Below are 72,089 nucleotides of genomic sequence, written 5' to 3'. Positions count from 1 at the left end.
GTATATTGTAGAATCCAAGGGAAAGTTAATGCTTTCAATCCTTAGTAATTGTTCTTCAGTAGGAATCTGAACTTCAATGACTATAATATATTATAGACAAAATCAAAAAAATGATAATAAAATTAATGGGATTAGTTGGCACGATACTTACCAATATTTTTTCTCATTAAAGTTGCTTGCACTGATTCATTTCCACTAGTATTAAATGTGGTACTAAACAATATACCAGCATTCTCTGCATTCATTTGTAACAGTGCACCGGTTGCTGTTGCTTTTTCCTATGATGTTAAGCATGCAGTATCAAGATACATAGCTATATAGGAAGATTTAGTAGCATACGAATGTGTATAATTTAGCCCAAGTAAGGTGAAATGCAAAAATGCACATTCTTGCAGGAATCATAGTGCTAACCTGATTTGTCATCTGTTGGAAGGACACATCATTTCTTTTGTCAAACATGTTGTCTAGTGTATTGACCATATTCTGTTAGCATAATAAGAAAGATTATAATATCTCACACATTCACGAGATTATTATTGTATCCTGCATGGTGTTTATGGAGATTGCACATTTGATTGTGCAAAGTACAGTTTAATTTTCACCATATGATCTATTGCAAGAGTTTAACATACATATTGTTATATAGCTGAAGTACATACTGAAATTTTCTTTTTTGTTTGGTGTATATTTGTATGCAATGAAAGTTTCTTACATAATTTATGTTTTTTGCAAAAGATTAAGATACTCTAATAGAGCAATCATGTAAATCATATGAAAACATTATTACACCGAAATTTTTAATAAAGTGAATTATGGTATCTCACATCTAATCTGTACATGCTGTGAGATTGCCATCTATTTTTTTGCATGTTTAATTAGCTGAGTTTAGAATTCATTGTACTTATCACTGGCTAGTAATATAGACCCAAATTTGTTGCATTTGGCATGAGGAATTACTTGGGTAATTACATTTGGGTATGGTGAATGAGGCATGCTACAAGGATAGGACATAACTAATGAAAGCTGCAAGTTTTTACTGGAGGTGTGTGTATTATCCACATGCTTCCAAAGTAAATGCTACCCTAGTCAAGGATTTCTAAAGGCATAGATCAGATGTTGTTTATGTCATTTAAAGACTTACAAATACATTTCACATAACAGGCCTAATACTTACAGTTTACAACAAAGAAATGCTGTAGGTGTTACAGCCAAGTTTTGATTGCTATCAATGAGACAAATTATTTTAGAAACCTTTCACCTTTTATTGGAAAATTGTTTATATTACACACATTGTTTAAAAACATGTTTTGTGCACAATGCCAATATTAAAGTATTTGATATAACACAATCATATCTACCTCAACAATTTGCATAGTCATTGACTGTCCAATTTGATCCCTGGTTGCTTCTGTTAATCTGTAAAATAGTAAAACATCGGACCCAGTACAATTTTTTAATTGCCAACAAAGGAATAATGATTTTATTTTTCTGATTTATGCAGTTTGAAAATTTTGACTCCCGTGCAATGTGATAATTATGGTACAAGACATGTACAATGTTACAGTTATGCTGCCCCTGTTAATATGAATCTCATGTATAATTATGTGAATTGCAGTGTTACCAAAGAGTAGAGAACGTTTTTACTTAATCAGTACAAAAAGAACACCAATCAGTTTAATTGAACACTAAATGATTGTTCTATTAGAGTAGTTTGTTGTTGATAGTAATGCTATAAACACCACACAAATTTCAAATACAGACATTTCAGGTATCAGGTGGTCCCAAAAGTTTTACTGCATCATAAACAAGTGTCACATTACAATAATGTTATTGCTAACATACAATTGCACGATATCAAGTACTTCAGCAGGAATGGGAATATCATTTGGCAACAGAGGTTGTGAGGAGCTTGTTATCACATTCAGTTCAACCATAACATCCACTACATCTTCAGGCATAAATTCCACTATCTTATCTCTGTCATCAGCAACAAATACATTATTCACAAGATTGTTTAGCTCTATAGCTCTCATCAAAATACTTGAATGTTCTATTGTTTGACATTGTGACACATTAGGAGGTTCCCATTGGTCATCACCAACACATTTTCTTCTTGCCAGACCTGTAAAATACTTTACAATGTTAATTATACTACACAGTAGTCACTTTACCTTCTGCCTCGCTACCTCCTGGACATTTCTGAATGGCTTCTCTATCAACTTCAGTTGCTGGCCATGATACATTCCAAGTTGCATCTTGCTCAAATCGGCAACCAACAAATCCTGCATGGACAACAGTTGAACTGTCATCTGTTTTTCTGTCATGCATTAAATTTTGACAAACTTCATTTATTGTCCTAATCAAGTTTCTGTACAATAATTTTCTTCCGGTTCTGTGTATCACTTTTGATTAATAGATTTTGCCAGAATTCTTGAGCTTCACAAACTCTTTGTCTGTCATTTTAGAGTCGCAGAAATTTACTGGTTAGTTAGTTTTATCAGTATGCATGGTTTAACATGTGTTTTCACATGATTTTATATACAATTGTATGTGCTCTGCTGTTCTGGGGTTCATTGTATACGTATTTTTGTGAAACTTTAGATATGTAGTTCAGTAATTTAACCAGTGGTCATCTTTCAGTATAGTGGTATATACAGAGGCCATGTAATTCACATACCTGGGTATATATGGGCTCTGTGAGATTCTAGATAATAGTCCAATGTAGCTATATACTCTATACCATGCACCTCATCCATACATACAGAATACAGATATTTGTAAATAGAATATACATACCTGTATTAGTGATTACTGGATCACAAAGTTTACTGCTCTGTATACCATCACTGTCAACACTATATATCTCAGGACAAGCATCCTACATAATTCAACAGTATTTACAAATGACTATAACTACTAGCTAACTTCTTGACAGGATGGTTCATCACAATCCAGACCAACATCAGGAAATCCATCACTGTCTGAGTCTAGTCCACAGACATGTCCGTCACCAACAAAAGTTGGACTATTACACTGTACAGTAAATGTGACCTCACTGATGCAGATCAACATAGGCATAACTCACCATACAACTATTAGAATCACACAAACATGGAGCAATACTTGGTCCAGTACAAACAGTTAGTATCCTATCACTACTGGTGGTAGTATTACTGCATGAGCAATTCACTATGAATGAAATGGATGAACATGTTATCTTGAAAACTGCTCTATTTCTAGGAATTTTCAGGGAACAAAGTATTCAGAACACAATTTTTAGAACGCAAAGCACACACAAAGCACGCCACGCACACACACACGCACACACAAAGCACACCACGCACACACACACACACACACACACACACACACACACACACACACACACACACACACACACACACACACACACACACACACACACCCCACACGTATACACAGACACATACACATGATATTGGCATATTACCACCTAGTGAAACAGCACCTGTTCATTAATCAGGTACTTGAGTCTGTGCAGCCATGGCAGGCGTGCAGGAGTACTATCCAAGTCTCACAGATAGAGGCCACAGAACCTGGCTGAGTTTACACAATGACACCAACACTACTAAACAAGTTGAATATTCCAGTTGACATGGGCCACCGGTCCCTAGTATACAGATGGTTAGACTGAAAAAAATTATTGCTGAAGGAAACAACAGCAACTAGGGTTTACAGAGCATCAAACTTGAAACCTTGTGATTACCAGGCCAGTGCTATCTACTGTCTCAAAGCAAAAGAAAAGCAAAGTCTCTGACAGCCATGTGAAACCACTGTTGCCACCCAGCAACCCAGTACTGTGATGCTTATACACCACTGGGACACTTGAGTCTGGTGCAGACAAATCCTCCTGGGGCAGGATTAGTAGCCCACAGAAGGACTGTCCAGGTCTCACAGAGAGAGGCTGTGGAACCTGATGTTCCACAATGACGCTAATGTTGCTAAGCGAGACAAGGACAGTTGGGAATTTGCTTTCTCTAGGTATATACATACCCATTGATGTTACAGCTGGGTGGGCTGCTTCCCCAGTTGACACCAGGCCACCAGGTCCCCATTATACAGCTAGGTACACTACACACAGACACGCACACAACACGCACACACACACGCGCACACACACACACTACACATATGTGTGCACACATATGCACATATAGCTGTATGCACCTGAAACCACGAATGCACATGCACACACGCAAGCACATGTACAAACCAGTATCAATGTTAGTGCTCACATTCTGGTTGAAACATCAACACTTGAAATCCTTCAGCAGTTAATTCAACATCAGCAGGCAAAATTGTATTTTGAGAGAGATCCAAGTCAGCTTGAATATTATTGGCAGATGATATTGCCTCCAAATTGAAAGATAATGAAAAGCTCAAAAGTACTGATCCAGTTCTAGAACTATGCTGCCAAGATCTGCTTATAGGAGTAGAAATTCTTGTATTGAGATTATTCTGAAGGTAGCTCCATACCTATATAAGCATGATATCGGTTTATTGTTCATAGATTATGGATGTGTTCCAGCGTATAAAGAATAGTAATTCACTTACATTATTGATAGTGGTCATTGATATTGAAGTCATCATATTAATGTTGCTCACAGTTATAGTAAAGTAAGCTATCACAACTGGTTTGGATCCTATGAACATGGTGCAATTTCTTAGATCAACTGGTGACCAACTTCCATCACTCCTACACTGTCGACCAATATTAACACCAGAACGAAAATTGGGATGAAGTTGTGAACATGATTGAGTAACTAGTGAATCCTGTTTACTGTTAGGCCAGTACAGAGCTTCAGAGAAGTCATTATCACACACTATACAATGCATTATAACCAGAATGACTTGACAGATATTAAAGCTACACTTGTCTACAGTAGATGCAGTAATAATGGCAGGGGCAGAGAACAGTACTCAAAAGTGGAGGTGGTCTGGGGGCATGCCCTCACAGGAAAATGTTGAAATTTGAATGCTTTGAAATTGAATCTGAGAGCATTTTCAGTGGTGCATGTGTACTTAATTAAATAAGATGTTATGGCACAACTAGATACATTAGTAAATGAAGGAATTTCAGATACATTCGTGTTCTTGATTATGTATAGATGTAAGTGTTAATTGAATTAATTGTATTACCAACTTATAATGATTATGTTGAATGTTCTATTAGAGTAGTTAGGTGACTGCTCTATTAGAGTATCATGATCTCATGCACTTCCAGCACTGATTCATGCAGTATTCCATTCTTGCATAACCTTTAGCAGAAATTCTAGGCAAAGTAAGTTGGCTAATGAGTACAAAAGTTGCCTTACTTTAGCAACTGGACATTGGAAAAGGTGAAGGGGTACTGCCCCTCCATTTTTCAAAGTGGGAGGTGGTTGCTCCCTCTGCCCCTCCATTTCTCTGCCCCTGTGATAATGGTGTGTGAGTGTACACTATAATTTTTGTGTTTTTAAAGATAGGTTCAATACAGACACTGAAATGTGTCTGCTAGAAACGTGAAAGGATGTGTGTGCTAATTGGGGATGACAGGACTGAAACTAAAACACTCAACACAGCAACACTTGCACTTTGCTTTGATATATCAACATTTGTCCTGAAGGATATAGTATGTATTCCTAGAAGCATTGTATAGTGTATATACATTATATTAGAAGCCTTTATATTTCAATACAAATCCCTTTATTCACCTGGTAGGACAGTTACAGTGATACGTTGTTCAGCTGTTATTTCACCTATTTTAACCCCACATGTGTACACTCCACTGTGAGTTGGTAGAGAATTTTCAATTCTTAGGTTGTGGTTGAGAACTGGTGGAGAAATTGCAATCTCTTCTGCTACAATGTTTGTTCCATTATGTAACCACGTCAAGCCAACTTCCATTATGGATGGTGAACATGATATAGTAACTGACTCTCCCTCCAGTATTGTAACTGATGTGAATGATCTTTGAATTGTAAAGTCTAACAACAATTTAAGAAAATGGTATTCATTATTACCCATTAAACACTATTATATTAGCTACTGGTAAATAACACAATGGACTGTACATGTATTTATGTGTGGTGCGTGTGTGCATGCTTGAGTTGTGTGTGCGGAGAGTTAGATTACCAGCATTCCCAGTTATTTAATGATCACCTGTATAGGTTTAGTCAGGGAAGTATGAAAATGCCAAGTATATACTGATATCCAAGTTGGATGGTGCATGGCTTGAAAAACACTGGTCTTCCATATTAGAATTTGATGACAAAGTGTGCATTGTCTACTTATAATATAGTGCAAGGACATTATTACTGAATTGGCATGACCATGAAAATAACAGCTATTGGCTTTTATTTTCTTTGTGTAACAAGTGCGCATGTGTGTGTGCATGTAAGTGCATGAATGTAATCAGTGTGGTTGTGTGTGTGTGTGTGTGTGTGTGTGTGTGTGTGTGTGTGTGTGTGTGTATGTGTGTGTGTGTGTGTGTGTGTGTGTGTGTGTGTGTGTGTGTGTGTGTGTTAACAAAAGCTTAGTTCATTAGTGTGTGGTGTTCTATAGGTCTCTGAACCATACCATCAAGAGACTGTACTATAACTGAGTGTGATGAACTAGTTTCAAATATTGATACATGACATGTATAGGTGCCTTCGTCTTCCTCAAACAAGGGGGTAAGTTCAAGGCTTCTGTAGTAAGTGTTACCACTGGATGTGATCTGACTGACAGTCACTCTGTTAGTATTCACTATTAAATCTCCTCTAGGTCCCATCCAATTGATGTTTACTAAACTGGGCTCCACTCCATCAACTGTATCAACTATACACTGGACAAGTAGGGAACCACCAACCATAGCTCCTTGTACTGTACCACTTGGTGATGTGGTGATGGTGGGAGAAGGAACTGTACAACAGTAAAGAATATCATACATACTAGCACTGTCCACACTAACTGATAACTGCTCTGTTTATTTTATTTAGTATTCTAAAAGCAGATAAATTTTGTAGCATACAACATACACATTACTACGTTTTATTCACTGCACATATACATGGCGTTGTTGTATGACTAGCACACACTTGCTGTCACTTGAGAATGGCTAAGTTGTGAAAAGTGCAGCTTTACAAAAAGTCCTGATATAAATAGTGGCAATCAAACTGCAACAATATTAAAGATAATCAATTTCACTGATGAGTCTTGCATGTCATTGTTTTAAATTGATTGGCATTAACATTATTGCTACCACCTTTGATTCACAACTTTTAAAACCTTTTTGAAGGCTACTCCATTTTCACAGCATCATTGCTTTGTGAGTGTCAAATCATCAAGTTGATTGGATTTGTACATTTGTGTTTTTAGATGTGCAAATGGAGAACACAAGAATAAAAGAAAATTAGGCCATGTATTTCAGGAATGGCTCATAAGATTTCAAAATTTCCAGTTTAGTGTGTGGCCTGTTCTGGCGAGCAATATTATTGGTAAAACAACTATCTATGAATAGTATTCAGGTAGGCAGTATAGCTAACATTATTTATTTTTTCTAAATTAAAAACATCATTGAAGCCATTGATTTTGGGTACTGTCACATCAGGCTGTATACATAAAATGCAAATACAAATATTACTTACCAACTACATTAAGGGTTGCCCTGTTGTTCTTTGTTACTGTTGGGTGTGCATTAATCAACATCTCACAGTAGTATGCCCTTTCATCATCAGCTACTGTAAGTGGCTCTATAGTGTAAGTATCGGTGTACACTGTAGAACTGCTTGTAATGAAGCTAGTTTCAACTCCTATCATCTTTTTAAGTTCTATACCATTACTACTCCATATAATGTCCACTCTACTGGTGATACCTCTCACAGTAGTTACATTACATCCCAGAGATAGTGGCTGACCAACTACCTGATTATTGGGGGCAGTCACCATTACAGTAGGTGGTAGAACTATGTATGAAGAAATGTTGCATGTTTGTTTAGCTACATGCAATTACTCAGGCTAATAAATTCCTTACATTTCCCTTCTACAATATCTGATCCACTGATCTGATATATCCAGTATCCTCTTTTTACTACTACATTACTGATTATGGCAATGTCACCAATGGCTGCTGTACGTGATTCATTAAGAGTCATAAAGGTAGTACTATCCCCAGCATTTAACCCAACTTGGGCATATGATGCAATGTTTCTATCATGTCTGAGCCACTGTAGTTGTCGATCGGCATATAAAAATATCACAAATGTCTTTGTACCATCTGTGATCAGCACACACTGGAATGTATTAACCTGTAGGTTAAAGCAACATTCAAAGGGTGACTAAAACAAAAGTTCTTATGAAATTTTTAGAGAGAGAGAGGGAGAGAGTAACAGACAGGCAGACACATAGATTCATGCAGTGTTAAAGTAATCTAGGGAAAGGGAGTCGCTTCCACACTTAGGAACATTTATTTGAAGTATGTGGCAGCAAAAATTTACTCTCCAATATTTTTTACCATACAGTAGCAGAAGGATTTGAAGTGTTGAAATGCCAACCTAAAAATCAGCATGTTACTTTTAGAGGCAATTGACCGTGAAACTCTATTGGATCCATCACTGCTAAAGTGTGGCTGCAGAATTACAATGACATATCCTTGATATATACACAACAATATGGGTTTACACAAGTATCCGTTAAAAACAACAACTATATGCTATGATAGGTAGTTATTACCAGATCAAATTGCTGGTTATAATATCCAACACGATCCCAAGTTACGATGAACAAATGAGTTGCAGTGAAGCTTGTGAGTGAGAAGAAGTTTTTTACATCAGCATTTGCTCTACTGAGAAGTGAAGAATTAGTACTCTCACGATACCATATTTTTCCTCCCTCAGGTGGTGTGGTGTCTATGTTAGCCCAGAATGGTGCTACTAATGGTATGGCTCCACCAAATGGAGTTGGGTTAGAAGAGTAGGATCCTATTGATGCTCCAAAACTGATAGCTCCATTGGTGTTCACCTACAAAATAACAACTTGATAGTTGATACAGGTTTTATGTAAACATGCCAGGGGACTGATTATTCAGAAGGCATGCGGTTTTCAAGGTCATAAGCATTACTGCATTATTGTCATTTGACTGATTTAGTCTGTATGTACGATATTACATAGCTAATGTAATCCTTGCTTCATATTTAAAATTCCTCACTATGCTATAATCCTCACTTTAGAAACTAGTGGAACATTATCCAGTAGTTCTGATACTAAACTGCATTATTGGTGAGAGAGAACCATCATCAAAAATTATTTGTGATGAAGAAAATGTACAATAAAACAAATAGGCATGTGCCTCAGGCTACATGTGACCATAAAGTGTGCCACGTAGAAAATACACTGTGGGCATGGCAAGGTAAAAAACATAATGAAAAAAACAAAGACTAGCTACTGTATTCAGTGGCGATTCTAGACCTGACCTACAGGGGGACCAAGTAGGGAACAGCATGACTATTGTTGTATGGCTGTAGAATTTCAAGGAGGTCTGGGGGTGCAACCCCCAGAAGCTGCAGGATTTTTGCAATTTGAAGGCTTGAAATTTATTCTAAAAACATGAAATATGCTAAAAATAACAATGCCAATCAATACTGCAACTTTCCCCAAGATTTTTAAAAAGTTATTTTTCAGTGGGGGTGGGGGGAATGGCCCCCCTTAGAATCGCCTATGACTGTATTACAGAATAAAGAATTAAAATAAATGCTATCTAGTTTGTGCACCACTCCTTACAGTTTCTTGCCAGAAAAAAATTCTCTGAGAGGCAGAACACAGAAATTCTACAATATTCATTTTTTTTCTCATATTAAACGACTCTTGGTATACTATCCAAGAGTTCCTAATTGCTCTAATCGAGTATTTTGATTTTCACAGGCAGAGATTTAGCTAGGTACAGTAGGGGCTTTGTTATTGTTGTTATTGTTATTAGCACTTTGGCTGATACCGGCTAGCGCTATCTTCAATGCTCCTGCCATGCACCTATGACCTATTAGATTATTAAATTTAATATTTTATGCTCAAAATTATGCCAGCTATAGCCTACAGCAGCATCAGTGCATCACCACTACTATCTTGTTACTCACCTATGCACCACGCCCATCATCTCCATCTCTAGCCTATAGACCATGCAGTCTACATATGTCAGGCCACTCCAAATATAAAGTCTCTGTTTGACTGTTTCCCGTCCACCGCCCGCCATAATTTCCGGTTATTCTTGCATTCTGTACAGGCTCAGTAAAAGCCATCTTGTAACAGTGCATACCAGCTCACGTGTCAGCAGTATAGTCTCGCGTGGCCAGACCGCTTTTGTCCGTGTGTTTTTCCCTACCCAATGCATGGAAAAAAGCGGCCTGGTCACGCGAGACTAGCTATCAAGTCTGCAAAAATTCATGTTTGTGTTATTTTTGCAACTTAAAAGGCATTAAGCATGCTTTTATGCAGCTTTCAGGCTTGAAAAGCTGCCAATCATGATAATGAATTAAATGGACCGCCCACCAGCATGCAAATAGTTATGCCTGAGTCCAGGACGGGAAACAGAGAATTTATTTGGCCTTAGCTGCCTTGATACGAAGCGATTTATTCCAGAACAAACTACTTTACTAACTCTGCATACATAAAATCCTGCTGGAGAAGATCAAAGCCGGAAAAAGCACACTGGTACGTATAGCTACTTGAAAAAGGTACACGTGCTCCCGCGCTGTTGTAGCTATTAATAAGGCTAAGTCTATATTACGTAGCTTTGTAGCTACTGTAGCTACGTACTTGTCTTTACACAAGACATACTGCAATGTAATAATACTACACGAGGTAGCTAATATCATAAGAGCTACTCACAATTACTGTAGCACGTTGTTGGCCATAGAAAGTGTACGTTCCTTGTAGAGTAATAGCTGGTGAAGTGGTCTCATCTCCTTTAGGAAGTTGGTTGTCTGTAGTCCCATTGCCAAATGGATAAAATTGGCTTAATGGTATACTCAGGGAGCACTTCAGTACGCACAATACAATAATTCCACTAGGTGTCATCTTTGTAGCTAACTTGATTAAACTAACCAATCTTAATGAGTCAGTGATTGTTTGCACTTAGTGAAGCCTTGGCTTGTAACGCCTTGTTTCCTATATTGTAGGCATTGTTTCCACTATACTATTACTATTGAAACTCTATGCTGTATGTACAGGGAAGCAGTAACATACTGATACCTATCAATGGCAGGTTCAGATATCATAGACCTCCATGTATACTATTAGGTCTGCATACATTTACAATAGTTCAAATTACAACATAGCTGTAATATTGTACAATAGCTAACAATAGCTATACATAAACGTAACTACATACGTAGATACAACTTTTAGACATATGGAATTTGTGGTAGCAACTTATATATGGTACTGTAGTTGTAGATAATCTACGCAGTCTTTAACTAAACCTATTTTTGGTAGATATAGTATGCTGATATGTGGCCATCTAATGGTATGGTGTTGTAGTGAAACCGTATTGACAGCCTTCCTTATAAACATTTGGGGATGTAGTTAGAGCATTCTATTGTGCTAATACAAGAGGCTAAGAACTTTGAATGCGGCATATATATGTATAGCTACGTATATGAATTAACTTGCAAAACTGTTAGTAGCTAACAAATGTTTCTTCTACCCTGAGCTCTTACTGATATCTAAATTGCTTCTGAGTGGTGCTTCAAAGTTAGTTTGAAGTTACACTACATTATGATTTATGATCTTTTCTAGTAGACCTATATGGTAACCTCTTGATGAGACTTTTGTTGTAAATAGTGACTATATAAATTAATGAGCTCCAAAAGTTCATTATGAATGATAAGGTAGAGTTAGAATCAAGCATATATGCCAGTAGTTTTCTTCAAATGTTCAATGGTGGCTGACTACAATCACTAGAAAATTTTTTTGATACACAGTGCAGAGCCACAATACCATGCCACCAGTGGTAATTCTAGACCTGACCTGCAGGGCACAGCATGACTACTGTTGTATGGCTGTAATATAAAGTAAAATATCAGGGGGTCTGGGGTGCAACCCGAAGGATTAGTTCAATTTGAAGGTTTGAAAACAGCCTAAAATATTTATGCTAAAAACATGAAAAATGCTAAAAATAACAATGCCAATCATAGGCGGCGGAAAGGGGGGGGGGGGGGGGCTTAGCCTCCCTCAGAATGATATTACACCGAAATTATCTTTCTTGGAGTGGGGCTGAAAACCGTGATAAAAATCGAGATACTCTAATAGAGCAGTCACTCTAATAAAGTAGTCAGTGTGTAGCCAGCTATGTAAGGATTTTTATGTAGTTTATCAGCTAGAAATGGTAGCTGGTGAGGTGGAAAGCTCTTGTCAGTTGGTTGTGACCTTTTTTTTGGTCTCACCTTACCAAACTATAGAAATAAGTCTGGGTCAGCCCAGCCCCCCCTCATATCAACTACTTCCTCCGCCGCTGATGCCAATCTATATTACAACTATTCCCCAAGATTTTTCAGTTGGGGGGGGGAGGGGGGCATTGCTCCCCCTTAGAATTACCTATGTATACAATAACTTTTAAAGATACTTGTTAAAAATATCATAATGCACAAGTGTGATCATAGTGATTGTGCAGGTTAATACAAAACTCATCTGAGTTACTTACAGGGGAGGGGGGAGGGTGTTCCAAGGTCTAATTGTAGAGGAGGAAAAATTTATATGAGTTAACTGATTATCCTTTGGACAAGGGTGAGTAGATGACATCATTCTTGTAACAGTAATATTTCTAGGAAAATCATTGTATAGTGCACCAAGGCATGCATGTACTTGAGTAAAATGTGATTTTTACATTTTGTGCTGTAACAATGTAATCAATTAAGCTTGTCATCTAGAAATTTTACCATACAAGTACCCACAAGTAACTCTAACCTCTGAAGTGTTGGTTGCTATGGAAACTTGTTTTAAATGGTCGCTAATTGGATTTTACTGCATTTTGGATTTTTTGTATCTACTTTTTGGTATTACTTTGAAAATCGTGATATTGTTATTAGTGCTTTACAGTAACATATCCATGGGTAACTAGTCAAAACCTCAACACATCTATCAGAGCAAATTGTAAAATTTGTCTATGATAAATACTTTGTAAGAGAAATCGTCCATTTTAGGCAATTTCGTAAAAACGTTTCTCCTCCCACAGATAATTGCTAATAAAAATTTTATTGATACCAATGTGTGCATAACAGGTGGGGCTAAATTTCTTATAAAGCAGATTTTGTTTATAGTTGGAAGCAGAGATAAAAAAATTTAAAAACCACTGAAAAAGCCCAAATTCTAATTAATGCACATGTACACCAGCAATCAGTGTAAATTTAAACAATTTTAATTGATTTTTAGTAGGGTAATTATGCCTGATACTTGCCCACTTCAACCAGGGGTAGCAAAAGTTCATAACTATAAACAGGTTTTTGTTATTTTATTATTATTACTATTAGCAGTGACCAGCACTGAAGGTCTGACAGCAACATGTGCTGCAGCCTTAGGATTACCTAAACCTAATTCAGGACTTAGACTTAATGACTTGACCTACTGACTGATAAGGTGTAACAGAAAAGGGGCCAAAGTAAGGAAAAAAATCCCTCCAACCCCAGGATTTGAACTTTGTTTTATAGAATATCATAAAAATCTTGATGTCCTATACAAATGTACGTGCAACTCACAGAGTTACTATTAGGAAGCCTTAGAAATTAATTAAATTTATAGAGTGAGTTTTAGGGTACATTTTAATTATATTCATATAATTATGTTTGGTGCATATACTGACAATTACACAATAAATGTGGTAAATTTTCATTTACTCAAGTACATGCCTTGGTGCCAGCACTATAACAAAATCTAGTTGGATGGATTCTTGTTACATAATGATGGTCTGACCCATTGTTGAATACACACCTTCCGTCTGGGCCCGCCATACCCTAAATCAGCTGTTATTTTTAACAATGATAGGATGTCTAGATCTTACAATGCAAAAGCCATGAAGTATAATACTATAACCAACATTGGATTTGGCTTGATAGTCAAGCTAGTAGCTACACTGTATGTTTCCATTGCTGGGCATGCAGACATACTAACAACTACACTTGCCATGTACACCTAAACAGCTTGATGATTGCAACAACTGTTTATGTTGATGGCATGTATATTATAAGGAGGTAGCCATAAATAACTTCTGAGGAATGAGGAATTCCAGAAGCTTTGAGCATTCCAACAGTATAGAAATAAGGAAGTTTCTAGTGTTGATATATTAAATTGCTAGCTTTTTCTACAAGGAAGCCTACAGATATCTTAGCATCCATTACCTGCTATGGGGTGCAAATAGATGTATTTGTTTTCACGTTGTTTTACTTCCATGCTCTGCCTGTATCACTACATTGTATATCCACATCACATAGTGATACATATTGGTAATGGTGGACTTTATGATTATACAGTAATGTTGATTGTATTGAAGTTGCTGAAAGAAAACTCCATGTTAAAACAAATGTGACGGAATATAGTTTTGTAAGAGTGATAAATGATTGGAACTCTTTATCATCTGACATTGTTATGACCACTAGCACTGTCTAATTCTTTAAAAGTTTGCTGGATGTACATTGGGAAAATCATATATATTATAATGTGTTGTAGCTACTATAAGCTTTGCTTTTGTTTAAAGTTTAAATGGATAAATAAATTCTTAAACATAGCAGAACAGTGTCAGACAATTAATAACTATACACTGCTGTCTTCTAGAAGTTGTTGTGGTCCATTTTCAGGATGAGGTATTTCAAAAGTGAAACTGGAGTTGTTCGTAGCTGTGTGTTGAAATAAAAATATAGTAGTATGAATGGATTTGAGAAAGTGTAAATACTCACGTGTCACAATTTGTGCTTCACTGATCACTGGATTAAGCTGGTTTGGTGATAATACATACTCATTGAATTTGGGTTTATCATCATAAAGTGATGGTGATATAACTTCAATTTGCTCTTCAATGGCTAATCAGATGACATTATTAATACATTTCTGCATCCAGCAGTAAAATTGTGTATGTTTAGACTAGAAGTACGGAGTACATTTTATTTCAATCATGGCAGTGAAAGTAGCCTATGTGGTTCATATGTCAAACATATTGTAGATTTAAGGTGCAAATTTAAGCATAGACTTTTTCACCATAAGCACAAATTTATACTGGTCAGAAAGTGTGAGTGCTGATCATATACAAATAGGTTAACACATGAAAGACCACCAGTGTAAGCAAAACATTATAACGCACTTTCAAATTCTGAAGGTGTTGAGGTTGTAGTCTTCTTGCTCTTTTGAGCGGTGTTTGTTTCATTACTTGCACTCAAACTACGAGTCTTGCTCTGTGAACACATGAATGCTATGCACATGAACATGATGTATCACTACAAATATCACTCACAGTTGCAGAGGTTGTACCCCTTCTCCCTCGTTGTCTTACAAATTTCAAGAACTGCATGTATATGCACATGATATACAGTGTATTTATATGCCACACAACAGACTACTTTTGTAAGGTTAAAACATTTTAAGTGTCATATTGCTTTATACAAAGTAAGCTGTGCATTTGGGACAGTGCAGAAATAATCATGTAATCTTTTGTGTGCAAAATGACCTTAACTTAATATTTTTATTTAGTATACAAAAGATGGTACTTATCCAATGCTAAGTTTGCAAGGGTGGCTCCAGGAATTTTGGTGACAGGCAGAGTTGGGGGTAACTAGTTACTTTTTAACTAAGTTGCGTAACTAGTTTTCAAGTAACTAGTAATATAACTAGTTACTTGCTTTGCAACTAATAACTTGTAACTATTTACAACTGTCTGAAAAGTAACTAAGCTACAATAGTAAGTAGTTACAATGGTTACATTGTAACTATAGGTAATTATACTTTGAAAGCAAGAGCACTTCAATTTTTGTGCTACAGCCATATATTAAGTAAACACTTTCTGTGCACTGTTCTTCATGATTCAGCTTGAGTATACAGACATAACAGTTGAAACTGAGCTGAAATGGCTACAGAATCAGAAAGTGTGCATATAATTATTATATATAGTTCTCTTCTCCCTTGCTCTGGGAAAAATAATCATATTACAAAAAAATAAACAAGCGTAACTTTTTTATGAAAGTAACTAGTAACTGTAACCATAATAACTGTAACTAAGTTACATGGGATAAAAGTAACTAGTAACTAGTTACCTTTCTGAAGTAACTACCCCAACTCTGGTGACAGGTTTCAAAATTTTCTGTTACATGCACAGTTAAATCTAGAGGGGCCTGGGGGAATGCTCCCCCAGGAACTTTTTGAACATTATATATTCTGAGATTGAATTGGGTATCAATTTTCACAAAGAATCTTTAAAGATGACATTTTAAACATAATTATGTTAGTAATTGATTGATATAGGCTATGTATACTGGTGCAGGCTAAAGAGTTTAGAGGAGCTATGTGGAATTTGAAGCATACAATAGATAGGGAGCTAAGTAACTTGAAAATATGAAATTTGACTGTTCTAATAGGGTAGCTGACTGCTCTATTACAATATTTCGATTTACACCTTTGCAAATCAATTTTAATTGCTTAACCAGTTTCTGGAAACCTCAGAACCCCCCCCCCCCCTTCCCAGGACCATTTGGGAGGGGAGTTGTACATATGAATATTTCAGTAAGTGTTATCTTATAAATGAAGACCCTCTTTACCTGTTCATTTCTGACCACATGAAACAGCATGATCAGTGCACCCTAATAGTCATAATATACACATAAGGCACATTAGGTTTGTATGCTGCAGCTACCTGTAGTGAATTGAGTATTGTAAATATCCATGCAAATACTATAGTGTCTTCATTGACAGCCAGTAGTCCAAATACCCAAGTTAGGCCAAGTAGTGGAAGTAAAAGGATAGCTGCTTTTGCCAGTGATCTGTTTAAAAGAATGAATTTATCAAAATAATGTAGCTGACAAAACAGAACACATGGTCATGTCGTGTGTTTAGCTAGTTTGCACACACACAGTGAATTAGTTTTACACACCCTCCTATTGTCTCTGTGTGATTTTAAGTGTAGTAGGTGCCTCAATGCATAAACCTTAATATACTTTATGCGAATTATATGTTCTAATAAACTAATGCAAGAATATTTGGTTCTATTGGTAGAGCAGTTGGTTGTCTCCCAGTACACAATTGCTGCTGCTATGATCCAAATCATGTGTTGAAACTTTAATAAGTAATTTTATGTGGTCGTGGGCAGAAAACCAATAGCTGACTCTTTAAAACCAATTTGTGAATGATTTTGTGAATGTACACTTGAATCCACACAATTCAATATTAGTGGCCAATTGAGTGCAATACCCGTAGGTGTCATTTTGGACTATTCAGCTTGATCATATAAACTAGCACATCACAGCACTTGATATGGTGTAACTTAGCTGACCATTCCACTTACCATCTTGAGCACTGATGACCACTACATTTACTAATTATTTAGATACTTACTTTAAGGTTTCTGATTGTGTGGCCTTATTAACTTTTAGTGAACTTTTCTTGCTGCGGAAAATCTGACAAAGAGTTATAATTAAAACGATGCCGTTGTTCTGTGCAAGTACAACACACAATATGTCAAATTGACCCATTAAAATATTGTCTTACTATTATGATCAACAACATTGGAGCAATAAATGCCCAAATAGCACCTTTTTCTTCAGATATCCAACACCTATAATTGTATTAACATGCATGCTACACACTCTCATTAAAGCACCCTAAGGGTAGCTACATACCAATCATCAGTCCCATACTGTTCATGTGATATAGCAGAAGATATAATAATAATGGGAAGAGGTAAACCTGTATACATTATACCAAAGTGAACATTATAGTATCTGATCTGTTGATACTTACCCCAGCCAATTAGTATGAAAAACTTTCGTGTTTTGAATACACCTTCATATAGGACAAAGTTTAACCAAACAAACAATAAAATTCCTTCACACAACATCCAACTAAATGCTGCCATGAAAAAGTAATGAAGCAAGATGGCCACAATAAGACAGCTAGTCTGCAAAGAACTATTAATTCTTGATATACATTTGGATGCTCTATAACTTTACCCTGTAGTCTGCAGCAGTCTCAATTCCACTAACGAAAATTATGAGACCCAGCAGTAGTGCAATAGCAAGATTGAAATGGATGAAATCTGGTGCTGTATTGAAAACTTGCTTTCTAAAACGTCATGCATGTAAGTAATCACATGATCCATGATAAATTAAACTAAACTTACCGCAATACAATTATTACTATTACAGTGAATGTCAGACAGGCAATAGATATTCCACATCCAACATAGCTAACAACAGAGAGTGCTTCAGACTGAGCCTGTGTGTACATAACATATATATACACACATAGTTTGCACACCCAACCACATACATAGTACACTATCTACTATAGGAAACTGGCCTCAATGTACAGTCATTGAATGCAATACACTTACACTATTACTTCCTGATGTATCTACTAAAACAGCAAAACTAGTCAAATGAGATGAAGTGCACTGAACAATGCCATCATCATTGTTGCTTATTTGGCTGATGCCATCTTTAGAAAAATTACCACTGTTAAACAATGTAAGAATAATAACATGTGTAGTGTGTTTGAGTAGAACTTACTTCTCAAAATCAAAAAAAGCACAGCGAATGTTGAAGCGAGTTCTATTTGCAGCCTACAAATTGAGTATAAGATAATTTTGTTTTACACTGCATTGAACCTCAATGCATTATGATAGTCAGTTCGTGTTCACCAGCATGAACCCTCACTCATATCAAAGAGGTGAACATGTGTTCACTCCCAATGGTTTTGTCATGTATTTATGTTATGAACATGTTTGTGTGCCTGAATCCTCTATGCTAAATGTATGGTATATATTATCCACCCCAAAAACACCTTCGCTGTAAAAAAGGCGCGCCCAAGAAACTACAAGTACCTGGAACCCAATGTAAAAAGCAAAAACAAAAAACAGCTCAGCTGAAGTGAAAAGTAACTGGTAACTTAAAGAGCTGATATCTGAAGCGGCCAAGAATACAAATAACTACAATTACTAAAGTTTAATCCATACAAGAACACCTTGGCTATAAAACAGGTGTGTACGCGAGAGTAACTGGCAACTGAAATAGCTGATATCTGAAGCGGCCAAGAATGAATGGTCATATACAACTAATTCGAAAATTTAACACTGAACCTTTATAATCCAGCTGTGTTCTACATTCACTCTTGCTGCAACCTAAAGTAATTTCTTTTAACTCTAACTGGCTGGTAATTTGGCTGCCTTTTTTAATAGTCAGTATGATAGAGCAAAAACAGGCGGCTAAATTACCAGCCAATTAGAGTTAAAAGAAATTACTTTAAGGGATGCAGCAAGAGTGAATATAGAACACAGCTGAATTATAAAGGTTCAGTGTTAAATTTTCGAATTAATTGTATATGACTGTTCATTCTTGGCCGCTTCAGATATCAGCTATTTCAGTTGCCAGTTACTTTCACATACACACCTATTTTATAGCCAAGGTGTTCTTGCATGGATTAAACTTTAGTAATTGTAGTTAGTTGTATTCTTGGCTGCTTCAGATATCAGCTCTTTAAGTTACCAGTTACTTTTCACTTCAGCTGAGCTATTTTTTGTTTTTGTTTTTACATTGGGTTCCAGGTACTTATAGTTTCTTGGGCGTTCATTTTTTACAGCGAAGGTGTTTTTGGGGTGGATATCACTCATTTTTGTCAATGATAGACTCTACAAATTGGTTTAAAAGGTTTTGTTTTTTGGAAATGAGCAATTAACATTAATGCAGAATATTATCTTGGAGAGTCAGTAAAATCCATACATACTAATGACTGTTTCATAACACCGTAAATTCGGAAGTATGAATTTACAGTGTAGTATGACTGTTCTATTAGAGTAAATCTATCTTTACTGCATGTGATGAATATATCTCATATCTGTGCATGTTAAATGCTTCAGACACCTAATTAAACTTGCAAGTGCCTAATTAGTTCACAGTTGCTACACAGCTATAAATACATATATTGTAATTGTTATCATAATAATAATTTATCATGTTATAACCATTTTTTAATATTGTGGTCATAACTTCAGGATTGGAGCAACAGAGAAAGAAATAGAGAACTCAACCATCAAGACTTGTATATGGGAGATGGAACAGTATTGCCATGGACAATGCCGGCACTAACCCCTCAAGGGTGTTGCAGTACAGTATAGATGCAAGACCAGAGCCTTGATCGCCACCTTTTGACTGTGGTCACAACTTCAGGATTGGAGCAGCAGAGAAAAGAATGGAGGACTCAATCATCAAGACTCGGGGAGATGGAATAGTATTGCCATGGACAATGCCAGCACTAACCCCTCAAGGATGTCACAGTGCAGTATTGATGCAACCACTCCAACCAGTGCATAAGACCAGAGCCTCGATCATCCGGCACATTTTGACTGAAATTTTTATACTTGATGAAGCAATTAAAACTCAAAAGTTGTAGTACTTATACTTTCCTGAGGGAGCACGTCCCCAGAGTCCCGGACTCCCTTGCCTGTTCAGCAGAATAATAGGATTGAGTCTTACTACCACTTTCACCTTTACTCTGGTGGCCTGGATGTACATATCAGCAACATAATACAGTAGCTGTAGATAATGCTGGTTAATGCCCCTAGGCAGAGCTATAGGGGTGGGCATTTTCCCCTACTATCACAGTAGTTCTTCTCGCAGTTCTTTGCTTGGCCATCGTCAAAACATTAGTCTCGTCCCCCAGACACTTCCTCAAGCATGCTTATCACACAAAAATAACTTAGTTTAGCAGTGCACAAACAATTATTGACAGCTTATACTGTGTTAAAGTACACTTACCGCATTGTTGAACCATGTATACCACCAGAATCCACTGGATTGACAACTAACACGTGATCTATTTAGGGGAAATCTCATGGAAAGTCCCTAATTACCTTAAGCGGACACACGTGATACATGGTTTTAAAACTGAATGTAACTCGATGGTGAGGTATACTTTAATCGGCTCGACTTTAATGAGAAACTTGAGTCCCTCGTGAGAAACTACATTGCTTGAGCAATGCTTGAAGAAGTAGGAGTCAAGAATATTGAGGTACTCTATGATATACTGGTCTTGAAGGCTAATGAAATGAGGAGTGAGTGTCACATTGCCACACACTGATTCACCGTGTTTGTGCGATAGGGTTTTTGGACCTGTCCACCAGATGTTGAAAGGAAATTCATTCCACAACATGTTGAAAGGAAATTCTTTCCAACTTGTGAAGTTATTGATGTACTCATTGTTGGGGTCCATGGGGACATCGATGATCATTTACCAGTCAGTTGTAAGTACTGTCACAACAGAAGGAAAGGAACCATTTTCACACCCCTATGGCATACTAATTTTCCAGGTCAGTTTATATACACTCAACCACAGAAATGTAGAACCTTGGTTGCAGGTGGAAAATAAACACCTTTTTACTCAGTTACAAGAGATTCACCTAGCTGGGATAAAAATGTTGAAGTGAATGTCATTAGTACCAACTTGTTCATCAGGTATTGGACAATTCCAAGTGTCCAGATTATGTAGTTGTCCTCATGTTCAAGTTTACATGTTTAGGCAAGTTCCACAACATCCTATAATCTATTACTATATCGGTGTGGAATAAGGCCATACCTATTTGAAAAATTGTTGCTCGGATTTTTTAAGGAAAAGTTAGGGTCGGTAGGTCGAAAAAAAAAACGATCATATTTAAAAAAAAATTAATTCAACATATATAGAAACAGCATCAGCCATTATCAAACCTAAGAAAAGTTACAAGCACAAGATGAATAAATAGTGTTTATGAGGTTCTGATCACACATAGCTGAAATACAGTTATCTTTTTGGTCTCTTTGCCATGTTTGATGGATGACTGGTGTACACTTGTTTTCCTTCTGCCTTGCAGAAAAAACAGATAGGCCTAACTACAGCATACTGCTGCTTCAGAGAAACAATTTCATCATTATTTACTAAAGACTGTTCAGGCAAGCCGCAGTAATAGCAGACTGGGGGGAAGCTTATAAGCTTTGCATTGTAATACTATGCTTCCACTGGAAGTCTACAAGAACAATTTTGTCTCACCACTATTGCTGAACTCAACTCAGACGTTGGTGGAAACAAAGAAGAACCGCACGTAAACAGAGATGAATTTTTAATGTATTGCACATATATCATTTCTGTAAAGGTTAGTTTACCTTTAGAAAAAATGCATCTCGGTTTACAACATTCTTGACACCATATCACATCACGCACTTTTGTAGCATTGAAAAGTGTCTTGTGTGCTTCATCTGCAGCAGCAGCTTCAGAGTCATCAAATTTACTTTGTAAGGAAGGTTGATCCTGTGAGGACACAGGCTTGCCATAGACAGAATCAAACGCCTGGTAGTGCTCCTTAGTTGCATCCAGCAAATGTAAGGGAAGCCAAGAAAGAGAGGAAAAAATATCTTGTGGCAGTCTAGGCTTATCAGACATATTACAGTAAAAGCATGTCAAAGAAGAGCATTTCTTCAGTTGAAAACTATAGTTAGCTGAATAGCTATGCTCGCTTAAGAAATTTTTCATAGGAGTAAAAGCCTCAAGCACCTCCTTTGTTAAGTTGCCCATTTGTAAATTTGAATCAATATAGTGCAGCTGCTTGAATACTGTTTGAATGTCAATGTCAGGGGCACCATTGAAGACTCGAATAGGTTCATCCTTAAGTTTCATTGATGCAAAGCAGCTGCTAAGTGTATCCTTAGGCTGACTCAAGGATTCTTGAAGCTGTTTCCCAAGGTTAGGATTCTTTTCCACTACTTTCCTAACTTCTGCCATAGTTTTTTTTCCTTTGACGATACTTTCAGCTTCTTCTTCCATTCTGTTCCTTGCCAATGATACATTTTGAAGAGATAGGTTTATTTTTTCACACACAATTATGTAACAACAAGACTAATACTTTAATAGCGAAGAATGTGTTAGTTGCAAAGAAATGTGTTTAGAAACGCAAGCAGTTAAACCTATCCGCTTATAACTTTGCTAACAACAAACACACTAATACTAAACAAGATGTCTTGCGTGTGTATTTTGTTGACGATGTACGATAGATCCCGTATAAACCAAACGTCAAAATCACAAACATATTCTAAAAGTTTGGTGTGATAACACGTGTATATATTACTGCGTAATGTACCGGTATGATTATGGAAGCCCAACTGATGAGTGATGGCCATGATAAAGAAGGATCAAAGGAAAATCATTAAGACAATAGCACATACATTGTAGGAAATACTAAAGGTTTTATCTCCATGAAATCCTAAGCATTTTTGTGAAAGAAGTAAGGCTGTAGCTGTAGCCAATTTTCCGCTATGCTTGACTGAACACATCAGGCAGGCAGTAAGGCAGTAGAAAGTTACAAAAATAATTTTAAAAATTCGTAGCACCTAGTCAAAAATGCTTCAGGTTGTTTTGAAGACATGTTTGGGCTTGATTATACCTGACCAATACTGTCAAGTGGCTGTGAAGGATTGCGAAGATGATTTTGGCTTGATTTATCTTTGTGGACCACGCCCACACCTTCGTTGCCCCTACTATACAGTACTATCGTACTGTATGATATATATAATTTCTGACAGAATACGTGAGTATGTGTATAGTTATTACATTTTTAATAGAATTCAAAGTTATTGAGTATCATGCTTGAGCAATGTGCTTATATTAGTGTCACGTGATACTAAAATACATAGTGGTATTTCTATATATTTTAGGTAGCACCCAGCTATTTGTTTGACAAATTGAAATCACCTGCTTGAATGTTCTTTTATAACCAAACTTTCAATGGCATTTCAGCCCCTACTCCTACAAATCACAGCAATGTTTTTTTTCCTTCATTAATTAAGGGTTAGCTAGCACATATATACAATTATGATTGCCTATGCATGAACAGGAAAATTTTGGATAGCTAAATAAACTGACAAATTGCTATGCCACTGTGTGTATGGCATGTAGGGACTATGCATGTAACTATATAAAAATTAATCTGTGAAGATATTTAGTATTTCATTACATATCACAGGGAAGTACACCAGCTGAAATGTACAAAACTCTCACGGTCTTAGTTTGTATCACCAATTTCTTGCTATTGTGGTTATTTATGTTGCACATAAAATGATTTAAAGTAACTTTGCTAGCTTAAATGATTGCAACCATTTTTTACACCAAATAATATCCATTCAGATTAACCTCTAGCCGAGTGATGTGCAATAATATCGATAGTGTGATAATCATATCGAATAATCCATTATCATGATATGACAATAATGTGTGATTATCGTGAATGCAAACCAGATATTCTTATCCCAAAATACTCTTACAATTGAAGCATTTGTTGGTTTATTTCGATTATTTAATTAACTCACAAGATTTGCTGTATTTCTGAAGGTTTGCTCTCTGTCAACATTTGCTGTATTTGTTACATTTCAGTATGGCATAGGATTAATAAAATTCTTAATTATGCAACTTATTATTTGGCTCTACTATTGTGATAAACTATTGCATTGTGATGCAAGTTTCGTGATAATCAATATAATAGCAAAATCATTATACATCACTGTAAGCAAGAGTGAATAATATCATTTACTCTTGTACACTGTATATACACAATCACCAATGGATCATTTATTTCATTGAGAAATAAGAATACTTACTGTATATGGGTGTGGTTCTGGGGAGGTTTCACTGGTTTTCAGAAACCAGTCAGCTTTTTTGAAATGGAAAAAAATTGAGAAGACCAATATACTCTAATAGAACAGTCAGAGTAATCCTAAGCTATAATCACCAAGAGAATACTTATTGTACAATGTAGAGTAACTTCTAGTGGCAAAACCTCATAATTTATTTTGTCTCCAAGTATGTTAAGTGCCTCTAAAATAATTATCTTTTTAGTATTAGGAGTGTTGTAATAACTGTTTAAATTGTGAAATTTAACCCTAAACAATGCTATAGGGTGATTTTACCTATAAATGTGCAGCAAACACTGCAAGGTCTTGTATAAAATGTTATTATACAGTCAATAAAACATATAGTCTTTAATTAGCATACCACAGCACTTAATGTAGTGATTACCTACCTTTCCTATGTTGAATGATAAAGATACTCTTTCATCACTAAAATTAGTTTTCTCTAAAGATATCTGACTGGATAAGATTGGACTTTCAATGTTTGTTCTATATAAATAGAAATAAATTTATCACACTAAACAATCAACAGTTTATCATTACCCTGGACCAGTCGCCAGATGCATGTTTCTTGCAACACCATTGATAATAGGAATTCGTTTTCCTGTATGTATTATACTTTGATACTGTGATGAGGTAATGATCATTGTTAGCTACCTTCACTTTTGTTACATTCATTTCTGTACTGTTCAAGGACCACAGTACTTGGTATTTCAATCATGGGTATCATTTTAGTAAAGAATGCGTCGTTATCAAATATGGTGGACACTGAGGGAAAGGTGATAACATTCCTAGTATTGAGCAATTCTTCAGTAGGAATCTGGACTTCAATAACTGTAATACATATATACGTAAAAAAAAAAAACACTTCACGTAATAAATGTCTTAATTACAGTAATAAATTACGTACCAAGATTTTTTCTTATCATAGTTCCTTGCACCGATTCATTTCCACTAATATTAAATGTGGTGCTAAACAATATACCGACATTCTCTGCATCTTTTTGCAGCAGTGCACCGGTTGCTGTGGCATTTTCCTGTGAATGTAATGCAGGAAGACTTGGTTAATGAATGTAGTTATTTATATATTGCAGTAACTTTAGATATGAGTCATGCAAAAACACACTATGCAACACATTATTATATATCAGGGGTGGATCCACAGTTTGGGAGGGGAGTATGAGGACCAGCAGGATAGTAGGTATATATAATAGAGCAGCAGACAGAAGCTAAAGTTTATTTCATAAAAAAATTGTGGTTTTATGCACAAATATCTAAATTGTATTGCTTTCTAAGTGAAATACATTGATCAAGAGTTGTATAGGTATAAGTGACAGTCAGCTGGCTATACAGTACTGTATATGAGCCTAAAGAATGGCATGCATAAGTTAAGACCATGTGCATTTTATTTGCATAATATTCTTAGAAGGCTAAGTGTGCTCATGCATGGGATAATGCTGCAGATACTAGTTTTCATACTCAGCTATTATGGAGGATTCTCAATTATACTGTTATGTGTGGTGACTGTTCTATTAGAGTATTTGACTGACTGCTCTATTAGAGTATCTTGATCTTATATAATGTTTGTGCCTTGTCCCCTCCCCCTACTGAAATCAATAATATGCTAACCTGATTTGCCATCTGATCAAAGGATACATCATTTCTTCCATCAAACATGCTGTCCAGTGTATCAACCATATTCTGTTAGCACATATGAAATTGTTCATCCACAAGATAATATAGTCTGTCATTGTACATAGGTATAATATGCCTTGTATATGTGTTTAAGGGAACTGCAAAACTATCACACAAGTATGTATATTGTATGTTGCAGTTACATCTCACCAAAGTAGGATATCTTAAATGAACTGAGACTGACACGTATAGCTAAGGCCAAGGTTAAGGCATACACACATCTCATTTATCAGTTAAAGAGATTGCCACTTGTCATATACGTATGTTTAACTTAGAATTCACTGCAGCTTGAAATTTATACTCAAAATTTGTATGTGTATTGGAGTACATATGCCTTACATTGGTTAGGTGGTCCCAGTATTGCCATATAGAGATTTTTGAGTAAAATGATCAATGAAAGTTGCAAGGAACTTCATTAATACAACTACTTGTGATTCCAATAATATGATAAACAAGGATTCATTATTATGTAGACATGGAATGCCATATATAATTTCTACAAGGTTTGATAGTGAGCTGGCCTAACACTTAAGCAGTTTGAGACCAGAGGAAGTCAATAGCATGTGGATATTGCAGAATTTGAAGTGAAGTATTCAGTAGTTTGATTGCATGTTATTCACCATAAGGGTTGCTTGCAGAAGCCACACACAATGCCAATAAGTGTTCGTGTAGGATAATGTCATGTACTTTATTAAAATAGACCCTGTATTGCATTGTGATGGCATGAAGAAATACTGATAACATGTGTAGTAATTGTAGTATGAAACTTGGTGCTGTACTCTTGAGATATAGTTTAAATGTAGCTAGTTGGTATTGCATTTCAGTGCAAGCTAATGATCAATCTACCTCAGTAATTTGCATAGCCATTGACTGCCCAATTTCATTTCCGGCTGTTTTGGTTAATCTACAAAAATAGTAACAGATTACATTCAGTACAACATTCAAAGTTTAATTTATGACTGACAATGCTTCCATGAATTTACACATGTGTTAATGTATCAGTAAAATTATTAATAACATGACTACAGACATAGCCCATGTGTGGTGCTACAGTAGACTCTTATTTAATGTAAACCCAGTTTCTTGCTGTACAGAGTGATATATGTTTTATACAGTTTTGTAATCTGAACTGAAGCTATTTGGATACAAAAGAGAATTGTAGGAGTGCCTGGTAACTGTATTTTATGCACTTTACCATGATAATTTCATTTATACACCAAAATTCAGCTATGAATCAAAACACATGGTGGTTCCCAGGTGTTTGGATAATTAAGTTTTATTATATGTGACCGGATTTGCGAAAAGGTACATTTTCCACACATTCTACATACCAGCAAACAAAGTGGTGTAACACTTGACTCCTTAAACTGATTAACTTACTCTTAGTACCACAATGTAGTCAGATACTGTAGCTACACTCATGGAAATTTTCAGGCAATTATATGTCATGATCAAAAGTTATGAAGCTTCAAAGTAAAAAAAAATGGGTCAAATTTTGCGTGTGAAAAAGTTACCTTTTCACAAATCTAGTCACATATACACCTTGTATGCAGTAGTAGTCTTAGTGTTTTGAATAAACAAGAGCCTTATTAATGGTCAACATACGATTGCAATATATCCAGTATTTCAGCTGAAGAAGACACATCATTTGGTAGTAAAGGCTTTGTGGTGTTTGTTATTTCATTCAATTCAACCATAATATCTACTGCTTCTTCAGGCATAAACATCACTGTCATGTCTCTGTCTTCAGCAGTAAAAGTATTATTGACAATATCACTTAGCTCTTCAGCTCTCATCCTAAGACTTAATTGTTCTATTGTTTGACATTCTGACACATTAGGTTTTTCCCATGTATTATTACCACCACATTTCCTTCTTGCTAGACCTGCAAAATGCTTCACAGTATTAATTATACAACTGATTTGCTACTTTACCTACTGCTTCACTACCTCCTGGACACTTCTGTCTGGCTTCTATATCTACTTCAGTTGCTGGCCATGTTATAGTCCAATTTTTGTCTTGCTCATATCGGCAACCAACAAATCCTACACAGGCAACATTTTGAATTATGTTTTCTTAAACTAAAGTCAAGCAAACTGTTGCATAATTGCACTCTTTTAGTTTTATTTCTCATGTTAAGGATTGACTATCTTTGTTAAGTAGAAATTTCAGGAACTCACCAAACTAGTTTGATTGACACTTATGTTGATACAATATAATTGTATGTGGGACCATTTGATTTGGTGCTATATATATATATATATATATATATGTATGTATTAGCTACCAATTTGTAAAACTTTAAATTTATATAGCCAGTAATTAAACCATGTGATCTTCAGTAGTGGTACAATGGTGGCATGATTTGTAAAGCTAAGTATGGCTGTACACTATTAACACGTGTCCCTATACAACTCATGCAGACCAGTACTTGTGCTTTAGCTCAGGGACAGCAATCTCTCTCAAAGTACACCCCACAAAAAGTTTTCATTGTGTGCTAACTAGGCACCAAAACAACTAAGCTGTGAAAAAAACAACAACATGTGGCCTTCAAAAAACACCTAGATGCTTTAACACACAGTTGCAATAATTTGTTTGAGGCATTTTAAGCTTAAATAACAAGGATTCAGTGCCTGGGGGCTTGCCGCCCAGACCCCTTGCCGGGCCTAGAGAGCTCAAATTGGATCTTTGGACTTGTTTTGCTTATACCTTACTCTCCTATAAGAAGCCCACCCACCTCCCAACCTTTATTACTATATACCACATGTAATATTTATTGCCTGCATAAAAAAGCTGTCTAAAACAAGGCATATAGTTTTGGATATCAGAAATTTGTATACACACAGTGAATAGATAAATAATCACCTCTTGGCGTGAATTTCATTTACACAGCTTTAAGAACCATGAATTTACAACATGGTGATTTGTAATATTTAGCTACCAATGAAGCTTTGTGCATTGAAGTTGGCATAGGCAGATCTTGGAGGCACAGGGGGCCGAGGGGGGCAAGAAGTTTCAGTATTTATTCCAATATAATGATGTGAGTGACTGCTTGTCACTGGGGTAGGTGTTGAATGGAACTCTAGTATACAAGTTATACTGGCATTCAATTGCATAACTGTGGTTGGCATAGTTGAGGGACACATACATTCTTAGACTCTAGTTGGATATTTTTGAACAATTAGATCTCCCAAGTTTGAATTTGATAGCAAAGTGTATGCTAGAAAATAAGTCAGAGATAAAATTTGCTGATGGTAAAGTGTACTACATCAAAATAAGGCAATATTGTTATTATTCACAATTTATATTACAATTGTCACTGTTCTATTCGAGTAGTGACAGCTCTATTAGAGTATCTATACCTTGGCACAAAAATCCAAGTTTATTTGTCCCAATTTCTTCACAGCATACAGTTTATAACTGTTGCCTTCTATATGCCCATCAGATTTTTCTGTACTTCAGTACAGTACAAATAATTTCCAGCATGTTTTGGTGTCAATATTAAAATAGTGTAAGTCCATGGGGGCAAGAGAAGGGCCAAGGGAGGGTGCAAAGTTCTCTTCAGCCTTGGGCTGAGCCTAATATGCTCAAAATTTTATTCTTTCCAGAATTTCCCAAAAATTTCTCCTATTATTCTTTTTTATTCTTGTATCTAGTCTATTATTCCATATAATGCTCGCTTAGTTTCTGTAGCTATACTCACTTAATTCTCAAGATGCTGATATAAGTAGTTCTGTGACTTGTCAGAATTAAATAATTAATAGCTAGCCATAAATGAAGCATTCCACCTTACACATAATGGTTATAGTCATTACAACAGACGTAAAAAAGCGGGAAGTTGTATAACTACATGCTAAGTTTAATGGATAATGATAACAATATGTTTGTTGAAAGACTTAAAGAAGATACACTGGTATAAGATGTACAAGTTTCAGAATTGAAGATAATCATGCAGTTAAATCCCTAATGCTGTCTGCAGATTGTTAACATGAAACAATCTGACCGCTCTATTAGAGTATTTGAGCGTTCTATTAGAGTATATCGATCTTTTAGAGGTTTTTCAGCTCCTTTCAGCCAGCACTCGTATAATAATGCCAGCTATCTATCATTCTTAGTAGTTTAGTACTTTCTTCTAGCTAATCAAGAATAGGCACGCCCCTTAATTCCACTGATTATTCCCGTGGATGTCCGATAATTCTAAAATTATGTCTGTAACCATCCTATTATTCCGGAATTATTCTCACGAAATTTGTGACCTATTATTCTCACAATTATGCCGGAATATTAGGAGCAGGCCTACTTCAGCCCCCCTCAGATCCACCAATGGAAGCTGCTGGTTGTCAAATTCTGCTACATTATATATATACCACTTTCACACCTTACTTCAAAGGGAAGAGAAAGTGTATAAGTGGTATAATAGCACTGCTATCAGTGCTCAGGAATACGTTAACGAGAAATGGAGGTAGTATATACAAGTTATATCCCTCCTATTCTCATTAATGCATTCCAAGTATTCTCAGAAATCATCTGATTTCTTTGATGAAACTGTGTGATCTCTGCTTTAATATAGTGACACTTCACAGGATTGATAGTGGGTTTTAATTTTGTGAAGTGAGCCAAAGCATAGATCATGGACTTGGGGAAAAAGATAGTTCATTGTTTTACTGAATGAAGAGGGTCGCAGGTTAGTTTATATTGCTGTTTTGATTGTATAGTCACGTGGCGATGTCCAGACACTAGGCGTAGCGCTAAATTGATTTGGCCATTAGTGTTAACAATATTACTCAATACTTTAGTTTATTCATGACGACTAGTAAAGTAAGTACTTTAGTGTACTTGAATGTCTTTATATTGCTGTTTTGACACCTGGCGTGATGTCACATGCTTGTAGTGACTGGGCATGGCGCTTAATTGACTAGGCCATTATAGTGCTGTAAACATATTCACTGCTTTAGTTTATTCATGGCTAGTATAGTAAGTACTTTATAACTTAAGCTTCATTATGAGCTGTTCAGCTCGTATTTGGGCTTCCTGTGTTTAATTGCATACCCACAATCGAAGCAGTCTGCATGCTCGTGTCGATACACTTACGTTGAGCCTCTCAGCAGCACCTTGTCGTTGCTCTTACAACATTATCCACAATCGAAATTCACATGGTCCCATATAAATACACTCGCAAAGCATTCCTGCAGTTTCCCCACACTTGCAGGTGAATCACCAAAGTGGAATATATTAGTTGTAACATGGGCACTTGTGATTTGCCTGAAATATACACACTCGCACTCGGGCTGCGCCCTCGTGCTTGTGCGTATATTTGCGCCCGAGTGCGAGTGCGTATATTTCAGGCAAATCACTCATACCCATGTTACAACTACCCGGCATATATAGTATCTGAACCAAAACAGCCAAGCTGTAAAAAAAGAGTGCCGTCCCAAAAAGGCCAAGGTGAAAAAAGATGTGAAATCCAAGGTGGTGGCCAAGAAATGGCTGTGATGGTAGGTTAATGGCAAAAATTTTAATTACGAAAATTCAGGTGAATTTGCATTACCTCCTCCACTAGGATTCGGCACCAAATTCACCTGAATTGTCGTAATTAAAGTTTTTGCCATTAACCTACCATCACAGCCATTTCTTGGCTGCCACCTTGGATTTCACATCTTTTTTCACCTTGGCCTTTTTGGGGGCCGCACTCTTTTTTTACAGCTTGGCTGTTTTGGTTTAGATATCACTTCTTTTTGTATTGCAAGCCACAAAACTGGCCATATGGCTTTGATGCTTCCTTTTAACTTGTTTTTTTCTTTACTGTAGGAATTGTGGAACAAAGGAGTGTGTATAGCTTTTGTCTGATGAAATATTTGTATATTTAACATTGAATGATGATTATCACATACTGTAGTTAATAAGGTAACTTCTTACATAACTGAACTGTAGCTGAAACTCTCATTGTTTGTAGCTGAACTCTTTTCAGGGTGATTTATTTCTTGCTGAACTGTCTACAGGATGATTTGTTTCTACCTGAACTCTCTACAGGGTGATTTGTTTGCAGCTGAACTCTCTACTTGGTGGTTTCTTTGTAGCTGAACTCTCTACAAGGTATCTTGTTCTAGCTGAACTCTCTACAGGGTGGCTGAAATCTCTACAGGGTGGCTGAACTCTCTACAGGGTGATTTGTTTGCAACTGAACTCTGCAAGATGATTTGTTTCTAGCTGATCTCTTTATAGTGTAACTTGATTGTAGCTGAACCCTCTACAGGATGGTTTCTTTGTAGCTGATCTCTCTACAGGGTGACTTGTTTCTAGCTGATCTCTCTACAGGGTAACTTGTTTCTAGCTGATCTCTCTACGCGGTGACTTGTTTCTAGCTGAACTCTCTATAAGGTCATCTGTTTGTAATCGAACGCTCTACAGGATGGTTTCTTTGTAGCTGATCTCTCTACATGGTGACTTGTTTCTAGCTGATCTCTCTACAGGGTGACTTGATTCTAGCTGATCTCTCTACGCGGTGACTTGTTTCTAGCTGAACTCTCTATAGGGTTATCTGTTTATAATTCAACTCTCTACAAGATGGTTTCTTTGTAGCTAATCACTCTACAGGGTGACTTGTTTCTAGCTGATCTCTCTACACGGTGACTTGTTTCTCTCTATAAGGTTATCTGTTTGTAATTGAACTCTCTGCAGGATGGTTTCTTTGTAGCTGATCTCTCTACAGAGTGACTTGTTTCTAGCTGATCTCTGGATGACTTGTTTCTAGCTGATCTCTCTATAGGGTTATCTGTTTGTAATTGAATACTCTACAGGATGGTTTCTTTGTAGCTGATCTCTCTACAGGGTGACTTATTTCTAGCTGATCTCTCTACAGGGTGAACTTGTTTCTGGCTGAACTCTCTACAGATGATTTTTTTGTAGCCGAACTTTCTACATGGTGGTTTCTTTGTAGCTGAACTCTCTACAAGGTGACTTGTTCTAGCTGAACTCTCTACAGGGTGGCTGAACTCTCTACAGGATGGTTTCTTTATAGCTGATCTCTATACAGGGTGACTTGTTTCTAACTGATCTCTCTACAGGGTGAACTTGTTTCTGGCTGAACTCTCTACAGATGATGTGTTTGCAGCTGAACTCTCTACATGGTGGTTTCTTTGTAGCTGAACTCACTACAAGATGATTTCTTCTAGCTGATCTCTCTACAGGGTGATCTGTTTGTAGCTGGACTCTCTACAGGGTGATTTGTTTGCAGCTGAGCTCTTTATATGATTTTTTTTGTAGCTGTACTCTCTACAAGGTAACTTTTTCTAGCTGATCTCTCTACGTGGTGACTTGTTTCTAGCTGAACTCTCTATAAGGCTATCTGTTTGTAATTGAACTCTCTACAGGATGTTTTCTTTGTAGCTGATCACTCTGCAGGGTGACTTGTTTCTAGCTGATCTCTCTACACGGTGACTTGTTTCTAGCTGATCTCTCTACAGGGTGACTTGTTTCTAGCTGATCTCTCTACACGGTGACTTGTTTCTAGCTGAACTCACTATAGGGTTATCTGTTTGTAATTGAACTCTCTATGGGATGGTTTCTTTGTAGCTGATCTCTCTACACGGTGACTTGTTTCTAGCTGATCTCTCCAAAGGGTGAACTTGTTTCTGGCTGAACTCTCTACAGATGATTTGATTGCAGGTGAACTCTCTACATGGTGGTTTCTTTGTAGCTGAACTCTCTACAAGGTGATTTCTTCTAGCTGATCTCTCTACAGGGTGATCTGTTTGTAGCTGAACTTTCTACAGGGTGATTTATTTGCAGTTGAACTCTCTACAAGGTGTTCCTTCTAGCTGATCTCTCTACAGGATAACTTTTTCTAGCTGAACTCTCTACAGGGTGATCTGTTCATAGCTGAACTCTCTACAGGGTGATTTGTTTGCATCTAAGCTCTTATATTATGATGTTTTTATTTGTAGCTGAACTCTCTACAAGGTATTTTCTTGTAGCTGATCTCTCTACAGGGTGACTTGTTTGTAGCTGAACTATCTGCAGGGTGATTTATTTGCAGTTGAACTCTCTACAAGGTGATCCTTCTAGCTGATCTCTCTACAAGATAACTGAACTCTCTATCGGGTGATCTGTTCATAGCTGAACTCTCTACAGGGTGATTTGTTTGCAGCTGAACTCTCTACATGGTGGTTTCTTTGTAACTGAACTCTCTATAAGGTGATGTCTTGTAGCTGATCTCTCTATGGAGTTATAACTTTCTCTATAGAGTTATAACATGTTTGTATAGCTGAACTCTTTACAGAGTGGTTTTTTTGATTGGTTGCTGAACTCTCCAGCTACACGGTGACTTGTTTGTACTACAGAGTGACTTGGTTGTAGCAGAACTCTCTACAGAGTGACTTACTTGTAGCTGAACATTGTATAAAGTAACTTGTTTGTAGCTGATCTAGATGAACTCTCTACTGGGTAGCTTTTTGTAGCTGAATCCTCTACGCAGTGACTTGTTTGTAGCTGAATTCTATACAGGATGACTTGTTTATAACTGAATTCTCTTCAGTGTGACTTATAATGTTCTGAATCTATACAGCAACATATTTGTAGCTGAACTCTCTACAGGGTGACTTGCTTGTAGTGAAAAAAAAATTGTCTATAACATTAACTGTTGTAGCTGAACTCCCTACAGAATAATTTGCAATGTAATATAATTCTATAATGGACTAAGTTATAAACGTAGCTGAATGCTCTATTAGGGTGACTGTTCTATTAGAGTATCTCGATCTCGCATATGCTACACGTAGTTGGCTTTGGAATCATAATTCAGTGGTATGTAATCCAATTCTTCTGTACTACTGCAAGGACTTTCTATGATAATTATTCCAGCTACACATCGATTTTCAGCTCATTGCTCTAAGCGGTTTGCCTGGTAGGCGTGAAAACTAATAGTTTTTTTATTCATAAAAATCGATCGCGCCGGTAATTATTACACAGGTTGGATTTTGTCATATCTCGATGGCCCTTAACTGGATTCCTTTCAAACCACAAAAAGGCACTCCTACGATAGTTACTTCATCTACATAGCAATTTGCAGCTCATTCCTTCAAGCGGTTTACCCTGTGGGCGTGACAGACCTTCGACCATATTTTACGCAAATAATCGGTAATAACTAGGGTTGGGCGATATTGAAAATTTCCTCCTACGGTTATTGTGGAGCTTATTATCACGATTATTGCAAATATCACGGTATTGAAATGAACTATAGCAAGTACACTCAAAACTGTTTACACATACATCATATATTTGCATGGGTGAACTTTGTTTACTAGCTACCACAACTGCAAGGAGTTTGGAAAAACCAGCCTAACTTATAGAGATGCCATGGAGTGCATAGAAAGGAGGCATAGTTCCTATGTATATAGCTAGCAGATAATTTACTAAGGTGAGGCCAGAATTTCCATCCCACAATCAGAGTAGTGTTGCATCCAGTACATGTGCCTCGCGTGCAGGGCACTAACTGCGATTTTTACCACCTCCCACCAGAATCAACTCCTACCACTACTCCTTTTTCCCTTCAACAATTCGACAATGGAACAATCTTCCGGAATCTGTAATTAATTCATCAAATGTAGAACATTTTAAATCCTTACTTAATTTATAACTATAGTGTGCTTTTATACTCTATTTTGAGGTCTTGCATAGTAATAAAATATAATAATAGTGTGCTTTTATACTCTATTTTGAGGTCTTGCACAGTAATAAAATATAATAATGTATATCGGGCATATGGCAACGAAGGAACATGCCCTGGAGATTAGGAACAGTCTCTCTACACAACTTCAAAGAACTGTTGATTTAAATAGCGAACCTGGAGCCTCTTCCTGGTTGTTAGCCCTGCCACTACAAGATCAAGGTTTCCATCTAACTAAACAGGAGTTCTGGGATGCACTCCACCTGCGTTATGATTGGAATTTACTGAATAGCTACTCCTAGTCACTGTGTTTGTGGTGCCAATTTTTCTACTGATCATGCCATGATATGTCGGCATGGTGGCTTAACATTCATGCGTCATAATGATTTACTTGACATCACAGCTGAGTTACTGTCTAAGGTTTGTAATGACGTTGCCATCGAACCACCTCTTCAATCTCTCAGTGGAGAAGTAATTACTCCTCAGTCTGCCAACCGACAAGATGATGCCAGAGCCGATATTCACATTCGTGGATTTAGGGGGAGGCGGCAAAGTGCCTATTTTGACATTAGGGTGTTTCATCCAAATGCACAGAGCTACCGCAATACCTGTATATAGACGTCATGAGCAACAGAAGAAGAGGGAGTATGGTGACTGTGTCCGTGAGGTGGAGTTGGCATCTTTCACTCCTTTAGTTTTCTCAACAACTGGGGGTATGGGCAGGGAAGCAGTCACTTTTTATCGCCGTTTAGCTGAGTTACTTTCCAAAAGTAACACCATGACCTACAGCAGCACTCTTGCGTGGCTTTGTTGTCCTTTTCTCTTTTAAGATCTGCAACTATGTGCATCCGGGGAAGCCGTTCCATCTCTTACAGATCATCTGATGCTTCCCCAGAACTGGGTCTTGTAAGTGGCCCTAAGGACTTTTAATTGTCCCCATTATTGTTGTTTCAGTTGTGTCCAGCACACATGCCTTTTGTACTGAGGGGGGGTAGGCGGGAATAAAAAAAAAGTATTCTAATAATTAGTGCATCGCTTCGTGTAGTAGGCATGGGTTAGGCTTGTTTGCTAGTACAAGGAGGCTGAAATACTGATTGACAAGTACAATATGGTATTGTTAATACGTGTAAGTGTGTAGTTGCAGCTGTATTCCCGCTATGATATCGCAATAACCATTTATACCGGTATGGCGGTTTTTCAAAAACAAGGCAGTATCGGTTATTGCTAGCTGTAATATCGCCTTGTTACCGTCATACCGCCTTGTTACCGTCATACCGGTATATCGCCCAACCCTAGTAATAACTCCGTGAATGTTCATCGGATTCCTACCAAACTTGGTATATACTGAGATTCGCCTTAATGAGCCCTTTACGTATGCCAAATTTCAGCCTGATTGGAGTACGCATTCGTGTTTTATGGAGGATTTTGTGAAGCGTGCGAAAAGAAGTAGAAGAAAAAATGAAGAAAAAAAACCCAAACTTTGGCCGCTTGTATTTTGGAAATGGCTGGAGAGATTTTCTTCAAATTTAGATTGTGGACTCCTCTACCTAGCCGGCACTTCTGTAGCAACTTTGGTTTCAATCGGATAAGGAATCACAGAGCTACAAAGGTGCGAAAATTGCGTTTACTTTCTTCCTGTAAATATACTCACGGTGTGGCGCACTGGCTTCTTGGGCCGCACGACACACTACCGTGTGTCTTGATCAAGAGTTCATAATATTAGAAGAGGGAGAGTATCAAACGCTCAATATACCCTGTACAAATGCTCTGCTAAAAGTTCACCTTTTGATGAAATCAATGCCTCTCCTAGTATGGAAAAACATTGATTGGTGCTTAATACAACTCTACTGGTATGAGAGAACTGTTGATAGGTGTTGAATATGGTGAAGCCTCTATTCTACATATAACAGGGTGAGGTGTTGATACTGTACTACTGGCAGTGCATTTGATAAATGCATCTCAGTTAGATACTCTCTCTTACTACTATATTATGAACTCTTGATAGTATCTTCACCTCGGAGACTGTGTCAATAATAAAGATATTCTACTACATTACGTATATGCTGCTATGATATAATCATAACATATGCATAATATTACCTATGTCAGTTGTTGCATTGCAAAATCTACTTCTTTGCAGTCCATCAACAACACTATGTATCTTAGGACAGACATCCTACACAATCCATCATTGTTTACTTTTATAGCTAATGACTATACTAGCTAACCATTTCACAAGATGGCTCATCACAATCCAGACCAACATCAGGAAATCCATCACTGTCTGAGTCTAGTCCACAGACACGTCCACGTCTATCACCAACAAAAGTGGGACCATTACACTGTTAAAAATGTACTTACACTGATACTGATAATTAAGTCATATGGATGCAACTTACCATACAACTACTAGAATCACACAAACATGGAGCAACACTTGGTCCCATACAAACTTTAAACATCCTACTCTCACTGCTGGTATTTACCCTGCATGTGCAACTTGCTGCAAATGAGATGAATGCATTATCATGAGAAATATACTGTATTTCTAGAAATTTTAATGGATAAAAATAATTTTACTTTGACGGTTTGTACTAAAAAAGGAAATTCCTTTAACTATTACGGATTTAGCTTTTTACTTTTCTAAGACATTATTATACTAGATTTACAAGAATATTGCACATTGCACTCTTAGTGCATATCTTTTTCAACTTTGCTGAGTTGACTCTATTATATTGTGATTATCATCTGTTAGAATAACTGACTGTTCTATTAGAGTATCGTAATCTTGTATTATGAAATTAATGGGGGGGGGGAGGGCTAGCAACCCATTTCTGTGGTATTATACTAGGATCTGCAGTCTGAACTACTTTATTTGCTGTTGATATCTAGCTAGCCAATTTAAAACTATCATATAATCAGGCTACTTGTTTTACTAAATGCTATGACAGTAGATTTTGAAGGCTAATGCGAAGTGAAACCTGTCTAAGTTGGTCAATCTTGCACCATGATTTCTTGACCTTTATAGGCAATGGTTGCTGTAAGCAGTATGATTATATAAACTACTCTTAAAGCTGACCTTTTTAGAAAGGTGGTATTCTATACGGACGGCCACTAAGACAGGTTCCACTGTAGTTAGTTACACCAAGTTAAAATAAACAGCGTTTATAACAATGACATATATAGCTAAAACTTTTCAAAGCATTTCATTCACCACTTCATGGTAAGAGATAGTTATTATCATAGTATTTTTATGATTAATTTAGTGGAGACCTTCAAAATGTAATGCTGGCAGGAAAAAAAGCAATCAAATACATTAATGATTGCCTTTGTGTATATGTAGGACATTAGTAATCCTTCACATGCATGCATGCACACATGCATGCATGCATGCATGCACACACACACACACACAACAACACAATATATACAATACACACCAGTATCAATGTGTATTACTCACATTTTGGTTGAAACACCAACACTTGAAAGCCTTCATCAGTTAAGTTAACATCTACAGGCAAAATATAATTTTCATTGACATCGAAGTTGTCTTGAATATCATCTGTAGTGTCGTTCAATGATGATATAGTTTCCAAGTTGAAGGTCAATGTAAAACTAATTAATGGTGATCCAGAATTACTATACTCCCACATTCTACTTGTGCGATTAGAAATGCTTGTATTGATGTTACTCTGAAGGTAGCTCCACACCTAACAGAATAAAATGCAATTATAATAATGTATGATGTTTGTAAGTATGTATGTGAAACCAAACAAAATTATGATTCACTCACATCATCAGTAATATCCGCTGAAGTCATCATGTCAGTATTGTTCACAGTTATGGTAAAGTAGACTATCACAACTGGTTTGGATCCTATGAACATGGTGCAGTTTCTTAGGTCAACTGGTGACCAACTTCCATCACTCCTACACTGTCGACCAATACGGACTCCAGAACGAAAACTGGGATGAAGTTTTGAACATGATTGAGTAACTAGTGAATCCTGTTTGCTGTTAGGCCAGAACAGAGCTCCAGAGAAGTCATTATCACATGCTAATTAAAAGTAAGTTGCATGCACAAATGTTCATGAAAGTACAATTACTCTACATCTACAGTGAAACTGTTATTTGACACACATTTTGGGATAAGAAAATGGCGTTGGATTAGCAAGGATGTCAGATTAGTAAGGAACTATTACATAAAAGTCTTTTTGGTATATAAAACATGTCAGATTATAGAAGTATTCTGAATTACAGAGGTGTCAGATTAGAGAGGTTTCATTGTATGCAGAATGCCTATGAAAATGGAAAGTGGGTGTATCAAGCTAAGCACAAGCAACTGTATAAAAGGCCCGGAATATGCCTTTAATTATGGCATATCTGGTCAGCAAAACTGCTTCCTCTGATATGGGTGATAAATACTCCATTACAATTATTATGGCATACATCCCATATGATGAAGGAATGTTCATAGAATAAAAAGATTTGCAAACCTGCAGTGTGTATGTATGCAATAAAAGGGTGGACAGTTTGAAATGAGATTCGTTTCAAACATGAAGATTCACTCAATGAGTTAACGTTAAGATGGCTTTGTCAAGACCTCAATAACATTAATACCTCAATAACATTAACACCTCAAGTACTCATGGACACTCATAATGCTTCACCATTTCCTCTGTCAGAACTAAACCTTATCTTATAACCTCAATGATCAAATTATATCATAGTCAATCTGGATGCTCAATTTTACAGTAACTTTTTAATATATTCACACTTGCCTTACTTACCTGTGCATATTTAGGCATAGTTACTCGGTATGTCTTCATATAATCAAGGATACACCATTAGACAATATACTAGCACAATTACTCACCTGGTAAAACTGTTACTGTGATATTTTTTTCAGCTGTTAGTTCACCTACTGTAGCACTACACGTGTACACTCCACTGTGAGTTGGTAGAGCATTTTCAATTCTTAGGTTGTGGTTGAGAACTGGTGGAGAAAATGTAATCTCTTCTGCTACAATGTTTACTCCATTGCGTAACCAAGTCAAACCAACTTCCATTATGGATGGTGAACATGATATATTGACTGACTGTCCTTCTAATATCTTAACTGATGTGAATGATCTTGCAACAGTAAGGTCTATATAATAAAATAATTGCACATTGTTACACGATGTACAGTACACTAGTACAGTTACTCAGGTAATCCTAAAGTCTATTCACTACATGTAATACAGAGAATTAAACCGTATAGAATGGGGCATACATGCATGTATGTGTGGGATTGAAGAAAGGAGAAGTGTGCATATGTGCATCCATAGATGTATATGTATATAGTGTGTATGTGTACGTATATACATGCAAATATTGAAGACCAAGTGGGGTTTCAAATACCCCTACTATTACCACAAGTCCTCCACTATAATACATATTGGTAGTAGTTATGCTATCAGATTTGTTTACACAACTTGTAACCTAGCTGCTTAGCTCACAGGTATATATGCACAGTATCTAAATTGGCATGATCGAACATTGAAATAGCAGCTATTAGTATATTCTTGTGTGTGTGTGTGTGTGTGTGTGTGTGTGTGTGTGTGTGTGTGTGTGTGTGTGTGTGTGTTTGAGTAAAGTTTCTTGCTCAAGGAAACAACGACAGGTCAAGTGTGTGCGTGCACATGCTTTACATATATATTTTATATATGTGGTATCATATGACTTCTTACCAACAAGAGCCTGTATTTTAAATGAACGCGATACACTTGTGCCAAATATCATTACAAAGCATGTATACTGTCCTTTGTTTTCTTTTACCAAGGAGGTGAAGTGAAGGCTTCTGTTGTAAGTGTTATTAATGGATGTGATTTGACTGACAGTCACACTGCTAGCATTCACTATTAAATCTCCTCCAGGTCCCATCCAACTGATGTTTACTAAACTGGGCTCCACTCCATCAACTGTATCAACTATACACTGGACAAGTAGGGAACCACCAACCATAGCTCCTTTTACTGTACCACTTGGTGATGTGGTAATGTTGGGAGGAGGAACTGTACAACAGTAAATAATATCATACATACTAGTATTAACTGATAACTGCATGCCTTTGTTTTGTTAGGTAGCTTAGGTAACAATCAAAAACTAGTCACTGTTTACGCAAATATTATTGGCTAAAAGCTGTTATTCATTAACATCCAAAATGCATGAATAAATAGATGTGCTACATATTTTGAAATTACTAAAAATGCTTACCAACCACATCCAGGATGATGCTGCTGTTCATTGTTATTGTTGGGTGTGCGTTAATCAAAATCTTACAGCTGTATACTTTACCATCATCAGCTACTGTAAGTAGCTGAATAGTGTAAGTGTCTATGTATGTTGTAGTATTGCTTGTAATGGAGCTAATGTTGACTCCTATCACCCTTTCAAGCACTGTACCATTATTACTCCACACAACATCCACTCTACTGGTGATACCTCTCACAGTAGTTAATTTACATTTCAGAGTTAATGGCTGACCAACACTCTGATTATTGGGGGCAGTCACAGTTACACTGGGTGCTGGAACTATACATGAAGAAATGTTAACTAACATGCAAACATTTAAATTTCTCACATTTTCCTTCTACAATATCTGATCCACTGATCTGATATATCCAGTATCCTCTTTTTACTACTACATTACTGATGATGGCAATGTCACCAATGGCTGCTGTACGTGATTCATTAAGCGTCATAAAGGTAGTGTTATCCCCAGCATTGAACCCAACTTGGGCATATGATGCAACATTTCTATCATGTCTGATCCACTGTAACTGTCTGTTGGCATATAAAAATACTGCAAATGTCTGTACATCATTTGTGACCAGCACACACTGAAATGTGTTGACCTGCAAAAACATTATGCAAAACATTACTAAAGCAACTGTTACAGCAATAATAAAAGTTAATTGCTAAAGTGATAGAAGCCAATCTTTGGTGGAATAAAGAAATTGAGATAGGAAATAATTGAAGCTTTTCTTGTAAAGTGTGAATTTTAAGTATTATTGGCAGTATGGGGCACATAGTTCTATATTTGGATCAGAACTTTGGATAATTGAAATTGTGGTGTAACATAGGATGTAATCTATATAATATATAAACTTGAAAACTAAGAAGTGCTGTCTACTATTATCTTAGTTGTTAAAGTCTATCCATTAACATTGACAACAACTGCATGTTTTATACCAGGTCAAATTGCTGGTTATAATATCCAACACGATCCCAAGTTACAATGAACAAATGAGTTGCTGTGAAGCTTGTGATTGAGAAGAAGTTGTTCACATCAGCATTTGCTCTGCTGAGAAGGGATGAACTGTTGGTTTCACGATACCATATCCTTCCTCCTTGGTTTGGTGTGGTGTCTATGTTAGCCCAGAATGGTGCTACTAATGGTATGGCTCCACCAAATGGAGTCGGGTCAGAAGAGTAGGGTCCTATTGATGTTCCAAAACTGATAGCTCCATCAGTGTTGACCTACATAATAAAGTGAGCAACAGGCTGTATTACTAGTAACACTACTCTGAGACACGGTGATTATATCTATACTAGTACAGCTAAGCTGGTGTAGCATTTAATTAATCAAGGCATTGTCACCACCACTTTTGATTTCACAACTTTTTCTATGTATATTCACTGGCTTTTTAAAGTCCTCATGAATTTGCTGCTTTATAGATACATACCAATTTTCATTTGCAAAGCCAGGCTACAACCAGCTTTGGGACTCTTCTTCTGGAGCAACAAGAGAAGTGAATAATATGCACTTACTCAATAATTATTTAATTGTATGTTTGTTGTTGCTATTTGAAAACAATTTTGCTGCAGGGGTTTTATTTGCTGCATGCTCTATTAGAGTGACTGTACAGTACTGTAGGAATACATGTATTTGATTTTTACAGTTGTGATTTCTTTTAAATCATCAAAGGGGTCTTAGTACACATACAACCATATCTAGCTACAGACCAATTTTCAGCTCATTACCTTTTGGAATAGGCATGACAACAATTGTTTTTATTCAATCGTACACTTGTCGCACATGTTTGGTTTCGCATTATAAAATTCATGATCATTAGCTGAAATTTCAACCCACAATAAATTTTGATCCATGATAACTACAGGTTGATTTTCAATTATTCTGTCAAGTGGTTTAGCCTGTAGGTGTGACAAATTATGTTTTTGCGCACATGATTAAACATAACTCCTATCAATTTTGTATGAAAATTGGTAGTCTTTGAACCACCTTTAACTTTTGAAAGTGCCAAATTTCAGCATGGTTAAAAAATGAAATTTGTATTTTACAATGGCTTGTAATCTGTAAAAAAAAAGAATAAATGAAGCTTCATTTACATATATCTCAGAAATGGCTTGGGTGATATTGCTCAATTTGTTGTGTGGATTACCCTATTAATTACATAGTGATTTAGTTTTCCATATATTTGTTCCAATAGTAGGAGTGCAATTAATCCACATTGTTTGTTTTTGTAATTGCACTGTAAAAAACAGCCAATGAAATAACAGAATCACAAAGGCATTTTAAGTGCAACTATAATAAATAGCCAATCAAATATAGACTGACAATGAAACCTTTTAAGTGTAACAAGTATTGGTATTTTTAGTAGCCAGTCAGAATTATTACTAACATATGAATATGAAGCCTTTTAAGTGTAACAATTTATGATATCATAAGTATCCAATCAGATTAAGAGGTCTTTTAAGTGCCATGCTATCACCAGTTAGAGGTTAACGGCTACGATACATGTGCACTACAAGCACAAAGGGTGGTCACTATGTGATTAGTAGGCAATCACACACGTTGTCTTGCAAATAGGAAATACTTGTACTCGTAACAGCCAAAATTGCACTCGGCTTAATCCTGTGCAATTTTGACTGCTACTCTTACAGGTGTTCCCTAATTGTGTGTGTGATTACCTAGCTACAGTATATATATATATATCTGGCAGAAAACAAAAACTTTACTACAAAAGATTATCCAATTTGAATGAGCAACCATGGTGCTACGAATGTGTGAAAATTCCATTTTCTTTCTTCCTTCAATAATATACTGGTGTGCTGCGCTGATTTTCTGGAACATGTGACACATTACCGTGTGTCAAATGATTCAGTGGCTCTGGAGTTCACATGCCCTGAACCTCATTCAACACTAGTTCTGAATCTGCTAATATATATACATATAGGGAATATAAATAGGGGAAACCAAAAGTGGAATATAAAAAACTGATCGTTAGAACAGCACTAGAAAATTTGCAATGCAATTACTTGAGTGTTTTAGACTGCTATTTATCAATTTCATAACTTTCTTTTCAGAATTTTGTAAATTTCATTTTAAATGACATCACTATTTGGCCAAACTTAATAGACAAAATTTTGGTACAGCAAATATCTTTTTCAAGGCAAACATTTATGGAAAAAGTACTTGCACACTGATTATAGCAGTGTGCAATTGTACATACTGCATATATAACTTTTAATTGTGTGTAAGTTTATCATTTTATTTTGTAATTCTTGCATGCCATGTTCACTTGTGGGGCTTAGTTGTTTTTGCTTTATTTGTTGCAATATGTGTGTATCTAGCTAAGGATACACTTTTCTCTTCAAGTTGCTTATATCTTTTGCCTCTGGTGTGTTGTGCCAACTACCTTGGCAAGATGATATAATTACACACAACTTGATCTACAGTTTAGTTACTTAATATTTAAATTTGGTATGTTATATATAGCAAAACAGAATTGTTTTATTGTAATCCTATAATTAACGTTTTACACTCAAATAGATGCTTACTGGTATAAATGAAAGTGCTGGAATGAAGCACTACAGCAAAGTTGAATTGATCATAATAAACATTATTTGTGTGCACATTTGATATGCAGCAAGCTATGTTATGTTGACATGCATAATGATTATCAATTAAAAGAATGCTTGCATGTCAAAGTGCATGCATGTATAATGCAAAAAGAGATGTTCCTTGGTGTATACTTAAATAAACTTTAAACGTGAAAATTACTTCTATTTGGTATATAGTTTTATCCTCACAGATCCATGGTGATTAGAGATTATAATTGAGAGGGGCACTTATAGTCTGTAATCGATAAACGCTACCCCAGAGAATTCTGCAAGGAAGAGACTACATGTGAACTAATTTTAGAAAACCGTTGATCTATGCACAATAGTACTTTTGTAATAAAATGCATTTGAAAACAATGGGTAAAAAATGCAAGCTCCAGAAAAAAAATTTATGCAAGTTTTTATCGCCTTGCTGGTCGGTGAATTGACATTGCAGTGGATAAATCCTGGGCATCATCTTGTTCTCCTATTCACATGGAGTTCAAAACTCCTTGTTTCATTTTCATACACAGATGGGTTTCAGAGTTACAGACGTTTGTTTACGTTGCGGTGACAAAAGAATTTATGATGATCTTTCTTCAATGAATTTGCCTTCCTTCCAGATCACAGAAGAATACCCATGGCAAAAATTATACCTTGGTAGACTCACAAATGCATGGCGAATACATTGAATAAAGATTCAACTCATACGCCATTGTATCAGTAAGTTATGATGGTTTATGTAAGCGCCTGTAGATTATTTTCTTGGGGTCTTCTGTACATATTGATTTATTCGCTCGTCCGGCTGTCTACTACTGTATTTCCCACACTGCTTATCTTATGAAGCTGAAACTTAGCCAGTCCATTCCTCTGTCCCAGTAGACAACAAAGAACCAATAAAACGAATTTTGATAAATGTGCTTATATCGATGGTTTTCCAAAATTAGGTCACATATTTGGTGTATGATTGCACAATCAAGCTATATAAAGTTTAGTTCCGAGTCTGCGTAATTTAGAAGGTTGTCTATATAACAGTTTTCTAGGCTTATTGTTTTAGTGTAAAAATTGCATATCAAAGCATTGAGGATGTAGATGTTTCTGCTTCAGGATTCCGGGGATGTAAACATTGGAAGATATTTTTTGATTCAAAGTGTTTAATGCTAATGCTCCTTCATATCGTGGTACACATGCAAGTATCCTCACTTTTGAATGCGAGAAATGAGCAACGTATTGGGGAAATTGATATGCATGGGTTCTGTTATATCTCTCTTGCATTCTCAACTTTTGGGTTCACGCTGCTGCTGCTGCATGTGTTTACAAAGCCTTCCTTATCTCTCTCTGGAAGGAGTTGTCACATAGTTCAGTGATGTCATGGTTGCGTTGCAGGATTTAATAGTTATTCTCCGTTACACTCCACTATTATGCACTTGAGAGGAGCTAGTCTAAGATCAAATCAGGGCTGTCCACTTTCACTAGGAGCACTTGACCTTGCACTAGCCTGGGGTCAGGTGGCTCCAGCTCATTGATTTTTATAAATTGATTCCAGTGACTTTTAAACATTTGTGCTAGGGGTGGTGATTAAAGAATAATAATCTACCGCCCACACAATTAGTCCATTCCTACCTTTTATTTATTTATTTGTAATGTACAGGACTCAGAATTGAGTATATGGTACATGTAAACATGCAAGTGATTAGTTAAATAAGTAATTTTCTAAAAGTGCTTTGAATTTGTCCAAGTCTGGTGATGTAACAATATGTTCTGGGAGGGTGTTCTTTTATTATCGAAACTATCAAATCCATGTAAAGTAGGTAGCTACCCCTTTTTATTCTCCCCCAGAGAAATACACGGCTACTAGTGACCTGCAATCAAAATTTGGGGGAAATGAGATTTAGTGGAATGGCGGAAACGGCTAAATGGTCATTTCCAGATTACGGACAGCCTAAGAACACTATACATGATAAGTAGCATGAAGACTCAATAACTGTTAGCTAGAACTGGTAAACACAATGTAGCTAGCTAGAACTCACCACAAATGAAGCGCATACTCTTTGGAGTGCCAATTTCTCCAGTCAGTGTAAAACTAGCATCTTAGCATCATAACCACAACATTAGGCATAATAAAATAATCCTTGATCTACTCTTAAACTGTAGCCTCATTAATCTGTCACCTTGCTGCACACTGTATTCGAAGGGCATGTTACAATAAGCGCCTAGCCAACATTCTCACATGGTTGAAAAAAGACCCACGATGACATGTACGTTTACAACACACAGAGTGGTAGTTAATTTTAAAAGAACATCTAGCAGACGGTTATGTGTAATAATGCTAGTAATAATGTAATATTGTCCTCTCTTAGTATACCTACATTACAACAACGCCGTCAGTCATCAAGATTAACACTATTCTATAAAATAATTAATAATACACTACCAATCTCCATCCCCTCACATTATTAAAGAAATCAATTTTGTAACAGGCAACATCACCCCAATCATTTCATTCTGCCACAAGCAACCCTCAACACCTATAAATATAGTTATTATCCTAGAACTGTTAAAGACTGGAATGAGTTGCCAATTAATATAATAGAATCAAGAAACTTGGATGAATTTATTTACGTACTTAACCTTCACTACTGTAATTAATTATCAAATTGTATGTATGTATGTATGTATGTATGTATTTGATTGTACCATTTGGGGTTTTCACCCCCTGGGCAAACCAGCTGAGCTGACTGCCCAGTACCTAATCTTAAATCTAAATCTTAAATAATGTACTTTGGCTAGGCGCTTATTGTAACATGCGCTTCGAATACAGTGTGCTGCAAGGTGAATAGATCCTCGGACAGATCGATGAAGCTACGTACAGTTTTAGAGCAGTTCAAGGATAGCTATAAGTTATACACTGGAGAAATTGGCGTTCCAAGAGAATTTTGGTGAGTTCTAGCTAGGCTTCGTTGTATTAACAGTACTAGCAATTTGTAGCAAACAGTCAGTCAGTATTGAGTCTTCATGCTACTTATGTCGGTATAGTGCTCTTAGGCTGTTCGCAATCTGGAAATAACAATTTAGCTGTTTCCGCCATTCCGCTAAATCTCCTTTCCCGGCAAAATTTGGTCCAGGGCAAATTTTTCCGTGACAGATCCTAGTCTCGTCACCCAGACCCTCGCTCTTATCAATTTTCCGATGTGTGGCACTTGTAATCTAACATCACCTCAGATGACGACGAGAGCTAGTGCTACCTCCAGTGCTGCTTACCTCGTTGTTAGCTACTCCAGTGCTGCTTACCTCGTTGTTAGCTAGCTATATACTATGTCAAAGACAGACTATATTTTACATGCTACTGACATTGTCTGTAGGGGCTATGCTAGCTAATTAATAAAAATAAAATGACATTGAGAAACAGCTTACATGTACAGTAGAATGCTGTTGGCTGTAGAAAGTGTATGCTCCTTGTAGGGTGATAGCTGGTGAAACGGTTGCGTCTCCTTTAGGGACCTGATCGTCGGCAATCTCTGGAGCTGTGTCCCCAAAAGGGTAGAATTGACTCAGTGGTATACATAATGAACATCTCAGTATGGCACACAATACACCAACTCCATTAAGTTTCATCATTTTTTAAGTAGCTAATTTAGTAGCTAGCTATAACTGGCTGGCTCAGTTTCAACTAAAGTGCCGGATTAGCTACGTAGTTAAAGCTAGCATAGCTAAAGCTAGAAGCCCAGTTTCCTCATTCCTAGCTATATTGTAGGTAATCAAGATGTTGCTATACCATGCAGCCACCAATAAAATTTTGTATAGGATAATGATACCTGTCAGTGACAGTTACAGACACTATCAAGCCGTATTGGTGTTGTTTATTGTAATTGTAGATGATTGGTTTAAATGAAAGCCTACAGCACGAGCCTAATATGGCATAGTAGCAAGCTGCATAAATACAATTTTTTACCATGTATTCTCATCATTGGGTAGGCTTTTTTGATTTTCAGTATAATGTACTGTAGCTAAGTAAGCAGTTATGTACTGCTCTATCACAACACATAGCTAGCTGTGCCATCTTTAGCTACGTACATAAAGTTTACTATTTACAGTTTAGTACTGAAACTATACTTATATAGCTATTTACATACGTATGTATATGTTATCCTGTAAACCGTACTTAATCGTATGTAGCTAATATCACAGCAATGCAGTGAAGCCATTAATTAAGTCAATTTTCCTTGTTTAATGGTGGCACATCCCCACAAGTATATCACTAGCTATTGTAGCCAATGTCAAAAAATGAAAATGTATCTATTTTCTGTCCAATAGATTTGCACAACATGATCACTACGCACACGGCAAGGCACAAATTGAAATGTGTTGGAAATTCGAAAGTCCTTAACACCTGTATTGATATACTTTTCTATATAGCTACTAGACAACTCTGATGTAACTATACAGTATTTTAGTAGGGAGTTTGTGTAAGTGAAGCTTATTAGTTGTTAACAGGAGTAAACAGTGCACATTGTGCACAACTCACCATGTAGTTAGAACAGGAAATACAGTATGTGGGTAGGCATTAGTTGGTTAGACATCAATGACCAATGATTAGCACAGCTCTGAGACGGTAGTATGTATGTGTTTGCAATGTAACATATTTCCCTGTTAAACCTTTTTTACTGCTATATAGGTTAGCTATGTAAAGTCACTTAGAACTATTACTGCATGTGGAGTTTCAACATTACAGAAGGATGGTGTACAATACAACGAGAACCAGGATAAAGCCAATAATTATATTAAATGAATATTTTCCCACCGTTTTTACTAGCAGTGAACATCTGCACCCCAGTTTAAGACCCAGCCTTTATTCAACCATGCCTGATCTTGTAATCAGCCAAGCTGGAGTTTCCCATATACTCAGTGAATTCTAAGTCCCATGGTCTAGATAAGCTTCCTACAAGACTATTAAAATTACCATCATACAAATCTCTCCTAGCTTAACTTTACTTTTTAGTGCATCCTTGTATCAAGGAACTGTGCCGCAAGGCTGGAAGAGAAAGCACTGGTAACCCCATTGTTTAAAAAAGGTGAAAGATCAAACCCAGCAAATTATCGTCCTATATCCCTTACTTGTGTTTGTAGCAAGATACTAGAACATATCATTCACACAAATATTATGAAACACATATTAAACCATCATATACTGTCAGATGTTCAATTTGGGTTTCGTGAGAATCGCTCAACAGAATTGCAATTGATTAATGCAACTCATGATTTTGCACTGAACTTGAACAACAGAAGCCAAACTGATGTTATTTTCCTAGACTTTAGCAAAGCTTTCGACAAGGTGCCCCATCATCTCCTTCTATTGAAACTAGAACATTATGGAATACGAGGAAGAGTACTAGGTTGGATCACTGATTTCCTGTCTGACCACTCTCAACGTGTTGTTTGTGGAGGTTACTCCTCTGAGCCTGTAAGTGTTGTCAGTGGTGTTCCACAAGGCAGTGTGATAGGGCCCTTACTCTTTTTAATATACATTAATGATATAACACAACACTTGTCATCTTCATGTGCCTCTTTGCAGACGATTGTGTCCTTTACAGATGAATAGATTCACCCAATGACATTACATTGCTACAACAGAACTTAAACAACTTAAAAAATGTGGGAAGAAAAATGGCAAATGAAATTTAACATTAGTAAATGTACAGTGTTGAACCATTACTCTAAAACAACACCCATTGATATCCGAGTACTTTTTGCACGGACAAAAACTTGCTGCAGTCACTGAAGCTAAATATTTGGGAGTTGTACTTGATTCCAAGCTTTCTTTTAAACACCACATTGATGCCACTTGTCAAAGGCAAACCGCACACTCGTCTTTGTTCATCAAAATCTGAAATCCTGCCATAAACAAAGTGAAACTGGATGCTTACAACATATTTATAAAACCAATCTTGAAATATGCTGCCACAGTTTGGACACCACACTCACAGTTTGGAAATCACACTCACAATGTCATATTAACAAACTTGAAGCTATTCAAAACCAAGAGGTATGCTTTATTGTCTCGGATTACACAAGAACAAGTAGTGTATCAGCTATTAAACATTCCTTAAATATGAAATCAGTACAATGCCAACATGAAAAACCATGATTACTAATGTTTTTTAAAATCTTGTATGGACTTGCTGAACTAGAAATGCCAAATTATATTACACCTGCAATCAGTACTACACGTGGAAATAGTATCAAATTTGTCCAGCTACCAGCTCAAGTTGATTCTTATCAATAGGCATTCCAGCCCGATTTTTAAATTTTGGAAAATGGACTTTTTATATGCTCAATAGATAGAGTATTGATTGCCAATCTCAGAAATATATAGTTTGTTGGGTTGGAATCAGCTACTTTGGTATGCACAGTGCTTAAAAACTACATTTTTTCTCCAAGGCTCCCCATAAATTTTAAAGGGAAAAATGGCACAATTGAATTAGGAAGCCATCTAGCAATCTGGACTGTCTTGAAACTGCAGTCGCTTCTAGCTGCAAGTTTGTACATGTATGTGAGTAACATCAGGTATTATTTGATCTCAGCGATCTTTGTATGCTTTGTGGTAAGCAAATATGTTTCACCTACTGTACGCTTCTAAATACAATGGTATATACCCATATAGGTAAGTGGCTATCTCAAGTAAGTAAAAACATCAAGTTAACAGCTTATAAAGGTAAACAACTAAAGTGGAGGTGCCACAATGATGCAACAATACCTAAGATGGAGTTGTGGTTTCAATTACGGCATTATTATGCCAACTTTGAAGTGGCTTATACTTTGAGCTGATGACACAGCCATCAGAAATTTGCTGTGGAGCTGAAAATCACTAACTCAAGCGAAGTAACTATGTACTTTAAAGTAAGCACCAGTGACTACATTACCTTCCACCCGACAGTATGTTTTTAAAAGTTTTAAAGTATTCTACATACATTACAAGGGTTGAAAAGATTACAAAACAACACAGAACTTACTTATATGTAATGTGCACGATGAAACTAAGATTTTCATGATGATCAGCGTGTGGACAAACCCCACAGCGATTTTCATCCTCGTTGGAGCTCGGATGATGGAGCAATCCCAAGTTAAATGCAAGTTGTTATTTTGTGCCAGGGTTCTATTGGGGAATATACGGAGAATTTTTTTATTTTAAAAAAATCTTGGATATTGGAATGTCTATTATCAAACGGTAGGGATCGCCCAGAAATTCTGCGTGTCACCCAAAAATTCTGCCTTTAAAAATCACCCTAGAGACATTTTACACAACAAAAATCACCTTTACGGAATAGTATTAGTCCATATAATATATATATAAAACAGCATTAAATATAACAAAACACTTACAGGTGGCCGGATATAGAATTTAAAAAATCACCAAAACTTGAATTTTAGTCTTACTGCCTGCCTCACTGACCACAGTCGCAAGGCTAGAGGCCAAACGAAGCAGTGCACGGCCACCATTTTACACCACAACAACAATCTCACTAGTGGGATGTGCCTTTTTGGGTACCAACAAGTGTAGGCCCTCTGCGCCTCGTCTTTCTTTTATCTTAAGTTCAATATTAGTAAATGTACAGTTATACGTTGCACGAGATTCTTATCCCCACTCACTCACGACTACACACTTCACAGTCACATACTAGATGTATCTGACCAACATATGTATCTAGGAGTCTTAATTCATAAATCACTGTCTTGGTCACCTCACATATCAAATGTTGTCAATAAAGCATCTAGAACACTCAATTTCTTAAAACGCAATCTAAACAAATGTTCAAAACAAGTTAAAGAATCAGCTTACCTACCAATGATGAGAGAGTATGCATCTGCTGTCTGGGATCCCTACCACGTTGGAGATATTTCAGAGTTAGAGAAAGTACAACGAAGAGCAGCGCGCTGGGTGTTGAATGACTATGGCAGATTCAGTTCAGTTTATCTAATGTTGGATCAGTTAAAATGGCCTACATTACAAGTTCGTCGGAAATTATCTAGGTTACAAATATTGCATAAGATACACTACCAACAGTTACCACTCCAAATTCCTCATTATTATACTTACCAAAAAACACGACCAACAAGACAATACCACCATCTTCACTATATCTTACCTACCTCATCAGATACTGATCTAACTGATCTATTTACGACTAGACTCCAATCATATTATTGTACCTAATGTATTTGTGTTTATGTGATTCCTGAGCACACCAGCAGGGCTGACTGCTCAGTAAAGTAAACAATAATAATAATAATAATAATAATAATAATCTTCAATCAGGCTGCTTGTTTTCTTCATCCAACGAAACCATATCGAGGCGTTAATTTTCCATATCTACACTTTCTTTTAGCAACATATGGCTATAGACACCACAGAATTATTTCAGAGCTGGGTTTCAGAAGCGCTTCAGTCCTGGCGATATACTTGCAAGTTCGCGATTGAGATCCCGTTTGCGATAGGTTTGCCCATCAATTAAAGAACTAGTTCAGTAGTTGGACTACTAGCGATAGAGTACGGGGACCACACCTCTTAATAATCTAGCTGTTTACTTAACAGTGAACAAGATGACCTCACCCCTTATTGTTCTAGCTAGCTGCACACCTCTTAACTGACTCGAGATATACTCTAATACAACAGTCACTCTAATACAACAGTCACGTATGATATTCTATTAGAACAGTCACAAGTTACATTGTAGCTAGCTGTGCTACAGCAAAAAACTAAGCAAACTGGTATTTTAATTTAAAAATGAAGTAGGGATCTATGCTAGGGTCCTCAACGTGAAAAATGAAGCTGCAAGAAACAAATCCCCGACTATCGTAGTATGTTACCCTTAGTGCCCCATCACTAATACCACCCTTGGTTTGGAACTGAGTTCCCTTGTTGGAGAGACACGCGGATTTTAATATCTCACATGATTGATCTTTATTTCGTGCGCTCCAAAGAAGACGTCCAGAGCTCCCAGATTCTGAGTGTGATATCAAGTGTTGTTGGCCTACCAAACCATGCATAGAAGTGAGTAAAATTTTGCCTGTGTTTTCCACGGAGGCTGACTTTCTGCGGATGGGTCGAGACAATTTTTCGTTCGGGATGCTCTACCAGCCAAGAGAAGAGAAGCCAATCCTATCACATAAGATGGTAATGAAGTTGGATGTATAAGTATTCTACACACCAAGTTTGAAAGAGCTGCGACCTTTGTAACCATCTGGCTGGCAGAGATGAAATTTTCAGTGCAATGATTTTCTATAATTTTGGTGGGTTGCCTCCTTCCTACTGTTACAAACTGTCTTCCATAGGAGCTTTAAATCAGGGGAAGATCCAGAAGAACATCTGAGGTTTCTAAGAAGTGGTCAAATCCTTGACTTTTGAAGTTAAAAGGTCATTGGAAGCTACTACTCTAATAGAACATTCAATATTCTATTAGGACAACCATGTATAGTCACTACATTTACCATCTGCTTTTGGTTGTATCAATTGAACAGCTGTATAAATTGCTTGGCAAGTGTGCATTTTGTGGACATTTAAATCTTGATATTTTAATCTTGTGGTGATGCAAGCAATGCAGTGTCCAGGATGCTGGAGAGTATAATAGTATTTGAATTCCATTCATTTGTTATGAAGTAATCATTTTGCATCAGCTGGAGCACTTTATTGCAGGACCAGCTCATTAACCTCACATTTTACATACCTGGTTTTCTATACAAAAATTAACAACAATAATAATGTATTTTGTGCAACTGCCTAAACAAATAACAACTCAGTAATGCAGGTATAGCCATAATACCCTAATGTTGCTGTGTATATGGCCTATGAGTTTGTGAAATTATTGATTCGTGACTAAGGTAGAGGTAAGGCTTCACAGTTTTATCTGTCAATGTGTTCTATTAGAGTAGTTTATTACTTTATAGGTGTGGTAGACCAATAGATTACACACGTTTTTGCAGTGTCCTTTTATCATGTTTTGCACAGGTAGTGAAAATAGGGCAGGGAACCACAGGCCATGGTCCCCCAGTTTTGGTGGTCAATTCTTGTAGCAAAAGATCAACATGCTCTTAATCATTCTAATAGAGCAATCACAACTGTTAGTAGCTGCTTAATTTTTAAAGTGACACCCAAAGTACTGTCTCAGAGCCCTGGGGCATGTATCCAAATGGAATCTACATCTGTATGGGCTAATTAAAGAACTTTTTGTATTCAATTGCAAGTAGGCCTGAGTCAAATATGCTCAAAATTTTGCCCAAAATGCTTTCAGGAATTTCCCTAAATTTTCACCTATTATGCTCATCAGATGTTCCCATTATGCTTGGATTATGCTCTTAGGTTAGCAACAATTCTGACAATTATCTTTGAACATTTTAATCAGTGAATGCTCTATTAGAGTATTTCACTAAAAGTGACTGTTCTATTAGAGAGTATCAATCTACAATGCATTTGAGTGCTCAGCTTGCAGCATCCATGTACTGACTACTCTATTGGAGAGTATCAATCTATTTTCATGGAATTAAGCTCCATAGCTTGAAATATCCACCTAATATGCTAGCATTGTGCTGGCATAGCACTCCAGCCTATTATGCTTTTTATTATGCTGGCATATTTGGCACAGGCCTAATTGCAAGTACTTTGTAAGGAGATGTGCGTAGTTGAATAATTCCTTGAACATATTAGTGAATTTTATTGTCCAAAGAATACATTTATCCTGTTGTATTGATTTCTGCTTGTCACAGGTCCATATGCATTGGACTGCTCGTGTAACAACACCCGTTCAAAATAACAAACTTGTCTTGAAAATACTCATCAATCTGCAATGTTATTTGCTTTATAAAACCAAATTTCTGTTCATCTAGATCTATTAATTTTGCATCTCTGCCTATGTCATTGTTTCCCTTACCATATCAATGATTGTTCGTTCCATTGATTGTTGAGTGGAGCTGTATGAAGCTGTCATCGAAGTTAATAAATGCATGGCTAGAGCAGACTAAAACGTAGCATTACAAATCATTTGGGGTATCAATTCAGCCAACTAGTTTGTAAAGAAATAATTGGCTATAAGCTTGTGCAATATTTTGAGTATTGATGGATGAGAAACTGATGATTGAGTTTATGTGACCTAATTTAATTTATTTAAGCATATGGTCATGCACATGTATGATTTGGTTACTGTAAACTACATGTGTGTGTAATGTAATAGACTAATCACACAATTGTTCTTGAAGTGACCTACAGCATGCGGGTAGGTTAATGTACAAGTATGTGGTACACCTCACTATATAGCTTAATAGGATGTGGGAAATGTATGCAGGAGCTGGAATAAGAAATGAAAGACCTGGAAGTTTGTCTACTTATTGAGCACAATACAACTAGTGAATATAGATAATTATTATAGAGTTAATTATGAAGGAGTCATTGCAGTGATAAACGTGCTTACTTATGCTCATAATTATAAATTTAGCATGTGCTTATTGTGCTACACTTGAAAGTTGTTAACACAACTTTATGGTAAAACAGTCTATTCCTCAAGGGCAGCAGAGAAGGGGGCTGCAACCCCTGTGAAAAAATTATGGGGGCTTAGCCCCCCTGTAGCTGTGATGGAGAGCCCAGCTAAATAACATCAATAATTTAGATACTATAATAGAGCAGTCAAGATTGAAGTATATACTCTAATAAAGCATTCACAGTATTCTTAGAAGAGCAGTGTAGCAAGCTACATATACGTATGTAGTTATAAATAAGGAGATATAGTCTAGTTGGTGGAGGGCAACTATTGTCAGCAGGAAGTGACCTTTTTTGGTATTCAACTTATAGCTAGACCATGGCATCATCAATCTAGACCCCAGCCCCCCCCCTTAAATAATGTCTGCCCTTGCTATTCCTGCATTAAAATCATGCTGCCAATCATTCCATGAACTATCATTAGATTGACAGCTATCATGGATGATTCAGCTTTGGTGACTGCTTTTCAAAGTAATGTGAGTGAGATGATGAGTGTGCAACTAGAACGCAGGGAAGTGCAACACTGCTGATCCTAGCATGAGATCAACTACATGGCAGGGGACTGGGATTCCATCCTAGAACACTTTTATGCTTTAACACCAATTGATTGAGAGTGTTAATGACAAAATGGAAATTGTTTTTAAAATATATACCACATTGTTTCAAATGAAACTATAGCTAGATGTACTCCTACAATTATAGCGTTTGGATAAAAATGTAACTACACATGTCAACAATTAGTGAAAACTAGCAGCGATTCTATCATCATGTACATTGCAGGATGTCTGGGATGCCATCCCTGGAGGACTACTTTACTTGTACATAAAACACCCAACCACATTGCATGAGGATGTCAAAGTGCACAATATGCACCTCAAACATTGCAACTTATACATAATTGTGTTCTTCAGTATGATTTAAAGCTATAGCCTTTGCCCTAAACATTGAAGAAGTTGCTAGCTAGCTAGGTTATGCAGGATTATTGACATACCGATACACAAGGTTTTTGATCTGTATCTATATTCTATATTATTTATACAATAATATTATAATGACTGTGCAACTTTTATTAACTAAACAACTTATCTACAGCTGTTCAATTGGCACAACCAATAGTAGATGGCAAATGTAGTAACTATACATGGTTGTTCTAATAGAGTGAATGTTTTATTAGAGTAGTGGCTTGCAATGGCCTTTTAACTTTACAAGTCAAAGATTTAACCACTTCTTAGAAACCTCAGATGTTCTTCTGGATCTTCTCCTGATTTAAAGCTCCTATGGAAGGCAGTTTGTAACAGTAGGAAGGAGGCAACCCACCAAAATCATTGAAAATCATTGCACTGAAAATTTCATCTCTGCCAGCCAGATGGTTACAAAGGTCGCAGCTCTTTCAAACTTGGTGTGTAGAATACTTATACATCCAACTTCATTACCATCTTATGTGATAGGATTGGCTTCTCTTCTCTTGGCTGGTAGAGCACCTCGAACGAAAAATTGTCTCGACCCATCCGCAGAAAGTCAGCCTCCGTGGAAAACACAGGCAAAATTTTACTCACTTCTATGCATGGTTTGGTAGGCCAACAACACTTGATATCACACTCAGAATCTGGGAGCTCTGGACGTCTTCTTTGGAGCGCACGAAATAAAGATCAATCATGTGAGATATTAAAATCCGCGTGTCTCTCCAACAAGGGAGCTCAGTTCCAAACCAAGGGTGGTATTAGTGATGGGGCACTAAGGGTAACATACTACGATAGTCGGGGATTTGTTTCTTGCTACTTCATTTTTCACGTTGCGGACCCTATCTATGCAATAAAAGTAGTGAAACAAGATATGAATGATGGTATTACAGTGTAACTCAGTGTACATTGGCACATTAGCTATAACAATCATTTTGCTCAATACCAAAGTAGGGACTTTCCCACTGAGCTATGCTGTAATACCATCATTCATCTCTTGTCTCACTACTTTTATTGCATAAATCCCTACTTCACTTTTAAATCAACAATTTTTAAAATACTATAAATTTAATTTCTTCCCCCAATCAATTCACTTGTGGAACAAGTTACAAATTGACAGGTACCATTACCTTCAATGACTTCAGATATCTAATTATGATGTAGATATTGTACTATATTCACATATTTTGAGTTTTACAATTTACAAATATATATTATGACTTCCTACTCCATCTATCTAGACAGTGGAAGCTTATATAGCTACCGATGCATAGCTAACCATATTGGGACACTAGTTACTTCTGCAGCACAGGCTTACAACCCAACATAGGCGGCGGAAAGGGGGGGGCTAGGGGGCTAAAGCCCCCCTTCGGTCTGCTGAGGGGGGGCTTAGCCCCCCCTCAGAATGATATCACACCGAAATTATCTTTCTTGAAGACCGTGATAAAGATCGAGATACTCTAATAGAGCAGTCACTCTAATAAAGTAGTCAGTGTGTAGCGAGCTGTGTAAGGATTTTTATGTAGTTTATCAGCTAGAAATGGTAGCTGGTGAGGTGGAAAACTCTTGTCAGTTGGTTGACCTTTTTTTTTTTTTTTTTTTTTTTTTTTTTGTTTTTTGGTCTCACTTTACCAAACTATAGAAATAAGTCTGGGTCAGCCCAGCGGAGCCCCCCCTCATATCAACTACTTCCTCCGCCGCTGCAACCCAATGACCCTTTTGAGTTACAGACCAAGTGATCCAGATGGCCTTTATCATACAGTACACTAGTACTGTTTATTAGAGATCATGGTGGTTTGCACTTTCTCACAAAACATTGCATATTGGCAGCCTCACAATACCTTCATGGTGCCTTGGCAGGATTGGTTTGATATAACCAAGTCCCAAAGTGTCTTTAGTTTTAAATACTTTCAGTTACTACTTAATTTTTTTTCTGACTAATTGATCATGAGAGACTGACTGACTAAATGATGCCTTCAAACAAGCATAAATCAATAATGCATGGCTAAGGATATGGGCTTGAGTTTTTCACTGTAAGCTATAGAAAGCCTGACAGGTGCATTTTGGCATGTCGCAGTACATACAATGCATGCATCATGAACTTTAGTCTTCCTTTGTGTCCCATTTCTTTTTGTGGTGACAGCACAAAGGTGTTGATTTGTGGTGATACATCATGGTTTCCCTTGGTCTGGCACTGCTCATCCTTTTTTAGGCACTTGCATTACAAGTACCCCAAAAATTTTGGGGTGCTTGTAGGTGCTTTAAAAAAGGTTGGCTGCACCATACCCATAACAGGTGCCAGCCTACTTGGATTACAGTAGTAATAGGTACATTAACCTGTTAGCAAATAGTCTTGTAGAATACACCTTAGCACCCAGCTTACAGTCTAGAATGAACAATATATTCCTATTATATGTAAATACATATGTTCATATTGTGATGTAAACCGGCCAAGTAATACTAAGATTAATTCATTCCACAGAAGGTCTTAAGTCCCTCATGGCTCCTTTCTGACATCAGACCATGTAACAGAATTGATTTGTACTTTCCGTTTTTCACTGTTGGTGGGTAGTTGAGTAGCGATTAGCTCTACAGTACTCATTGGTGACCCCGTTGCTTAAAAAACAGCTGTGGACGCAGAAAGATACACAGGGAAGAAGAAACAGTGAAAAGTTTGGGCAAGCTGCTTAATGTCCCCTCAGCTTTCATGTTGTTGTAACACTGTGTCATTATTTGTCTGAAAAGCTGTTTCACACACTGGGGTAATGGTTGAATGCAGCGTAAATCCCGGGTCCCAGGCTGTGTGGCTCCTCAAGCGTTTGTCTAGATTGCAAGCTGTCTGGATCAAGTCATCACTTGGATGTCTGGGATTTTTCCTGCACTCAGCCATAGTTTTTGGTTTATGATTCTGACTCCCTGCTTCACAAGCTTATACTGTTGGTCCCAAAGCTAGTGGGATAATAATTGATAAATCATGAAATACAAGAAGTCACACTTTAAGTACCAATTGCATCGGGGATCCTTCACATACAAAATACATCTGCGAAATTTCGAAATATGGAAATTTGCCAAAAAATTTCTAATTTCTGGATAAATTTCTACCAAATTTCCAAATTTCCGAATTTCTGGCTTGGAAATTCTTGGGTGCTACGAAGCTGTAGCTTGAGTTGTAGTATATTCCGTGCCTTAGGCTACTGTATTATATATGGTTTCAGTATCATACTATATTGCACGTATACTCTTTCAGAGTCCTGCAATAATAATAATAATAATAATGATAATAATATGGGTTCAAGCCGAGCCGAACGGTTCACTAGCGGTCTGGTAAGCCGTCGTGACTCTATCATGGTTGGGGTGAGGTAGGAATTTGACTAAAACACTCACCAGTAATCCACGGACACACCAAAACGACTTGCACTGTGGCCTGTCACGCTACAGATGGTCCCCCGCCCCAAGTGGTCCGGCCGGACCAACTAGCGCACTTCAGGCTGTCCGGCCGGACCATGTGAAGTTGCGTCAAGTGGTCCGCCCTGCTTCAATTGGTCCCCCCAATGAAACAGCTGTATAGAGGCCGGTTAGATATGGGTTACTTGTTCGTTACCAGAAAACTCAGTTATGTGGATGTTATCAGTAGCTTTCCGGCACACCGCTGCCTTTGATGATCGTGTCGAAAGGAGTTCAAAGGTGACTGGCAGTTGTCGACTCAGCCATATTTTATATTGATACGGTTGATCTACAGTCTAAACACGTGTCAGTTGCTGAACAGCGACTGTTGGCCTCGGCTGTTGGCGTGACTTTACTTGATTCAAGTTTATAGCTGTACTGATTCGGCTGAGGGCTCGTCACTTTAACTCGCACTTTAAGGACGCTTAGAGCAGTATTTGTAACAGTTCAGTTTAAGGATGATGGCGGATGGCTCCGCTAACCCTGCTGGTCACAGTAGCAGCAGCCAATGTACGGAGTCGGAAGATAGTCGTGGAGAGATTGAGAGACAACTGCATGAGGATATTTTACTGTATCTTCAAGAGCAGAGGTACAGACAAGAGTGTACAAAGAACGAGAAGAGGTGTATTAGAAGAAAGGCAATGAGGTACACTTTAGAAGATGGAGCGCTTCTGTACACCAAACAGGACAAGACCAAGGTAAGGCCAATGAAACTTGATTACCAGTTTCTCGCTCAGATTTTTGAAAATTTGATGCGGGCGGGCGGTTATTATTCATTATTCACTATTTTTCCAAAAGCACAACACACATCCAAACATGACGATTTCTGTCAAATAACAGTGAGATCTACACTGATTATTCTTGCATTAAATAGCTAAAGTACGTTACTAATCTATAACAAGTGATTTTTCCATTAGAGTATAGCTGATTGCTCTATTAGAGTAAAAGTGACTGTTCTATTAGAGTATTTCGATCTGAAATACCAATAATGAAATTCCATGCGGGTGTATCAAAAGCATGCGGGCGATGACGCGAAACTGCTAATCAAGTTTCATTGGCCTAAAGATTTACTATTATAATGCATCATGTATGCATAGGACGGAGGTGGAGAAGCCAGCATTAGGAGGCTGTGGCATAGACTCCCCGACTCGGGCTTACTTTCTATAATTGTAGAAAGAAAGCGGCTCAGCCACTTACTCTAATAGAACAGTCAGTTGCTCTAATAGAGCAGTCACACTTAGAAACTGCGAATGCAGCTGCCAACGTATAAACCATTGTATTTACAGTCTACCACGTGTCCCATGGTTCCTTTCTGTTATTTATTACATCTGGCTAGCTTCCAGATAATTGTACTATGAAAACTTAAACATATAGTTATGTTTCTGTCTCCCTGCCATATTTATTATTTGTTTAATCACAGTAACCCTGAGTACAGAAAACAAACCTATGAGTCAGGAATAAACTTTTGCAGCAGTGACTATATGGCTTCCAAACTTTTCACTTAAACAGGGTGGGTCAACTGAAATAAAGTTTTGGACCATTTTAGTGAATTGCTATGCACAGCTGAATAAACAAAATTGTCACTGTTCTGTTGGAGTGGCTGGCTGCTATAGAGTATTTCTGAACTTTTGCAAAATCAATGCAAAACATACATATAGTGCAACCTCTGGTAAATGAAACAGAACTGATTCTGTTTCCACTGAAATAAGAAGTTCTTTTCGTTCAGGATGTTATGGTTCCGGTACTTGGTAGCCACCTAGTTTGCATGGCCTGCTGTTGTCTACATGGACAAATTGCTTGGTGTGATAATTTCTCTTTTAGTTCAAGACCCTATTGACTCTCTGATTCTAAGTTGTATAGAGCTGTAGGGCCATATATAGCTGCTGACTCAGCATACTATAATGCAGTGTATGTGACTGGTAATACAAGTGTATGGTTTGTATAGGTCAGATACATACTAGACCCGAAAGAGAAAGAGCGGATATTGCGAGGTTGTCATGTACACCCTACATCAGGTCACATGGGGACAAAGAAGACACAGGCAAGGATTACAGAACGCTACATGTGGCAAGGAGTAGGAAAGGATGTAAAAGCATTTGTAAGTACATACCTATACAGCTATACCTTGGGGGTATACATATATGCGGAAGTATATCATGCAGTTGATGCCTTGCAATTTAGAATAGCAGACTAATACTCAGCTTTCACAATACGTATACCAAACAGCTATGTAATTTGGTTGCTTATTACAGTATGATGCCCCTGTTACATCTTTTTGGTCTTGTCAGTTTTACTTTATGATAATGTTGTAGACATATATAATAATTATGATTATGTTGAAAATTTACCCTGCTTGCATGCTTCTATACCACTTGGAACTGCAGTATTCTGTTTTCTAAATAGCTACATAAATGAAAAATGACCCAATTATATCAATCAACATGTTGGAGTTGCTATAGAACTGTACTGCAAAACTCTATTAATTTTATATGCTTTCAGGTTGTAAAGAACAATGGTTTACCATGCACGTATACATAATGCCTTTGCACAAGATGCAAAATATTTCATCAGTAATAAACTTGCATCATCACATTTTTCTATACATCTAAGGTGAAGGAATGTGATGTGTGCCAACGGATGACAAAGAAAATGGACAAAGGGGTACCAGAACTTAACCCTATTCCAGTTGTAGCAACTTGGTACCACATTGGAATAGACTTTGTCAGACCACTAAAGCACAAGTCCACTCAAGGAAATTGCTATATTCTGACAGTAGCAGACTACTTTAGCAAGTTTGTGCAGGCATTTGCTTGCAGCAATAAGGAATCCTCAACCGTGTTTAGTGCTTTGTTTAAGGTATATATATATATATATGTTGTGTGTATAATGCACATATTTACTTAAAGTTTGCAAACACTTGGACGTATAGACTAATACAGAACTACAGTATATGTTTGTTAAAGCAGCTATATAATATGGGTCGGAAAAGAGTTGTATAGCCAGTTATGTGGGCCGTTTAACCCGTATTCTCCCAGCATACCAATTCCAGTATTCATTTTCTACGTCTAATTGAAACATTTTGTATAGCTGTATGAAAACCTTTGGCTAAATCACTTATCTTAGCAAGATGTGAATCTTGCTTACTTGGATGTCAATAGATTAGCTTTAGTATTCCTATCCTTTCACGCGGCTGCTGAAACTTATTAATTTTGTCATAGCTTCATCATAAAGGATCCTTTATAATTAAGCCTATCACAATCCTATGCTATGATCACCAAAATATTTTGACTTGGTTACTGGATGGTAGAAAAGTAGCTAGATAGAGATGGTAGAGAAGCAGCTAGGTGCTGAAAATTTCAACTTGATTGCTTATTGTATGTAGGAGTATGTAAAACAACTGCACAATATTTGGGAGATTACGGAATACAGAATAACCGTGCAGAAGTAATACATGTACTTTGAATGTTTGTCATTAATGTGAAACTGTGCATGCAGTTAATAACATCACAGGTGTCCAAATTGACTTAAAGAATACTTTTGTATGTTGCATCTAATTCTGTTTCCATGCAGTAACAATAAAACAATGCAAAATAAAATCTACTAATACATTCGGAAAAGTTCACACATATACATGAACACACGCACACACACACACACACACACACACACACACACACACACACACACACACACACACACACACACACACACACACACACCCAAGACAAAGCAATGTATTATAGTGTGCTGCAAAAATGTAATTAAATACTAACAGAATGAAGTAGTCATTATAACCCAAGCAGCCACCAGAACCATGCAATTCAAAGTGTACCATGTTATTTACTTACATATTACATACTTTACAGTTATTCATGCAGTTTGGATTACCAAGAGTAATTACTTCTGATCAAGGAAGTGAATTTAACAATCGCCTTGACAAGAAATTGATGAAGATGATGAAAATTGACCACCGTTTGACTACCCCTTACCATCCTCAGGTAACTACTACTCTACTATCCTATATTATATGCTATGTTGTAACTAATCAACATTAATAGTTGCATGGTAAAGAAATGCATAGTGCTATAATATGCATATTTACCTTATGCACTTTAAGTAGATACAACTGTATTATGTGTCTGTTGTAGGCAAACGGCTTGGTTGAGCATTTTAACCAGACCATCCAGAATATGCTGGTAAAGTTTGTTAATGAGAAAAAGGAACTCTGGGAAGATTATTTAGACACCTGTGTTTTTGCTTACAATACTTCTAAACACGAGTCATCAAAATATTGCCCTTTTACTGTGATGTTTGGACGACAAGCTCTGTTACCTGTTGAAATTCAATCTCCCAAAGAAGAAGATATCGTACAGCACCTGGATCATAATGATGAAGTTATAGAACAACATTTCATTCATCAAACAAAAGTAGCACAAATTGTGAAGGAGAACATACTCACCGCTCAAAAGCGTCAAAAACAAGTGTATGACAGGAAGCACCATAACCCAGCTACATTCAAAGTTGGAGCATTGGTTCTTAGAAAAGATATGAAGAGGAAAAAGCGGGCTGGTGGAAAAATGGATTATAAGTGGCAGGGTCCTTATAAAGTTGTGAAGTCTGTTGGTAAAGGAATTTTTCAGATCCTAAACACCAATGACATTAAACAGACTTTAAAAGTCCATGGTACACATTTGAAATTGTTCTATCCACCCAAGAAGGTACATGCATGTATGTGCGGCACACAGGTGTGTGTTTATGTAAGTTATAATTGTATAGGCAACTGGTTGTATCTCAACATCTCATGACGAAAGTGATAATAGTGGCAACACATCTGTCAGAAGTGGAAAAGGATCCATTTCACATGATCCTAGTGCCAGTGTGAGCGACAAAGTAAGAACTTATAACTGCATGTTAATTGATGTAATATTATCTTGCAATACATAGGAACCATGCAACTCGATATCCCAGTATGATGACAATATCAAGACTGACCAAATAGAGGAGGACAACACATCAGTTGTTACTCACAATACTTGTACACATACTTCAAAATCTCACAACCCAACAGTGTCCATTATCTCACATGAACCTAGTGCCACCAAAAGTGATAAAGTAAGATTATTTGATACTATACTGTAATATTTATATCATGTACATGTTATAGGATCCCATCTTGATATCTCAGTGTGATGAAGATACTAAGACCAAAATTTTGGACCAAATGGATGATGGCAACATATCAGTGCTCCTACATGCTCGTACATCTCATGATCAGAGTGACTCTTCTTCAAGAACGTCCATTTCTTATGATCCTAGCAGCATCATGAGTGACAAAGTAAGTAATGTATAGGCTTATTGCCAAGCATGGTAACTATGGTTGTAGTGCAGCCAGCATACATACTTTGAGTAGTTTTAATAAGCTCACTGTTTTGCTGGTTACATAGCTACTGTAGCATACTATATACACCCACGTGGAATTCTATATGAGTACATGTAATAGGAACCCAGCTATCCCAGTTTGATATCACGATGGGATGAGGAAGATATCACTCACTGTAAAGATCTAGTACGAATGAATAAGGAGCAAGGGCACAATGTATCAGTTGCTATTAATGTGGTTAGAGTTTCCTCCAATTCGTTCTTCACATATCTTACTAATGTCTATTTTCAGAATTGCCCATTGGTTTACAGTTCCCCCAAACAAGTAGGAGGCTACTTCCCAGAGTTTGGCAGTTTTAGTGCACCTGCGCTATCACCTATTTACAGCCAAAAACTGGAACACAATGAATTTAAAATAAAGCCTACATCTGATAAAGGTAAATTGTGATAACTGGAAAAACATCACAACAGTTCCAATAGGAAAGAGGGTTGTTGATATGATATTCTCACCACCAAAGCACATTGTTACCAAGAGAAAGCTGAATTTCTCTGATAGTCCTGATACGAATTCAGTTAAGCCATTGAGACGACGTCGCAAGCTTATAAAGGTTGTATTTTGTTGTGATAATTCCTTGACAGCTATTGTAATTATTGTGTGCTTACCATTACACAGAGATGTGAGGAGTTTCAGAAAAACACCGTAACAAAGCCTCCTACAATAGCGGAACCATCAGTGGTAGCACCTATGATTGCGACAACAACAGAGACAGTGGAATCCATGATAACAGCCACACCTAACGTAACAGCTACAATGTCTACAGCAGTAACAGGAATGATTAATACAGCCGGAGCCAACAATGGAAGCATCATACCACTTACAGCCTATGTATGTTTTTGTGCTGTGGTACATATGACTCATATATATATACATACAGGATCAGCTAAAAGCTATCTGGAAAAGAAAGCCGTGCTATGTAATTAAAGCTAGGTTTGGACATTTGGCTATACATCAAGGTAGTTTTCACAACTTGAAAGGAAATAACTGGTTAAATGATGAGGTCAGTGCATTGTATTATATACCTCTAAATTTGATGCACTAAAATTAATGTTATAGATAGTGAATGGATATTTACGCATGCTAGTTGAATTGAGGAATGACAGTTTTGCTGTCTTGTCACAAACCATCACTGCCTGGGTTAATCGCTCAAAATCTGGGAAATCATCGCACCTTTTAAGCAAGGTAAGATCACAAATGCTACGTGGAGGAGTTAGTTTATTCATACTATAGGAGACGCTAAGCACCAAAGTGTTTATTGTTGGAATGTACAATCGTGGAGAAAACCACTGGATATTGATTGTAAGCAATTTGCATAGGGTGATACCAATACACTTGTTGTGCTGCTCTGTAGGCAATCAACATGGAAGAAAAAAAGTTTTACTACATCGATCCTCTTGGACCATCGCGAGCCATACGTGGAGCATACACAGGTTTGAAGTATGTTCAATACTGTAACATTGACTGTTAACATAATTATACAGTGCATCACTGTGAACTAAATTGATGCAATGCACTTTTACACCTAGTTTTATATGCTCCATAGAAGGTTCTTTGCTATGAGATATAACTGCGTTGGTCAAGACAACGTCTCATTGGACAATTTTGAGCTCATTCAGCTCAAGAAAGGTGTGCAAAAGCCAGGAGACAGCTTCAACTGTGGTGTTTTGAGTTTAAAGGTATAACATCTCGCTTTTGTAGCTAAGGCTATAAAGTTTGTGTATTATACACAGATTGCTGAACAATTGTTAAATTTTAACCGTATCGACGAACACGCCATTTTGCAAATGAATATGAAGAAAGCCAGAATAGATATAGGCACAGCACTCCTCACCAATTCAAGTAATTTGCTCTGCGTTAAAGTGTGCATATATACGTGTGTTTCAAATTCAGTTGACATGACTGAGCGCTGCATCATGTGTGGACGATCTGAAGAAAGTTTTCAGCATGAAGATTATACTGATCGCTGGGTATGCTATACACATATATTATTCATGTGAGAACTTTATGTATATTTATTGTGTATGTAGATCCAGTGTGGTAACTGTAATGCGTGGGTGCATGTAATCTGCTCAGGAGTAACTGTGGATGACCCTTCAGCACCCTCTTATGAATTTAACTGTATTGATTGTGTCAAACAACGTAAAGACTTTACACATTAGCTAATGACTGTAACAATTGTTGATGTATATTGGCAAACTTTGCTAACTAGTTAGCTATTTCATGGCATACATTAATTATGCTAGCTGCATCGCTTTTATGGCTAGCTATATAGCCTGGCATGACGCATGTCAGTGAATACATTAGTAGTGAATTGACAACATAGACTGATCACCGGCATCATGGCTGAGAATCCACGAAGCACAGGCCTAGCCGAGCATACAAGGCACAGCCTGTAGCCTCATACCCGATCACTGGCACTGTAGCTTTATAGTTTAAAAACAAGCTGTACGAAGAAACTGATCCGGCCGTGTTGCTTGCCGCGCCTGGATCATATTCAGCGTGGGGGACCACTTGTAGCAGAGGGGGACCAACCGTGGCGCTCTAGGTTGTCCGGGGGGGGACAAGTTGAAGTGTCTCAAGTGGTCCGGGGGGACCATATAGCGCGGCTTTAACTAGTCCGGGGGGACTGATTTTGGGGGGACCAATTGTCGCATGACAGGCCTTTGCACCGTGGGAATCGAATCAGCTCGAAAGTATACAACAAATTTACGAAGCAGATTACGGACAAATGTTAGTGCGTATAATCTAGATGGCGCTATACGTCTTCTATTGATAGTGACCCCTCTTCCTTGCATCTGGCCTCGTGTATATACACATATAAATCCGTGCAATATAACTTACACTAATGAAATAATCAAAATTCAATGCCAAACATTATAAAAATTTTAATCGTATGGATTTATGTATTTAAAATTTCAGTTAATATTTCTGAATTCCCAACAAAAATTTCTACATTTCTAATAAAAATTGCCAAATTTCTATGGTCATCGACGACATTTCTGGAAGTGAAGGACCCCTCGAATTGCATGCAGAGGAAATCCTGGATCCCAGGCTGCATGGCTCCTCAGGCAGATCCCAGGCTGCATGGCTCCTCAGGCACTGGCCTAGATATACATATAACTACAATGTATAAGATAATTAATGGAAATCTAAGTATACCTACAAATGATCTAATACCTAATCATCGTCCATCAAGGGAAGGATATTATAAACAGCTTGTCACTATGAATGACTCCTATAAATTTTCCTTTTTCCCTTCTACAATCAGACTCTGGAACACACTCCCCCCCTTTGTAATTCACTCCCCTACCTTAGATGAGTTTTGTACCAACCTGAACATGCATTATGATAACACCTGTGCACAACAATCTTTTTGATTTCTGCACAGTAACAAATATAATAATAATAATAATAATGTGACCGGATCTGCGAAAACCCGACATAATGGCGCAAGCCTAAATTTTCAGTATAAGCCATTGATTTGCGATGGATAAAATGTTTGCGTAATCCAAAAAATTCGTAAATTTTTTTAATGCTTTGTTCTTTGTAAATAAGGAAGGGTCCTATGATAAAAACCTGGATATCATCTTATTTGCTTACTCAAGAGGATTTCAAAATTCTTTGTTTCATTGCAGTATAGACTAAAGGATACCGGCGTAAAGTATGGACGATTGTTTACGTCACATCAAAACGATTGCCGGTACGCGATCGATTTTTCTTCACTGATTTCGTATCTATATGCAGTGAAGAATGGTAATAGAAGAAAAAACTTACCCAGTAATGGACTCCCCTATTCATGGCGAATACTATAGTGTAAGTTGCAACTCTGTACTGCATTGTATTTGTAAGTTACAGCCGTTTTTGTAAGCACATGTAATTTATTTTCCCAATACTTGTTGTACAGATCAATCTTTATCTTTTTGCTACTTTGTAGGGCTGTAACTCCAAAAGTTGTTGCCATATGAGGCTGAAACTTAGCCAGAGCCAGCATACACTTGGCTTACTAGATTATAAATATTTGATAATAAAGGATTTGAAAAATGCGCCATTATGTCGGGTTTTCGCAGATCCGGTCACATAGCTATAGCATTGACTGGGATTTTTTGCATTTTAGGTAGAGTATTAGTTTCTGACTCCCTACTTCCCAGGCTTACTTTAACCTCCTTTGCAGGTCCCTATGAGATAGTAATTACTAAACAAATTATTGATAACTGCAAGCAGTGATATTAATGTCAGTTTGTAATGTTATTGATTTCACTACAGCCATTTCTTAGCTGTCATTCATTGATATCACATCCTTTACCAACTTACCTTTGTGCACTCTTTTTCACAACTTGGCTGTTTTAGATTAGATAGATATTAGTATGATCAGTGTTTTACTAAATTTCAGGAAGAGTGTTGTGGATGCTTTCTATGCCTGCATCATTTCCATAACAAATTTAGCCTAGTTATTAAGTTATCAACAAAACAATAAACAAGTTGATGTACATACACAGATAATGAGCAAATGAATGTTCTATCCATAACTATACTACATAATCATGTCTAATGTGCAATATTTAAGAATACTAATGTACACTGTGTATGTACTGGGG

At 37.0% G+C, this 72,089-nt stretch overlaps 3 protein-coding genes across 3 annotated transcripts in view; 1 reads left to right on the top strand and 2 right to left on the bottom strand.

Annotated features, from left to right (window-relative positions):
• LOC136261080 (adhesion G protein-coupled receptor L4-like) overlaps positions 1 to 4,626 on the bottom strand; it is an 8,759-nt gene extending 4,133 nt beyond the window's left edge. The window contains exons 1-11 of the mRNA XM_066055047.1: positions 4,594 to 4,626; positions 4,275 to 4,515; positions 3,086 to 3,189; positions 2,926 to 3,033; positions 2,797 to 2,878; positions 2,172 to 2,282; positions 1,843 to 2,122; positions 1,359 to 1,416; positions 412 to 483; positions 152 to 278; positions 1 to 80 (exon numbers count right to left, since the gene is read on the bottom strand). The exon at positions 1 to 80 is cut by the window's left edge and continues 94 nt beyond it. Coding sequence (XP_065911119.1) covers positions 1 to 80; positions 152 to 278; positions 412 to 483; positions 1,359 to 1,416; positions 1,843 to 2,122; positions 2,172 to 2,282; positions 2,797 to 2,878; positions 2,926 to 3,033; positions 3,086 to 3,189; positions 4,275 to 4,515; positions 4,594 to 4,626 — 1,296 coding nt within the window. The remainder of the gene's footprint in view (positions 81 to 151; positions 279 to 411; positions 484 to 1,358; positions 1,417 to 1,842; positions 2,123 to 2,171; positions 2,283 to 2,796; positions 2,879 to 2,925; positions 3,034 to 3,085; positions 3,190 to 4,274; positions 4,516 to 4,593) is intronic.
• A 10,009-nt stretch (positions 4,627 to 14,635) lies between these two features.
• On the bottom strand, positions 14,636 to 49,858 carry LOC136260644 (uncharacterized). Its single transcript, XM_066054465.1, has 33 exons — positions 49,545 to 49,858; positions 43,479 to 43,766; positions 42,868 to 43,141; positions 42,501 to 42,818; positions 41,975 to 42,298; positions 41,119 to 41,391; positions 40,037 to 40,299; positions 39,704 to 39,953; positions 38,640 to 38,743; positions 38,469 to 38,582; positions 38,341 to 38,416; positions 28,514 to 28,624; positions 28,185 to 28,464; positions 27,426 to 27,483; positions 26,514 to 26,585; positions 25,795 to 25,921; positions 25,542 to 25,718; positions 25,428 to 25,488; positions 25,277 to 25,373; positions 18,750 to 18,802; positions 18,575 to 18,695; positions 18,362 to 18,456; positions 18,192 to 18,303; positions 17,983 to 18,139; positions 17,862 to 17,928; positions 17,731 to 17,797; positions 17,578 to 17,675; positions 16,880 to 17,006; positions 16,785 to 16,826; positions 15,488 to 15,538; positions 15,338 to 15,428; positions 14,937 to 15,059; positions 14,636 to 14,876 (listed from the first exon to the last, which is right to left on the bottom strand). The coding sequence occupies exons 1-33, from the start codon at positions 49,746 to 49,748 to the stop codon at positions 14,794 to 14,796; spliced, it is 4,758 nt and encodes a 1,585-aa protein (XP_065910537.1). The 5' UTR covers positions 49,749 to 49,858; the 3' UTR covers positions 14,636 to 14,793.
• A 12,660-nt stretch (positions 49,859 to 62,518) lies between these two features.
• On the top strand, positions 62,519 to 69,742 carry LOC136261079 (uncharacterized). The gene is made up of 20 exons (XM_066055046.1): positions 62,519 to 62,755; positions 64,003 to 64,155; positions 64,668 to 64,913; positions 65,924 to 66,055; positions 66,206 to 66,775; positions 66,834 to 66,947; positions 67,002 to 67,169; positions 67,222 to 67,392; positions 67,558 to 67,674; positions 67,729 to 67,873; positions 67,917 to 68,044; positions 68,110 to 68,322; positions 68,372 to 68,494; positions 68,551 to 68,676; positions 68,725 to 68,793; positions 68,846 to 68,931; positions 69,038 to 69,170; positions 69,225 to 69,333; positions 69,385 to 69,461; positions 69,522 to 69,742. Exons 1-20 carry the CDS (start codon positions 62,519 to 62,521, stop codon positions 69,651 to 69,653), a joined length of 3,249 nt encoding a protein of 1,082 aa, XP_065911118.1. The 3' UTR covers positions 69,654 to 69,742.
• Positions 69,743 to 72,089: the final 2,347 nt, after the last annotated feature.

This window comes from Dysidea avara, chromosome 7 (assembly GCF_963678975.1).
Source record: "Dysidea avara chromosome 7, odDysAvar1.4, whole genome shotgun sequence".
In the NCBI taxonomy this organism is placed as follows: domain Eukaryota; kingdom Metazoa; phylum Porifera; class Demospongiae; order Dictyoceratida; family Dysideidae; genus Dysidea; species Dysidea avara.
The sequence above is the reverse complement of the archived record's forward strand: the minus strand, read 5'-3'. Positions and strand labels throughout refer to the sequence as shown.

What these genes read in the sequence shown, in the direction of transcription:
- LOC136260644 (XM_066054465.1), bottom strand. Translation starts at nt 49,748, where the DNA reads ATGATGAAACTTAATGGAGTTGGTGTATTGTGTGCCATACTGAGATGT. An exon ending in CATCTGGCGACTGGTCCAGG is followed by an intron (nt 25,374 to 25,427) that starts GTAATGATAAAC and finishes CTATTTATATAG; the next exon opens with AACAAACATTGAAAGTCCAA. An exon ending in ATACATCAGGAAGTAATAGT is followed by an intron (nt 18,457 to 18,574) that starts GTAAGTGTATTG and finishes ATGTACACACAG; the next exon opens with GCTCAGTCTGAAGCACTCTC.
- LOC136261079 (XM_066055046.1), top strand. Translation starts at nt 62,519, where the DNA reads ATGGCGGATGGCTCCGCTAACCCTGCTGGTCACAGTAGCAGCAGCCAA. An exon ending in TGTTTAGTGCTTTGTTTAAG is followed by an intron (nt 64,914 to 65,923) that starts GTATATATATAT and finishes CATACTTTACAG; the next exon opens with TTATTCATGCAGTTTGGATT. An exon ending in AGCACTCCTCACCAATTCAA is followed by an intron (nt 69,334 to 69,384) that starts GTAATTTGCTCT and finishes TTTCAAATTCAG; the next exon opens with TTGACATGACTGAGCGCTGC.